Below are 68,962 nucleotides of genomic sequence, written 5' to 3'. Positions count from 1 at the left end.
AGTGTTTGAATTTCTGCCAATTTTTTTCTTGTGATTGAGTTCCAGTTTTAGAGCATTGTAGTCTGAGAATATGCAGGGAATAATTTCAATCTTTTGGTATCGGCTGAGACCTGATTTGTGACCCAGTATATGGTCTATTCTGGAGAATTTTCTGTCTTGGATTGACCCACTGCTAAATTCTTCATCTTCTATTCTTTAGCTGCACTCATTCCCTTTGTGATCTCCACCTGTCTCATAGTTTTAAATTCCATCTATATAATTCCAAAAATTATATCTCCAGCCTTGATCTTTCTTTCAAATTCTAGACTTATACATTCAACTCTCTACTTGATATCTATATATGTGTGATTGCATGTACTCAGTGATGAGTAACCCAAGGGGGTGTTTAGAATTCGGGGTTTATATACTTAACATAGTAGGAGGAAGGAAGGAGGGGAGAAAAGGCTCCTATAGAAAGAACAAATAGATTTCTTTAGGAAAGACAAATGGGTTTTAGGAGAACAAAGAGAGATAAGAAAGTTTGTGATTTTGTTTATGCAGGTGCCAGTGGTCTTTCTGTCTTTTCCATGACCCTGAAACTCCCCTGGAAAGATTTATGGTAGGTTTACTCTTGGTCTCTCTCCTGGGAATAGACCTATCCTGAAAAGGGAATTTATAGCAGTCTCATTTCTAAGAAGTTTCTGCTTTTAGTCAAATAAGTGAAGCTCCAAGAAGGCTTCTTTCTGCATTTGTTGAATCTCAAATGTTTTTATCTTAAAATAATCTTTATACCACTTCTGGGGGTCTGAGTGAGTCCCCACAAGGTCTTTATTCAGCTTCTCATACTCTCAGATGCTGTTTTTGGAAACTGGAAATTTGGAAAAGCATCCCCAAATGTTACACTACTCCCGGCTTTCCTCCTCTCTTGGATTTTGATTTTATAATCCTCTCTAACTAGAGAAATCTCCAATGCCTTTCAGTGGATTAAAAAAACCCAACATTTCAGGGGCACCTGGGTGGCTCAGTCAGTTAAGCATCCAACTCCTGATTTCAACTCAGGTCATGATCTCAGGGTAGTGAGACTGATCCCCGCGTTGGGCTCCACACTGGGTGTGGAGTCTGCTTAAGATTCTCTCTGTCTTTCCCTCTCCCTCTGCACCCCCCCCGCCCTCTCTCTCTCAAAAAAATCCTTTCATCTAACTTTTCTAGTTGTTTTTTAGTAGGAGGGTTAGTTTTAAAATGGCCAACTCTGCCATTGCAAGAAGCAAAACATTTTTAGGTATTGTTTGAAGGACTCAAAAAAAAAAAAAGGATAAGTAAGCAAGCACTCTCAGTCCTGCTGTGTCTCTTTATATTTCCAGTTGTTAGCAATCCCTCAAAGTCTACAACCTCTAGATGGTTAAATATGTTATTTCCCAACCAGCATTAGTTCCAGGCTCCATCAACTGGAGGTAGTACAAATATATCCTCCATTTTCTGTAGGAACTTATAATCTTCTGAGTTAACCTCTGAGTGTAGGGTTACAGACAGGGATGGGACTTGTGAAACACTTTTGTCATACTTGCTGCAGATGAACAAACCAGTTAGGCAAACAGAATGTGGGAGGTTATCACACACTTCTCGTGACCATCTCACAAGACAAACTTTACTCCAGTGCTTTCCTCTCATTCCTCTATTGAATTCTGGTGTCTACAAGGCTTTGGGTGCTTAATATATTTGAGCTTTACACACTCCTTTAACTTAACCATTTTCTTAAAATATTCTTTCTTCCTAAATGTGGACCACTTATAACGGAGATATTTTGTATATATCATTTTGGAAGTTATTAGTGTTTGTCATAAGAAGATCTATTTTATGATTTGGCTCCTAGGTATTTTCATCTCTGAAGCCTTAATATCTATATTACAATTTCTTAAAAATAAAACTTCAGCTTTGTGTTTTACTACCATCAGCATCAATGCACACACATGCACAAACACATGCAAAGTTGAAAAAACAGTGAGGGAATTGTAAGAAAAACACAGATCCATACTGAAAATATTACAACATCAAAGAGGAAAAGAGAACTGGCATACAGATTGAGAATACACCTACAATTTCAGAAAGTCCAAAACCAGATGAAGATTTCAACAAGATTAGTATTAACTATAAAGTAATAGATTTAAGAAATAGTTTTTATGAATATATCAATAAAGCTGGAAAAAACTGAAGTAGTTACTATGAGAAAGGCATATACAATAATGCTCAAAGACTGTTCAGAGCTTGAAAGCATAATAAAGGAATAAAAATGTCATTAAAGCTATAAGAGCATAATTTATTCAGAACAAAGATTAAGTTATAATAAAAATATATCTGTAGGGCGCCTGGGTGGCTCAGTTGGTTAAGCGACTGCCTTCGGCTCAGGTCATGATCCCAGGGTTCTGGGATCGAGTCCCACATCGGGCTCCCGGCTCAGCGGGAGGCCTGCTTCTCCCTCTCCCACTCCCCCTGCTTGTGTTCCTGCTCTCGCTGTCTCTGTCTCTGTCAAATAAATAAATAAAATCTTTAAAAAGAAATATATATATATCTGTAAAGGAATATCAAGTTACAACTAAGGTGTACAAAGATAATGCAAAAAAGAAATTGATTTATTCATATAACAACTCTTTTTTTAATTTAATTTAATTTTATTATTTTATGGTGGTCACCATACAACTGTTTTTTTTTTTAAGATTTTATTTATCTGTTTGACAGAGAGAGAGAGAAAGAGCACAAGCAGGTGGTGTAGCAGGTAGAAGGAGAAGCAGGCTCCCCACTGAGCAATGGGCCCTATGCGGGGCTCTATCCCAGGACTCTGGGATCATGACCTGAGCTGAAGGCAGTTGCTCAACCAACTCAGCTACCCAGTTGCCCCCATATAACAACTCTTTAGTGAGTACTTACAGCTAAGTATTAGGTGCTTGAGATACCTCAGTGAACAAAACAGCTAAGGCTGTTTCCCTATGGAGCTTATATTCTACAGAAGGAAGACAGATGATAAACAATTTAAAAATATGTGTATTAAATATTAGGTGATAATAGGTGATCTGGGGAAAAGGATCATGATAAGGAAAACAGATTATCCTTGGGGTGGAGGTGAAAGGAAAGACTTTGTTGATAATGTGATCTTTGAACAGAGACCTGAAAGAAGTGAGGGCACAAGCCATGTGGACAGTGAGGGAAGAGCATTTTAGCTGAAGAGATCAGGAAGTACAAAGTTTGTGAGGTGGGAGCATGTTGAGGAACATGAAGGGGAACTTAGTTCTGAAGATTGGGGGGATAATTACAGGAGGCAAGATGAGGGAGATACTAAAGAGATACATCATGTAGGGCTTTGAGGTCATTATAAGGCTTTTACTATGAAGATGATGGGATGCCTTTGGAGGATTTTGAGCAGAGGAATATCAACATCTGGTTTACGCTTTAACAGGGTCATTTTAACTGCTACCTTGAGGATCCATAGTAGAGGGCAAAAGAGGAAGCAGGGAGATCATCTAAGAGGCTACTTAAAACTTCAGCGAGACAGCTATTTGGGAGAGATGGAAATGATGGAAACAGTGAAATGCTTTATAATAGACAGATTGCATGTAGGGTATGAAAGCAAGAGAAGGGCCGAGGATTATTCCAAGTTTTTTTTTTTTTTAAGACTTACGTTTATTTGAGAGAAAGAAAGAGAGCACATGCTCACAAGTGGGGGGGGCAGAGGGAGAGAACCTTCAAGCAGACTCCCCACTGAGTGGGGAGCCCTTTGTGGGCTTGATCTCACAACCCATGAGATCATGACTTGAGCTGAAACCAAGAGTCGGACGCTCAACCAACTGAGACACCCAGGTGCCTCAATAATTCCAAGTTTTTTAACTAGATCAACTGAATGAACAGATTTTCCATTTACTGAAATGGGGAGGACAATGGGAAGAACAGGTTTGGGAGTTGGACACTTACCCCCTTCTGCAAGCTGGGAATTCAAGGTAAAAGCCAGGGATCGAGAAAAAAAAAATGTGGGAATTGTCAATGTGCACAAAACACATGGTTATGGACTTTATGAGATCATTAAGGGATGAGGGTAAATTGAGAAGGAAAGAGATCCAAGGCTGAGTCTGGGGAATTCTAACATATGGAGGTCAAAGAAAGGAAATTTCCAGCAAAGGAAACTGATGCACAGTCATCAATGAGGTAGAAAGAGAACCAAGAGAGAGTGGTGTCCTAGAAAGCAAGAGGAGAAAACAGCTATGGAAGGAAGACAAAAATTAATGGATCAAATGCTGTTGTGAGGCTGAATAAAATGTGGTCTGAGACCTACAATCACTGATGACCTTGACAAAATCCTGGCTGGGGTGGTTTCAAGACTGAATGATAGGAGAGGAGGTGGAGACAGTGAGTATAGATAACTTCTTCAAGAAGTTTTCATGAAACAGAGAGCATAGTATGAAGTGTAACTAGAGGGGGAAGTGGGGCCACATTTTTCTTTTTATAATGGGAAATATTATAGCATATTTATGGGAGTGATCTAGTAAGGAGGAAACATTTGATGATGTAAAAAGCAAGAGGAGACATTTCCCTATTTGATGTCCTTAGGTGAGTGAAAGGGGATTTGAACTGGTGCAAAAGTTAGCTGGGAGCTAAGGGTTATCTAGCAAGGACCATGTATAATCCCCCTGCAGAATAGGAGGAAAGTCAGAGTCAGGAGAGATGTGGTGATGAAATCATATGGAAGTTCTCACAGTAGAGTTTCTCACGGAGGGGCACCTGAGTGGCTCAGTCGGTTATGCGTCTGCCTTCGGCTCAGGTCATGATCCCAGGGTCCTGGGACTGAGTCCAGCAGAGAAGGAAGGAAGTTAAAGAGGAGAAGGTGTGACCACTCGAGTAGGAAGTGCAGTAGGGTTCTCCAGAAGCACCAATGGCCTACTTGAGGTTAGGTATTAGGAATTTCTTCTTCTTTTTAACAGTCTACAGCACTTAGCATTCCCAAGCAGTCTCCCATCCAAGTACAAACCAGGCCTGACCCTGCTTACCCTCTGAGATCAGATGGGATCAGGCGTATTCAGGGTGGTATAGCCATAGACAAGAATTTAAATTGAGACTAGTCAACATATTTCTGTGCTTTTCTCCACGCACATTCAGTTAGAGGTACAGTGGGTAGGGAGTTGGATATATTTACACCTGGATTTTACTAAATGTGATGGTTAATTTTATGTGTCAACTTGACTGGTCTAAGGATACACAGACAGCTGGTAAAACATTTCTGGGTGTATTTGTGAGGATGTTTCTAGAAAAGACTAGCATATGAATTTTGAACCCCAATATAAGTAAGCATCACCCAATCTGTTGAAGGTCTGAATAGAACAAAAAGGCAGGTAAAGGTTGAATTCATTCTCTTTCTGCTTGAGCTGAGACACCCATCTTTTCCTGCCCTCAGACATCAATGCTCCTAGTTCTTGGGCTTTTGGACTCAGATGGGGACTTATGCCATCAGACCCCGATTCTCAGGCCTTTGGATTTGAATTGAATTACACCACCAGTTGCCATAGTTGTTCAACCTGCAGATGGTAGATTGTGGAACTCGTTGGCTTCTATAACTGCACAAGCCAATTCTTATAATAAATCTCTTTTTATATATACCTCTATACATATCCTATTGGCTCTGTTTCTCTGGAGAACCCTGACTAATACAGTAGGAGGAAAAGAGAGACAAGGTGGTTGAGGGTGTATGATAGGGGGTGATTTAAATAATGGTCCATGGCACCAAGCTAGGTAAGGGGGGAAGTGAAGCCGTGCAGTTACGGATAAAAACATAGTCTAGGATATGTCCTGAGAGTATGTGACTGGGGTAGAGTGGAAAACAAGATTGGGAAGTATAAGCTAAGAAATTGAAAAGCTAGCAATCGGAAGAATTATTAACATAGATATTGAAATTGCCAAGTAACATGTCAAGAATAGTATAGGAAAAATTGATAGTGACCAGGTACCAATATCCTTCAAGGCATGTGAGGGAAGATCCAGGGGTCTGTGATGGCTACAACAATGAGGAACAGAGAGTAGTGAAATCTGAGGGCGTAATTTTCAAGACAAGATTTTTTTTTTTTTAGGAAGAAAGTAAGGATAATGTTATAGAAGTAGCACTGAGGAGCAGGCAGTGCTCCATTGCCTACACCCCAGTATAGATTTAAACTATCTAAGCTCCATTGTAGTTAGTGTTCCATCTATACTCCAGACTCAGGTACAAGGGCTGTGGGAAATGAAAACAACCACCCTTTGAGGGGGATAAAGGGAACAAGGTATTCTTAGGAAAGAGCCAGTTTCAATTAGAGCAACAAGGTGAAGGGAGTATTCAGAGAAGAGGTGTTTATTGGTGGTTCAGTTGATGGTGGACTGGGTTCCAAAGGGCACGTTTGAAGGTTTGGGGAAGTCAGAGAAGGGTGGGAAATGGAATTCAATTAAGGGATGTGCAGAGCTGTGTGGAGATGAGGGTGATAGGAGATAATCTTAGGCTTCAGGTGGTGACAAACATAAACACGGGTATTGGGAATGATGGCATTGGTCTCAAAACAGAACATGATGGTGAGAATCTGAGCATTAAAGTGGAAGGAGGGGAGAGGATGTGACACGATTGTGTGGAGCTCTGGGCATATTTGGACAATTCACTAGCAGAGCTCTTGAATCTTGCAGTTTCTTTGTTGGAAGAGCTTTAATTATGGATTCAATTTCTTGAGTAGATACAGGGCCATTCAGATTTTTTATTTCTTTTTGTGTCAACTTTTGTAAGTTGTATTTTTCAGGGAATTTGTCCATTTCACCTGATTTTTCAGATAAAATTATTATTTGATTATTGACATCAATTGTTTAGAAAAGCTTCTATCTTTTTAGTGTGTATGGAGTTTTTTAAAAGTTTATTATAACTTTTTTTTTTAAGATTTTTTTTTTTTTTTATTTGAGAGAGAGAGAGAGAATGAGAGAGAGCACATGAGAGGGGGGAGGGGCAGAGGGAGAAGCAGACTCCCTGCCGAGCAGGGAGCCCGATGCGGGACTCGATCCAGGGACTCCAGGATCATGACCCGAGCCGAAGGCAGTCACTTAACCAACTGAGCCACCCAGGCGCCCCTAAAAGTTTATTTATTTTAAGTAATCTCTACACCCAATGTGGGGCTCGAACTCATGACCCCAAGATTGAGAGTCACATGCTTTTCTAACTGAGCCAGCCAGGCACCCAAGTGTTTGTAGATTTAATAGTGATGTTTCCCTTTTCATTTGCTTTATTGGTAATTTGTGTTTTTTCTTTACTTGATCAGTCTTGCTAAAAGTTTATCAATTTGATTAATATATTTTTTTAAAGATTTTATTTATTTATTTGACAGAGAGAGACACAGCGAAAGAGGGAACACAAGCAGGGGGAGCGGGAGAGGGAGAAGCAGGCTTCCCGCTGAGCAGAGAGCCCGATGTCGGGCTCGGTCACAGGACTCTGGGACCATGACCTGAGCCGAAGGCAGATGCTTAACGACTGAGCCACCCAGGTGCCCCTGATTAATCTTTTCAAAGACCTAACTTTTCTCTTTATTAATAGTCTCATTACATATATGCTTTCTCCTTCACTGTTTTGCTCTTTTTTTATTATTTTCTTTTTTCTACTTTGTTTGGGTTTAATTTGCTATTTTTTTTCTTGATTTAGAAGTTATATCACAGATATTCAACCTTCCTTCTTTTCTCCTAAATGTGTTTAGAGCTATAAATTTTCTGCTTAGCACTGTGTTAACTGTATTCTACAAGTTTTGATATATCATGTTTTCATGATATCTAATCGGCTTGATTAAATGATTCATGAATTCAGCATTATCCCATCTCGCCACATAAGGTCATCATCAGCCTGGAGGCAGGGGAAGGTTTCAACCTATCTGGAAAACACACATACAACAACAAGAACATATTGGTAACCCCTGCTAAGTGTCAATTAAATAAAGTCCAGCCTCAGGTGTTCAAGGGGTCCAGAGGGAGGAGGTTTTTGCCTCTAGGGACAAAAATTGTTTTTCTAGGATTATGGACCTGACAGGTCAGACATTGTTGGTAAACTGTTTTTGCAATTTTATAGAAGTTTCCCCACCAATGTCTATTAATAATTTGAGTCATCTTAAATGCCCTGTGGTGGGTGAAGGAATGTAAAACCAGAAAAATGGAGTTCCTCAGGGAATAGGAAGAACAAAGCAGCCATCTTGGGTTTCCCATAGCCCTGACTATTCTACCCCCACCCAGGTGTTTAAAGGGTTTTTATTAAGAATAATCTTTTCAAAGTAGCCATATATGAAAGTGTATTTAGTATTTTTTAAGGAAATTAGCACTAAACTTTCTTATCTTGACAGCATGTTTCAGAGAGAATATATTTGATACAAAATGGAAGATCAAAGACTTGATTTTATTCACGCATTCGTTTGTGGAAGGCTAAATTATGCATAGTAAATTGGCATAATGAAGTCACATGGTAATTTGAAATTTATGATCACTTGGGTGTACTGGTTAAAGCTTGTCTTCCCTCTCTGTGAAAGAAAGAAAGAAAAAAGAAAGAAAGAAAGAAAGAAAGAAAGAAAGAAAGAAAGAAAGAAAGAAAGAAAGAAAGGAAGGAAGGTAGGTTTCTGTTTTTAGCAAAGTCAAGTGTACATAAAGAAAGGGCTTTGCATACTCTTAAGTAAAGACCACAAAATTCCTTGTATAGAAGTAGCACTTATAGACAAAGATTGCTTGGGCTAATACAAATGAATTCCTAGTATAATAAGTAAATGTATTATTTTGTTGTATTTTTTTTTAATTTATTCCTTTTAAGTAGGCTCCATGCCCAACATGGGGTTCAAACTCAAGACCCTGAGATCAAGAGTTACATGCTCTACCGACTGAGCCAGCCAGCTGCCCAAGTGAATGTATTTTTTAAAAGCAGATATTGGTATATAATTGGAACTTGAAGGATATATAAGATCAAAATAACATGACTTTTTGACAGAGAAAAGAAGGGTTATTTCAGGATAGTGAAATAGCATTGACTAGGATTGAGATATAAGAAATCCCGTATGACATTCCTTTTGTTTACCCACCTTAATTTCCAGTGCAGGAGTAGACCATTGTCATGTTAAAAGGACCTCAGGATGGTGAAAGTCTGGCAATGAACGGACTTTTTTGCAAAGGCAGATTGGACTTCATCCACACATGCCACAATCTTACAGTATAAAGAAAGCTTATTATTACTTATTTGACAATATTTCCCATGTAATTTACATATCAAATGAACCTCATTAGTTTAACAAATCCCTTGAAATATTCCAGGTCAAAAAGGTTTCATTTGCAATTTGATTTTGGGAAGTTTGTCAAAAATATTAAAAAAAGGTTTTACCCTCTTACACTGTTGGTGGGAATGCAAGCTGGTACAGCCACTCTGGAAAACAGTATGGAGGTTCCTCAAGATGTTAAGAATAGAGCTATCCTATGTCCCAGCAACTGCACTACTAGGTATTTACCCCAAAGATATAGATGTAGTGAAAAGAAGGGGCACATGGACCCCAATGTTCATAGCGGCAATGTCCACAATAGCCAAACTGTGGAAGGAGCCGAGATGCCCTTCCACAGATGAATGGATAAAGAAGATGTGGTCCATATATACAATGGAATGTTATTCAGCCATCAGAAACAATGAATACCCACCATTTGTGTCGACATGGGTGGAACTGGAAGGGATTATGTTAAGTGAAGTAAGTCAAGCAGAGAAAGACAATTATCATATGGTTTCACTCATATGTGGAACATAAGCAATAGCACGGAAGACCATAGGGGAAGGGAGGGAAATCCAAAGGGGGAGCAATCAGAGAGGGAGATGAACCATGAGAGACTATGGACCCTGGGAAACAATCTGAGGGTTTCAGAAGGGAGGGGGGTGGGGGGAGGGGGTAACAGGGTGATGGGTATTGCGGAGGGCATATACTGTGATGAGCACTGGGTGTTATACGTAACTAACGAATCACTGAACACTATATCAAAAACTAATTATGTATCACACTAACTAAACATAGTAAAAAAATAAAAGTAAAAAAAATTTATAAAAAAAGGTTTTATAGCACTTGCCTAAATAGTATCACAGATCATTATGAAATTTAATACCTAAAAGTTAAAAAGACTTCCACAATCTTATTAAAAGCAAACCAAAAGTCTGCGAAAACCTTGTCCTTTTAACAGAGAGAAAACCAAATTCTAATTTTGCACCAGCTCACTTTTTATATTAGAACTCATTCTTGGGGCACCTGGGTGGCTCAGTCGTTAAGCGTCTGCCTTCGGCTCAGGTCACGATCCCAGGCTTCTGGGATCGAGCCCCGCATCGGGCTCCCTGCTCAGCAGGAAGCCTGCTTCTCCCTCTCCCACTCTCCCTGCTTGTGTTCTCTCTCTCTCGCTGTGTCTCTGTCAAATAAATAAATAAAATGTTTAAAAAAAAAAAAAGAACTCATTCTTAAATAAATTCATTCTAATCTTAGCCAGCTTGACCACACATTAAAATTCCTTTTCAAAGATTCCTTTCCACAAACCTCCTACAACTTTCTTTTCTACATTCTGATTTTGTCCTATGTTTTTCCTCTTTATTTTTTTTTTAAGTAAGAGAGGGAGAGAGCGCACACATATGAGCAGAGGGAGAGAAGCAGACCCCTGCTGTGTGGGGAGCCCAACTGGGCTCCATATGATACCAGGACCCTGAGATCATGACTTGAACAGAAATCAAGAGCCAGGTGCTCAACCTAGTGAGCCACCCAGGCTCCCCCTATGTTTTTCCTCTTTAAACAACCAGCCTCACTTTAGGACAAAATTATTCTTTCCCTCAACAAAAAATGCATCTGCATTTCTCATACTTTCTCTTACTGAAAACACATCCTACTTTCCTGGCATACAGAGATATTTCTCTTATTATTTCTAGTGGCTTTAATTACACATATATATATTTTTAAAGATTTTATTTATTTATCTGACAGAGAGAGACACAGTGAGAGAGGGAACACAAGCGGAGGGGGGAGGGGGGTAGAGGGAGAAGGAGGCTTCCCGCAGAGCAGGGAGCCCAATGTGGGGCTTTATCTCAGGACCCCGGGATCATGACCTGAGCTAAAGACAGATGCTTAACGACTGAGCCACCCAGGCACCCCTTTAATTACATATATTAATTAGACTTCTTAACCCTTGGGAACCTTACTTTCTAATGAAAACTAAGAAGTGAACAATTATGAACTGTCTGATATACCTGCATTCTTTAAATATGCCCATTAATGAGTACATTTCATGATTTCTAGAAGCATATGCCTTTTTCAATTTTCCAATATAGCACTAACACATCCAAGTATTTTTTACTTTTTCTGTAATAAGAAGCCAAAAGTAGATAAACTTATGTTCAGTAATTTATGTTTCAGTATTTTATCTAATTTGGAAAGGATCTAGATATTCAATGACCATCCATTATGTAATTTAATTTAACAAAACTCTAAGGTTTTTAGTTACCAAAAAAGATTTGGGGAAACTATTTATATAGACATGAATATTGCTGAAAAGTTTATTTGTAAACTTTTATCTTACTTACATCTATTTAATTCTCTTCTTGATAACTATGTTTAGATTAGTCATGAAAATTTCACAAGACATCAAACAACTAACCATCATCTTTAAGTTATCTTTCTTGCTGACAAATTCTGTAACAGAACTTATTTGACTTTCAGTAAACCTAGGTAACATAAAAGTATCATATTTAATGCTGACAACTCTAAAAACATGCCTGTTTTACTTAAACCAACAAATTTCAACTGGCTTTGATTTATTAAAGATTAATCCTAGAGCACATGAACTTGAAACTTATTTGGGTTCGTTTCTATTATGTTTCTGAGAATTTAACTTATATAAGTACTTAATTTTCCTTAAACCAATTAAATGAGCTCTCTTTACAATTTAATTTTGGCAATACCACCCTGAAGTAGAAAACACCACACATCTACAACACATATGAACATAGAGATAGATGCAAATGGAAACCTTATGGTTATTGTTATAAAATTTTTGTCCATGAGATGAGTATGATAAAGCAGAACTCACTCGTTTATAAAAGAATGACTGGATGCAAACTGTTTTTCTGGCAGATGGGATAAATTAAGTTTACCTGCTCAGATTGCTAAAGCTTTTTTTTTTTTTAACTAATATTTGTGGAGAAGATGCTTGAGATTTGTATTTATCCTTGACAAGTAACGTGATGGAAGCTGTGGGCTAGATTTTGAGACAAGGTGCCTCTATAGCTGTTTGTATTTTTTTAAAGCTTCTTTTTTTTCCTTTTGTTTTTCTTCAGTCTTAGGAATAGAGGATGATGGAGGCAAAAGTTCCCAGAGTGGTTATAAGACCTTTGAGATAAATGGGGGAGGTTTGGGGATTGATGAGAAGGATAGGTTGGAAGACTTTGAATCCTTTCAGAGGCCGGCTGTATTTCAAGTTTTGCAAAGATTTGTAAGATAAGGACAGTTGCTTTTAGTCTCTTGAGGAATGGCTGCAACTTCAACGACATCATAGGTTGATCTACCCATCCAACCACACCATCTTCAACCTGCTTTTTTCCCTCTGGTACCTAGCTCTAATTTTAATTGAGAGGTGAAAGTCTTAAAAACAATGATCAGTTTCTGAATATCAGCTTCTAATCTGGCCAACTTTTGACTACAGAGATTAAAAAAAAATCTTGTCAGTTTTCAGGCAGGACAAACAGCAGGTTTTTCTGACAGTATTAAATAACTACCCTTGGGTGTAAGAGGAACAAGACACACTCTTCCCGAGATCAGTCACTCCCAAAGATAGTCAAAACAAAGAACCAACAACCTGCACATCCCAGGTAGGCTCCCAGGTAGGGGGAAAGCCAAGCCCAGTTAATGCAAAATGAGACAAAGAAGAAGGCAATAGCTATCCCTGGAAAGAAAAGGATCAATAAACAATGGATTTGGATTTGGAAAGGAAAGAACAATGTGAAATTTTATTTTCCTCTCTTGATTGGGCACTACAGACAGATTCAGAAAAACTGATGATGGTAAGAATTACCTTTCTCAGGCTTCTGTCAGTTTTGCCAGGATTTCCACTGTAGGCTCTGGTATCTACTAGAGTTTCCCTCTGGCTGTTTAAAGGAATAATGTAGCAGTTTACCACAAAATCTCTTAGTGTCATCAACTCTGGAAGGGGCCCACATGGGGGCCCTCCTTTGAAGGTAGATATGGGGGTGTCTGTAAGGCTGGAGTTTTACTTATGTTTAGGTAATCTTTTCAGAGCGGAAACAATTTAGACAGAGGATTAGTAGAATGAGTACTCAAAGGCCGATAGAGGGGAGCAATAGGTGTTACATCGGTCTTACAGTCTTTACCCACCTGATGGTTACCGAGCCAAATTCTTTAGGACATGAAAAAAAGCTTGTAGATTTTTATAGCTTCCAGGACCATAGTTCTTAGAAATAAAATAAGGAAGTGTACTGAAAGATGGAGTGCTTAACTCTTTAGAATTGAAGAATCCCATTAGCTAAGTCTTTTACACAAAAGACAAACATATGCACCTTGACACACCAGCAGTAACTGACACATGTCACTGTGGACTGGACAAGAAAAGGCAGTGTATACCACCAGCGATTCCCAATGCACACTCAACCGGCAAACTCCATGAATACAGAGTACATTCTGGAAATGGGGAAAGGACTAAACCAGCATACCCCACTAAATGGGGACTGCAGACCTTACCCAGGGAAGAGATTCCAATGTGGCATTGTGGGCTGAACCAAGGGCTAAGAACTGGGGCTCTATGTTAGAGTCTCCTGTCAGCTCAGGCTAACCCATTAACCTTGGACTGGAAAACAAAGTAGATCTGTCATTTGTATGCTTAAATCTGTCGTTCGTATGCAAAAAGAGCAAAATTCAAACCTAGAGGCACTTACCAGCAGCCTTTGGAAATAGTGAGAAAGGCAGTGATCTCAAAAGGGTTCGAAGGGTGTGGTCCTCCGTTTCTCATTGTCCCTGAATGCTTTGGATCTCACCACTGCTGCCTAATCTGTTAAAAAACAAAATTCAACTGAATAAATTTAAAGATCTAATTTGGCTTTATTAAATGATTCATGAATTTGCATTCCCATCGGGCAAACTGAGAGGAGTTCTGAGAAGTTGTACAAAATGGAAGATTTTTTAGGAAGGAGGGTGGAGCAAGAAAGTTTTTAGCAAAAGAGAAGAAAAGATTGATTGTTCCAGGCAAGATCCCCTTCCGATAGGTAGAAGGGCAGGGGGCCTTATGGTGCACTACCCCATCTTTTGGGGGGTGATGGAAGGACCCTGTGACAGATTACCGCACTGGTGTAGATCAGAAAATTCCTGACTGATGGGTTAAGACTACATTTCTAAGGGAGGTTGAAACTGCAATTAGGTATTAAGCCTCTGCTTGGTGACTTGGCCTAAGTGATGCCATTTTGGGCCTGTGGTCTTTTTTTAAACAACCTTGAAGTTAAAAAGACTCAAGATCTTTAAATGAAATTTTCAGAAAACATTTTGAGGAAAACTCTCCTTGCACTTAGGGAGGGTATCCTACATTCAGAATGGGTCAAAAGTTAAATACCACAGTTATAGACACTTCCCTTTAAGGCAATTTAATGTTTCCTTCAGCTGGTCTCTGTACATTTTATCTAAATTAGTTTCTTGAACTCTTATATTTTAAACTAAAATTTCAGAAAGTGGCCTCTTGCTGCCAAATAACATTTTCTTACACACAATCTTGAGGATCATAATTAATGGAATATACAATGTGTGTATATATATATATATATATATATATATATATATTTAAAGATTTTATTTCTTTATTTGACAGAGAGAAACACACTGAGAGAGGAAACACAAGCAGGGGGAGTGGGAGAGGCAGAAGCAGGCCTCCTGCTGAGCAGGGAGCCCGATGTGGGGCTCGATCCCAGGACCCTGGGATCATGACCTGAGCCCAAGGCAGGCACTTAACGACTGAGCCACCCAGGCGCCCCTATACAATGTTTATTTTTAATGCTGTAATTATGGCTCTGGTTTTTGGAGAAAAGCCCTGATTTAGCAACGGAATTCTAGTATCTTTTACTAGGTAATGGACACAAAATGTCTTTGTGTTTTAAGATATAGCAAGAAGCTCACCGAGTGGGGGTGGTGGGAGCTGTTTGCTTACCTGGGAGGAGTCTTCTATCACTGCTTATGTGGGAATTGCCAGCTCAAGGCAATTAAAAAACAGAACTTCTAGTGTGTCTTATTATTGTTTTAAAATTTTTCCCAGAAGATATATCCCCAATGTTGACTGTACCCATAACAGACCACTTCCACTGGCTCATGCTTGGCACACACTGGGATACAGAAGAGAAGAGAGGACAATAGAATGAGTATCTATCTACCAACCAGCTTTGTCAATCTTAATATTTTATGATACTTGCTTCAGATTGCTTTTCTTATGATGAAATACAACATCACAGATACGACTGAAGCCCTTGTGCGCTCCTCTTTCTTCTGTTCTTTCTCCAGTGGGAGTCACTATGTTACATTTAACTTTCTCCATGCCTATGCATATTTTTATCCTTTACTACATAATGTGTGTACCCTAAGCAACATGGCTTGTCCATATTCATAAACAAAATAGTATTATTTTTGCACATTTAAAAGTTTAATATAAATGGTATTGTAATGTTTATATCTATCTGCAACTTGTTTTCCCCTTCAAATTTATATTTGCAATATTTATCCAGCTTAATAGAAGTAGCTCCAGTTCATTAGTTTTCACTGCAATGTAGTGATCCCTTGTTTAAACACACCATAAAATCTCCTTTTGTGACATGTAGGTTGCTTTTAATTTTTTGTTATCAGACAATACTTCTATGAACACTCTTGTTCATGTCTTTCTGACATAATGTAGGACAGTTTCTTACTAGGGTGTACAGTTAGGAGGGGAGCTGCTATGTCAAAGATTAGGCATATATTTAATTTGAAACACATCATCAAATCTGCAAGAGGCTCTGAGGTGTTGGGACACCCATCTAGGCATGATGACCATGACCTGCTCTAATGTTATAAGATTTAAATATCATCTGGGACAAGATACTCATTTATAGACTTGGAAACATGCTTCCTCACTGTCATTCTTTGGGCAACTGGATCTTACAGGAATGACTTCTTCCCCCTTGGTCCTCCTCGTACACATTTTGATCTCTTCATCATTATCAATCAACATCATAGCAGCTAATTTTACTAACTCTTATGATTTTCCAGGCACTGTGTGGAATACTTCATATGCACTGTTTTACTTATTCCTCATAACAATCACAGGTGGTAGGTGCTATAAATTATTTCCACCTTACATGTAAGGAAACTGAAGCCTGAAATAAATTGAGTACTTGCTCAGAGTGACTAGCCAGGATTCAGGCTGTTATAACCCAGTTCCCAAGCTCTTAACCACTCACTGTGTGATACTGCATTTCTCTATTCATGATTGAAACTACAAAATCATTACTTTCTTTTCTAATTTGCAAAAGAAAGAGAGGTCTATTATGAGACTATTTGTATAGTATCATAGAAAAATCAGGAAAATTAAAAAAAAAAATCACTGCATTGTGATTTGAAATCCTTAATCATTGACTTGGGTTCAGGACAGTGTGTTCATTCATTTGTTATCTTTCCTCCTTCTTTTTACAATGTTATTAATGTGGAAACATCCTTAAAAAGGTAGAAATATACCTCATTATTATTTTTGCATATTCCCATCTTCATTCTCCTGGATATCTTTTACATGTTGCAGTTTTAGTATACATGTAATTAATCTTTCTTTTTTTTTTTTTTTTTAAGATTTATTTATCTGAGAGAGAGAGAGAGAGAAAGTGAGCAGGGGCGGGGTGGGGGGAAGGGAGAGAGAGAAGCAGACTCCCCACTGAGCACAGAGCCTGACTTCCAGCCTGATTCGGAGCCTGATTTGGAGCCCAATTTGGAGCCGACACAGGGCTAGATTTCACAACCCTGAGATCACAACCTGAGCCCAAATCAAGAGTCGGACACTTAACAGACTGAGCCACCCAGGCGCCCCAAATCTTTCTTTTTTAAGATTAACATTATATCACAAGCGTTTTTGCTTACAATAAAATCATAATGATCATTTGCGTGGATGTATTAGAATTTATTTATACATTCTGTTGTTTTCAAAGAACATTTTTGTGCCTGTTACTTTTTCTTCCATCTGGGTCATTTTCTCAAGATAAATTCCTTGGGGGAAAATTACTAGACCAATGGACTGATCATTGCTATGATATCTGATACTTTTTAACATCAGATGCATGCTTAGAAATGGGAATGCTGACTAAATCTGAACCATATGAGGTCATCACACCATGATCTCTATGTAGATAACTTCCTGACATATCAATTTATTGCTTACAATTGATGTTAATTAGAGGTTTATTTGCCTAATGTCTTAACTGATTGGCATTCTCTATGGTCAATATGGTTAGGTCTGGTTCATGACCCCACATCCCTCTGAGACTTATGTTCCTGGAGTTGCTATAATGTTCAGTGTGCCTTTTAGCCATTAAAAATAGTCATAGGTTTGTTTATTCTTCTAGAAAACAATCATTGATAGGATTCAAAAACTTGGGAGGACAAAATTGGACATGACAGAAAAATAGAACATAGTGGCATGGACAAAAGGAAGTAGAAAATCCTGCTGTGATCTTGTCCCATTGTGCCCACCCTACTGAGCTGCTGACCATTGCATTAATCCACGAGGGCTGCACAGCTGAGCACTAGGGGACGTATTCATGATTTACTAAATTGAATTCCAGGAGAGTTTGGATAATTTCCAATGCCATTAGCTATAAACTGTGTGCCAAGTTATTCAGACCTCTGGATCATACCCAAGAAGGTCATACCTACCTTTGTCATTTTTGTTCCTGCCCTTCTTCAGTTTAGCCAGCAGGCCTTGCACCCAGATGGAGCACACCAAAATGAGCTGCCCTCTCTGTGCTCCGGTCACGGCCTATGCCGAGGTCATCCCATTTCTCATCACTTATCCCCTAGCCCCAGGACCTTGATAGGCAACTCCTGGCTTGTTAGGAAAAGCATATGTCATGAAGCTCTTGGTGGGGACTGAAGCCAATATCCCATTACATAGTTATAGTTGGAGATACTAAACTTAAGATATCAATCAGTGACTTGAAGGCTTGGAATTTGGGACCCAAAATCAGATTTCTTGCATGCGGGTGTTTAGTTATTCCCTCATTTTATACCATATGAAGGTAAGTGTCACACATTGCCCATACTTGGCCTTAAGCCCACCTTCGTTTTCCAGTGGTGGGCGTGGCTTCAACTGCTCCTCCCAACTGCTCTCCTGCAGGTCACCTGCCCTTACCTTCCCCACTGGCTACTTGCTCTGTCCTTTGTACTCAAAAACCAAGAGTGATATCTTTACCCTCTAGTTCCACTTTCCACTGGGCCCATGAAGGTCTCATGGCTCATGACCCTTCTGCGATGGTCACAAGACAATAATAAGGTTGGGAAGAGACACTGGTGAATATCTCAACACAGCAAGTGGCTGAGCTGATTGGCTGTTTCTTGCCTCTTCATTGAAAATTGGTGCTTTACCCCATTTCCTTGGCTATGGCTTTGGGTTATCATGAGAACTATTTAGTCCGGCTCCATAGTTTCCATGTCAACACTTCTCTCATTTCAGCCTTGTCCAAGTTCCTGCTACCTGTTGTTGTTGCTGATAAGGCCAGCATTTCCTATGGGCTGGCACAGCCTTCATCGGCTGAGGCTGAAGAGCAGTGGCCCTTGCTGGACAGGACAGGCATGTGCCAGGTCCCCTCAGGCAACACTCAGTCCACATCGACCATTTGGGATACTAGTTCGGCCACAGGCATTTGCATTTGCAATGCGTGAACAAGCTCATTAGCCTCCACCTGCATGCCTGCATGCCCTCTGTCTACCTGTATTCTCCTGTATCCCCAGGACTGTGTCCTACATTTACTCATCCCGTGGCTACCCCTGTTTTTGCCCCTCAGAACTAGTTGCTGCCACCACAGCTGCTGTTACTGGTGCTCTCTGGGGCGCAGAGGTTTACCAGCGATCCCAGCCATTAGGGCTGTCCATTTGTTCAGTGCTGTGATGGTTCTCACCCTGCTAAGAGCAGGGCCACATTCTATCTCCCTGCAGTGTCATATTCTGTTAGATGGGTCTTGCAAGAAGTGGCTGGGCCCCGATTGCTGCAGAATCTGATGAGAGCTCTAAGTCTCACACACTCAGATGTAACCTCACACAGCCATGGGATTGTGAGGGCAGGTTCAAGAGACAGTATTCTGCCATTTCTGTATCTTGGAAGCAGTCCCCCCACCCCTGCCCCATGTTTGCCCTGTGGTAGAGTCTGGCTTCCTTTAGGATGATTTTCTTTCAGAAGCCCTGAAATTGAACCCTTTTCAATTTGACTCTATTGGATTTCCCTGCCCTACTTCTTGGTTCCCACATGTTTATGTATTTCAAAACCCCACTTGCAGTTTTTAACTTTTCCTTCAGGAAGCTCCTCAGCCTCCATAAAAACTGGAGAATGTAACAGATATGGGGAAGGAGAGGTCTACCCTTACCTCCGGAGACCTGAAACATTTATATCTCAGCCTCCCCCCAGAAAGAACTCCTTTGATATTCAAGTCCATAGTATGGCATCTTGTTCCCCAAAACATGCTGCAACAATGTATCTGATTCATGCTGGTGTCCCCTAAGTGCCTGGCACAGGACCTTCTTCACAACTGGTATTTAATTTATGTTTTAATTAAATGAATAAATGTTCGTTGGAATAAAGGTATGTTTTAAACACAAGGAAGAAAGTTGTTTATAGCAAAGTTGAGGTTGGTTTTCATGTTTTCAGTCTGTGCCTTCACTTATAGAATTATTCAGTTTTTTTTTTTTTTAAAGATTTTATTTATTTATTTGACAGAGAGACACAGCGAGAGAGGGAACACAGCAGGGGGAGTGGGAGAGGGAGAAGCAGGCTTCCTGCTGAGCAGGGAGCCCGATATGGGGCTCGATCCCAGGACCCTGAGATCATGACCTGAGCCAAAGGCAGATGCTTAATGACTGAGCCACCCAGGTGCCCCAGAATTATTCAGTTTCTAATTTAAAATGCTTATGGGGCTTCTAAGTCATCTGAATAACAATGTTTTCTGGACTGGAAAGATGGAGACAGGTAGGTGGCCAAATATGGCAGAGCAAGTCATTATCGATTGATATTAAATGAAAAGTTAGGTCTAAAACAATAGCATGATCCCATTTTAAAAATGTATTTGCACAGAGAAAAGAAGGACTAAGGGACATATGGCATGAATATTAACAATGCTCCCTAATACAGGAGTGGTATGATTATGGTCAGTGCTTATCTTTTCTTTTTGATTATTTATAATTTCCTAAAATTATAACAATGGACATATATTATTTTTGTAATAAAATGTTATATGTAATATCTTTAAAATTTTTATCTTACTATATTTATATTTTATTTTAATAACAAGGTTGCAAATAGTGTGCAGAATATTGAGCTCCTCTGGGTTGTTCCTGGCTTGAAAACAAATGCTTACCTAAAGGAATTCTATTTCTAAAAAAATTCTAATAGAAAAGTGTATGAGACATCTCAGTTATCCTCCTGGGAGCAGATATTGGGAGGTAATAATGTTTGTCAGAGAAATAGAGTTGGCGTCCTCTATATAAAACAGCAAGGGTAGCATTTCCTCAGGCGTTTTGTATACTGGGAGAAAAACACAGAAATGTTCTCATGAAATTTCAAATGACCTTTGTGCAAGGGAAGGGTATTTTTTATTAGGAGAATCCCATGAAATACTTTTTACCATCATTATCATTATCATTATTCATGATAATGATAGCAATATAGCATAGTGATAAAAATCATGGCCTTGGCATCCCTCAGTCAAGTTTGAATCCTGGCTGTTACCTACTATGCGATCCTGAGCCGGTCATTTAGCTTTATTATTGTTAGCTTCCTAATGTATTTTATTTTTTTCAAAGATTTATGTATGTATGTATGTACATATGTATGTAAGTAATCTCTATGCCCAATGTGGGGCTCAGAACTCACGACTCTGAGATCCAGTCACGTGCTCTTCCAACTGAACCAGCCAGGTGCCCCCAGCTTCCTAATTTTTAAACGGATAGATAATAATGCCAACTTGATAGGGTTCTTGTGAGAATTAACTGAGGTAATGTAGGCAAAGAACGTATGCTTTTGGCATATAATAATAATAATAATAATAATAGGCATTCAATACAAGCAGGTATTGTTGATAAAATGTAATAATAGCAACTGTTGGTACCACTTACTGATACATATTATGTCCAAGCCATTATTTTATTCCATTTATGTCTCGTTTTCACTTATTCCATAAATTAACTTCATGACGTGGACGAGAAAACAGGCCCAGAGAATAAGGTAAAAAAATGAGTAACGAAAAAGTGAGAGATGAGCTTTGAACTAATATCAACCTGATTTGAATATTTCCTCTGGTCGCTCAGTATTCCACAGAATTAAGCATTAATAAAGTATTACTGATTATAATGATTTATTTTTAGTAATTACCAATAATATAGTTTGCCTTCTCAGCAAAGTTCTGTGGTAGGAAAAATATTTATCTGACCACCAGGTGGCGTTTGACCAAGGTTCTCCAATTACACTCACCACTCAGAAGCCTTCACATTAGTTACGATCTAAAGTGAAATGATTTGCCAGATTCTATGTGGGGGAATTAACAAAAGGCAGCAGTTTATAAAACGAAGTAAATGCGTTTATTTTTGATATAGAGCCTGTTTTATGTAGTCTATGTGGAAAAAATGAGACTTTCATCCTTAGGCACACAATTTATTTAATGAATGTAATCCACTTTGATATGTATTAAAATAGCATCTGGCGTAATAATTTTGATGATAACTCTGGATTTAATATGATTTTCATGTGCTCAGTTATAATACTTGAAACTTGAGATTTATGGGAGGAATGGCAGGTAGCCATTAATCCTGGTTACAAGGTGGAGCAAGGGCATCTACTTTATTGTCCCTGAAGGAACTGAGCAAGCATATACCTATATTCCATAAAGATATAGTGTGATTAAGTAAAAGCAAGTAGGTTGCCATTTAACATGTAGGTTAGCAATTGAGCACTTGTAGGGAGTGTTATTTTTGCTTTATTAGTCTTGGTAATTTCTGCGGTTTAAAAGTCTACAAAACCTGTTCTTTAGGCACTTAATTAACGTGTAGCACTTTGCGTCAATTGTAATTACAAGAACATACACAGGCATTACATGTTTGAAACCAATTTAGAATATTTGCAGTTTAAGTTTGCCAATGGAAATATTTCCCTCTAATGTTAAGAAAGAGTAAATCTGAAATGAGAAGGATCGATTTTGAGTTATTAAAAATGGAATGATTCAGTTTTTAGATTGAGTCATTTTGCTTCTCATTCCCTCAATAGTTATGAATTGGCACGTAGTTTAACAAATACATGTTGAATGGATAAATAGTGAATGAGTGAGTGCTTCTCATGTGCAAAGTGCAAATCTAGAGGCTGTGGGAAATATGAAACAATAGCTTCCATGACTTCTGATCTCTAGGACGTTTGTGATATAGTTGGAAGATCAGAGACATAAAAAACAAGAGAAATAATACAAGTGTTAAGTAATAATAAAAGGCATCACATGGAGGATATAATTATATTCCACTGAATGCTACATAGGGTGAGTGCCATAAATATGACGGAGAGAAGGATTTCTTTGGACATCTGTGGTCAGTGAAGGCTTTCTGAAGGAGGTGGACATAAGTTGGCCTCAAAGGGTGGGAAAATTAGAGGAAGAAGAGGGTACTTCCAAATGGTGAAGGAAACAAGATGAAAAAATGAAATGAACCAAACCCAAGCAAGGAAGATGGGAATGTAGAGCAAATGGGTACCTATGGTGGTAGAGATGGCAGGGTGGTAACAAGTCTATAGGCCCATGCTCTTCAAACTTCAGTATTCACTTCCCTAGTGGAATGCTTGACCCTCTCATGTAAATGGGGAGCATTTCCTCTCCTTCAGTTTAAACTTAAAAACGTGAAGGATAAATGTTAAATAATTTAACTGGCAGATATTAATATTAAAGCAAATGTGGAAGTACTGTGGAGGAACGCTGAAGAGATAGAAGTCCAGAAAGTGTGTGACTTGCCCAAGGTTGTATCACTTGTTCAGAGGACAAGTCCAGCTGGAATGGTCCATGGAGCAGATTATCCCCAGCCTCTGAATATCATGGTCAATGGTTTATTTTGCTTTTGCCCTACCGTTATTTCTTTTTATATTCTCTGACAAATCTGCCGAAAAGTGGTAAGGGAAAATAATAAAAGGAATTTGAACAAACTCATCATTTTTTTTCCTTCTTGTTCAGAGCTCTTGTGTAAGGATTAAGAGACATTGTATCATAGATAAAATAAAGTTTAAAAATAATTTGTTATTTACAATCCTTTGTGTGTTCCCTCATCTCTATTTTTATCAGAGACAGTAGAGTTGGATATTAGTAAAATGTACTGTAATGACTACTAATAGGAAGGCTGTATATATTTTTCAGGTCTAGGACACATTTGATTTTGGGGAAGAAATAACTGATTTATTTGGCAGAATGTCCTGGATGAATACAGCCAATTCAAATACTTTTCTGGGCCCTGAAAAATAGTCCTCCATCTTTAATGGTGACCTGGCTGGACAGAGAGTCTTGAACCCTAGGTGGGTGGGCTGGAGTTCCTTTGTAGTCATAGGGCAAACCTCTGAAGACATTTCCAGAATGTCTTTTCAGCAGAATGCTTTGAAGGGTTGAATTACATTCTAGAGCAAGTGATTGAGAAATGCTACATTATTTGTATCCAAAAGATAGGGATTTGTTCTCAGGGTTTGAAGTGACTTGGGAACTCATTTACGAATATACGTGGTACCCTCTGAGGGGATTGGGGCCTGACTTGCCTCTCAGAAATTCTGAAAGAAAAGGGGGAAGAGCAAAGTAATGCACGTTTTGGTTTGAACTCTTTTGAGTGTTGCAGAAAAAAAGATGCTGATGATTTGAATGAAGATCCAAGGTGAGAATTAAGAGAAAGTGTCCTGCCAAGGAGAGACTTGGAGGGTAAAGCAGGCCTGTGGACCTCATCTACCCTGCTCTAACCTGCACCCCCCTACTCACACACACCACGAATAAGAACGGCTCCCAAAACTTCTGGCTATACTTCTGCTTGTTCTGTGGGAATTTGAACCTCCTGGTTCTCACAAATGATTCTGAAAGCTCTCAGGGGGGTGTATCACTAGGGTATTATTTTCCTATAGCAGCTGTAACAAATTATCACACACTTAGTGGCTGAAAACCACATACATTTATTATCTTACAGTTCCGGAGGTCAGAAGTCTAAGACGGGTCAGCAGAGCCAGGCTCCCTCCAGAGGCTCTAAGGGAGAACCTGTTTCCTTGCCTTTTCCTGGCTTCTGAAGGCCACCTGCATTCCTTGGCTTGGGGACCCCAGTCTCCATCTTCAAAGTCAGCAGTGTAGCACCTTCAAATCTTTCTCTGACCTCCGCTTCTGTTGCCAGATCTCCTCTGATTCCAACTCTCCTGCCTTTCTCTTATAAGCACCCCTGTGATTACATGGGGCCCACCTAAATAATCCAGGAGAAACTTCCCATCTCAAGATCCTTTACTTAACTACATCTACAAAGTCTCTTTTGCCATGCAAGGTAACATATTCCCAGGTTCTGGAAATTAGGACATGGGAATCCTTAGGGGGTGACTATTCAGCCGACCCTAACCAGTTCTCCGGGGACTAGTTCTATTGGTCACGACAGAGGTCTGTTATTTTCCTCTTCTTACACTGGGTCCCTGTAATGTGGCGTTAGTCACTGCTGAGGTTTCTTTCCCACCGGTGGCAAAAGTAGCAAGAGTACCACGGGTGCCCCTCCCCCCTCCTCGGGCACCATGTCTTCGTGGATGCCGCCAGCCTCCAAGACCGAGGGTCGTGCCGTCGGCCCTGACGCTGCCAAGGAGACTGCTCTTATTGTTGCCATCACCGCAAAGGGGACCAAGAATGTGGACACATTTCTGGGTTTTCTCTATCCCCTTGGGATAGAGATGTGAGTCTGGGAAGGGGGCTACACGATAAGCTGAGTAACAGGCACTGTGCTCTATCAACAAGCACACCCCCCATTTTCTCTCTTTCCCCTTGGGATCAGTGTCCCCCGGCAGGCTCCTCTGTCCCTCCTCACACTGCCACTTCTCCTTCCAGGCTCAGATATTTTGGGCTCCTAGTATAAACACAGCTGGGACTCAGGCTGCTACATAACACATGCTTCTCTTAGGCTACCTTCCCAAGTGTTTACATTCCATGCTTGAAGAACTGGCTCCTTCACCAAACTCAGGGGAGAAAAAAAAAATCAGTGCAGCTCTTAATTTTTCACACTTTCTACCTAGTCTAGAGTTAAGCATCTGGATCCCATTGGAGGCCATTTGTCCTAATTTGGCACTTCCTATTAATTTTGTAAGGGATTACTATTGAAATACATAATTTAGTAACTTCAGATTTTACAAGCCACGTCAAGTGCCATATCAAATAGGGTTTGACTGGACTTACTACTGTTGAAAAGGAAATCTTTGATTTCGCTCTTCCTAGCTACTATTGATTCATCTCGTACTCGAGTGAGTGAAATTGGAGCTATAGAAAACATGGTTTTTTTTTTTCCCCTCCCTTGATCTGGTTGGAATAAATGTTTTCACTTCGTGAAATAAACAGTGAAAGACTTTTCATGAATTTCTATGTATTTTTAATGAGCTGTGTTTCTCCTGATGGACTGTATTAATACTTTACATGTTCTCCTCCCAGGAAACCGAGGAATCTGAGAACCTACACCAGCTTCGGTTTGCGCAATAGGAATTAATATTCATAGTGTTCAGGGCAGTGGCCAAACCTCTGGTTTTGTAGGTTGACCTCGCAGAGGAGGCAGGTTGAAAGAGGCTAGGAGTTGTCACACGAGGGAATTTCCCTGTACATCTTTCAGCTTCTTCAGTTCCGCGGCAAGGCCACAGGTTTCTGATGGCTCAGGAATGTGTGTGCAGGTCTTTAAGAAGTACCGAAGGGCAGGGAGATGAGGGGTAGGCGTGGTGGGAGAGTTAGGGCTCAGGGAGGCTGCAAGAGGTATATGAACAGGGTCTGAATTGTTGGGCTGTAGTTCTTCACCTGCCCTTTTCATTACTGGCCAAGTTTTGTTTAGTGATTCTTAAACATTTCCTGGGATAAGAATCATTTCGTCCCTCAAAAAGAGTTTGCCAAGTAGAGTTCAGCCTACCCAGTTCTGAATATAATTCCTGATCTCTTGGAGATGCGTATTTACTTCATATTCGTAGTTATACTCAGATACACCCATTCACATTACTTTTAGGGATGGAACTCTAGTGGGTCTCCATGAACTGAAACAAAGGACGTGTCTGCCACCTCCTGGACACTCTGAGAAATTCAAAGGATTTTTTCCATAGGAAGAGGGTGAGTTTGATAAATTTCGTTTCAAATTTTCTTCAACAGATGAGAATTTAGCCAAGTATTAAACAGATTAATTTCTGCCTTTGTGAAGGCTTGCACGCCTTTGATCATTCAGTCGTTTTAATGAACTCAACGTGGTTGTTTCCGATTTGGCCTTGAAGTCTTGGCACCTGGCCACAGTCTGAGTGGTGGAGCCTTACTGCCTCCAGCTTGGGTTCCTCAGTTTTGGCAGGGCTTGTCTTCCCACTGATGGAAGGTTTACAAAGGAAAAAAAAAATCATTATGTCTGAAATTCTGCCAGGACACATCAGCGTATTTCCAGGCTGCCATCTATCGTGCAAAGCTCTGAAGATTTAATATTTTTTTAAAAAATTGCAAGGCACCTGCTCCTAAGGAAAACCATCTTGTCATATGATAGCATGCTTTTACTAAATCAGCGAATTTTAAATTTTATTTATTAGGGTTTACAACTTGGGTTTCTTCCCTTAGGCTTCCTCATCTATGTGTAAGTACAACTTGCTTCCAAGGTCAGCCTCCCACCCTCCATAATTAGTTCAGAGATTTACCAGGGACTTCTGACACCAGCTTTACCTAGGAAGCTGATCACAGCACTATTTGTGGTCATACCCTAAGTGATTCAGCAGCTCTGCTATGTTTAGACTCTTGTCTCATCCCACACAAAGCTCTTTTCAGACCCAGTTTGACATTATGATATTGTACTGTGGTCCCGCAGGGTCAGGGAGTATAATGTGGAAATTCAGTATATGTCTTATAGCAGAAAAAGGGCATTCGATGTTTGGCAAAAGGACAGTCTGAAGACAAGGAGCGTGCAAGGCAATGTTCAGGGCTTCTGCCACTTTGCTGGGTAGGAGTGAAACATACCACCCTGAAGAAAATGGCTCCAGAAGCGCATGAATTGTTTTCTGTTGTTTGTTAGCTTTTGTAAGCTCGTTGTGTGTGGCTAGAGGAGAGGCTCTTCTCCTTGGGATCCCTTCCTTAGTGTACTGTTTTGTGGCAATTCTGCTGAAGCAGGGTTTGTTAAAGTCAACTTAAGTCATTGACAAGATCTGCTTAAATTGTTAAATATCAGTTTTGCTGGTGTGCTTGGAAGTTTAAATCTATGAGAGGCTTTTCTAAATTTTATCCTCTACTCTTGTTTTCTTTGACTAGTTTCTGTAGAGGGTCCAGTTTCAAAAAGCTATTTATTGCCAACCCAGAAGTGAGAATAATAGAGCACTCAAAAAAAGTGGGATATTGGGTTTGCTCCATGGAATATTTAATACCTAGAGTAGTCTTTTATTTCAGAGCTATTTTAAACCTGGGACCTCACTTAGAGAGCAAACTGGTGGATAGGACCATAAAAAATAGAAAGTTCTTGTGGACATGATTTACATGTTAACTATTTACCTTTTAGGGAAAAAAATGACAGCTATAATCTCTCCCTTGCCGATTAACATGCCATTTCTCACTATTAATTTCAAGTAACAACAGCAATAATAAATCCCACCTCTTACTACGTTTCTCAGACCTGGGAGACTTGTGTTAAGTTTCTTTCAAGTTGACTGTCCCACCCTAGACAATTTGGAGGGATAATGATGTCTACATTATCTGGGTTTTCCTAATTCCAAAATTGTGATTATTTGCTTGGGGCAGATTCAGAGGAAGTTTATTTGTGCACCATCTATGAAGATCTTGTTTGCTAGGCAACTTAATATTATCAAGGGAGGTGGGATTGTATTGTGAAGTGCTTTGCTGGATGTGAGGACATTTGAGGTCTGGTTTGATTCTGCTACTCACCAACTGCATGGTCCTGGCTTAAATTCTCTCATCTGGAAAGTGGTTGTATAATGCTTTCTCTAGCCTCTTCCAATTGTAGAATTCTATAATCTGCCTTCAGTTGGGAGCCAAGATGACCTGTGTGACTGTTCTTGGGAGCAAGGGATGCTGTAGGCACAGAAAGGGGAGTGGAGCATATCCCACACCAGACCCTCAGGCACAGGGGCCTCACACTGGAAAGAAAAAACCCTATAACATTTGGCTTTGAAAACCAGAGGGGGTTAACTTCACAAGTTCTTATAACCAGTGGGTTTTAACACCTGGAACTTTAAAAATCAGTGGGCTTGGCTCTAGGAGAGCTGTAAGGGTGATAGGAAACTGAGTTCCTGACCTTAAAGAGACAGCATGACAAACAGCCCCTCTGAGATATAGCATAGGAGCAGCAGTTTGAAAAACACATGGAGTATACAGGAGGAAGGTTTGCTTACTAATCTCAGAGCATGTGCTGGAGGGGCAGGGATCTTTGGGAGGCTTCTCCAAGAACAAAAGAGCTGATGGGAGCTGTTTCCCTTCCCCTCCCCATAGCCTAGACCCATAGACACTTGTGGGAACTAGCACAGTGCCAACACTCTACCTAGCTTGCTAACAGCATGTCCCACCCCAGTGTTCTCCTGTGGACATGCTCCCTCCATCCTGGCCATGGCAGGAATTTTCCAAAGTGGCTCAAGGTCCCTAACCACAGTGGACTGGCACAAACTGTGCTAATACCACAAACCCTGCCCCCTTCTAACCCAACTTCAGCAAAAGTTTTTCAAAGCAGCCACAGGTCCCTGACCACAGCCCACCTGCACAAACTTTACTAACACCTGGGGCCCCACCCCCACATTGTCCTGCAGACCTGCCCTTGGCAGGGGTCCTTCCAAAGTAGCACCAGGAGTGTGGCAGCATGCAAGCAGCCCCTAGAGGGGCCAGGACCACTCTAAAGTGACTCCTGCCTGGGGAGAGGAAAAGATAACCATACACACCAGTCTGACCGTGCCCCAGCAGTGGGCTGGGGGCAGACATTTGGTCTGACTTCAGGCCCCACCCACCAATGAAAGCTTCTCAAGGGACAACACAGAGAAAGCATCCAGCAGTTTGGTGCTACTGCATCTCTGGCAAACACCTCTGACTCAACTCAAGCCCAAGGAGGCCCCAGGCAGGCCCATTAACAACACCAAACCCTGCCCTGAGTAGGCAAACAGAGCCATTGCAGATGACTGGACTGAAGGCAAATATGGTTCAACCACAAGTGTAGGGCACATACAACACACATAGGAGATACCCCTGAGGCACCAGGTTCTGGTGAACAGGGCACACTGCACTGCAGGGCACTACAGGACTTCTTTACAAGGCCACTACTTTCAAGAGCAGGAGATATAGCTAACTTTCCCAACACATAGAAACAGACACAGAGAGTTGGACAAAATGAGGAGACAGAGGAATGTGTCCCAAATGGAAGAACAGGACAAAATCACAGCAAGAGAGCTAAATGAAATGGAGATAAGTAATATGCCTGCTGAGAATTTAAAGTAATGGTCATAAAGATACTGGACTTGAGAAAAGAGTGGAAGACCTCAGTGAAAACCTAAAAAAAAAAAAAAAAGAAAATGAAAAAGAACCAACCAGAGACAAAGGACTCAATAACCGAAATTAAAAATACACTAGAGGGAATATATAGTAGACTAAAGGAAGCAGGAGAATGGATCAGTGATCTAGAAGACAGAGTAAAGGAAATCAATCAACTGGACAGGAGAGATGAAATAATAAAAAGTGAAAATAGATTAAGGGAATACAGTGACACCATGAAATACAATAACATTCACATTATAGGGATCCTAGAAGAGAAAAGGGGGCAGAAAATATATTTGAAGAAATAAAAAAAACAAAAACAAAAACAAACAACCCTGAATCTGGGCAAGGAAACAGAAATCCAGATCCAGGATGCACACAGAGCCCCCAACAAAATCAACCCAAGGAGGTCCACACCAAGATACATAGTAATTAAAATAGAAAAATACAGTGATAAAGAGAGAATTTTAAAAGGAGCAAGAGAGCACGTGACTGGCACAGTTGGTAGAATATGCAACTCTTGATCTTGGTGTTCTGAGTTTGAACCCCACCTTGGGTATAGCAATTACTCAAAAATTGAAAAAAAAAAAATCTTCAGGGCACCTAGGTGGCTCAGTTGACTAAGTGTCCGACTCTTGATCTCAGCTCAGGTCTTGATCTCAGGGTCATGAGTTCAAGCCCTGCATTGGGCTCTGTGCTGGGCATGGAGCCTACTAAAAAAATAATAAAACAAAAAATAAGAGCAACAGAAGAAAAGAAAACAATTATATACACAGGAAACCCCATAAGGCTATCTCCTGATTTTTTGGCAGAAACTTTGCAGTTCAAAAGGGAGTGACATGATATAGTCAATGTGTTGAAAGAAAATAACCCCTGTAGCCAAGAGTACTCTATCCAGCAAGACTATCATTTAGAAGAGAAAGAGAGATAAAGATTTTCCCAGAGATAAAGTAATTCATCACCACTAAACTAGCCTTACAAGAAATGTTAATGGGGACTCAGTGGAAAGGAAAGACCATAAGCAGTAGTAAGAAAAGTAGGAAGCATAAAAGCAGTAAAATTAAGCATATCTATAAAAATCAGTCAAGGGATTCACAAAATGAAAGGATGTGAAATATAATATATACCTAAAATGTGTGGGGTGGGGAGGAGCAAAAATTTAATGCTTTTAGAATGGGTTCAAACTTAAGTGACCATCAACTTAATATGGACTGCTGTATGCATAAGACGTTATATATAAACTTAATGCTAACCACAAGTCAAAAACTGGTAATAGGTATGCAAAAAATAAAGAGAAAGGAATCCAAGTATATCCCTAAAGAAAGCCAGTAAACCATGAGAGGAGAGAAGAAGAGAAGAGAGGAACAGAGAAGAATGATAAAAATAACCATAAAACAAGTAACAAAGTGGCAATGAGTACATACCTATCAACAATTACTTTGAATATAAATAGACTAAATACTCCAATAAAAGACATAGGGTGATGGAAGGGATGAAAGAGTAAGACTGATCTATACGCTGCCTACAAGAGACTCATTTCAATCATGCAGATTGAAAGTGAAGGGATGGAAAAGCATTTATCATGCAAATGGAAGTGAAAAGAAAGCCTGGGTAACAATACTTATATAGGACAAAATAAATTTTTAAAACAAAGACTGTAACAAGAGACAAAGAAGGACACTACATAATATTAAAGGGAACAATCCAAAAAGAAGATAAAAAGAATTGTAAATATTTATGCACCCAATATAGGAGCACCTAAATACGTATAGGAAGTAATCAATCATAATACAATAATAGTAGAAGATTTTAACAGCCCATTTACATCAATGGATAGATCATCCAGACGGAAAAGCAACAAGGAAACAGTGGCTTTGAATGACACATTGGACCAAATGGATCTAACAGATATATTCAGAACATTTTTTCCTAAAATAGTGGAATATACATTCTTTTCCAGTGCACATGGAACATTCTCCAGACTAGACCACGTGTTAGGCTACAAAACAAATTTCAACAAATTCAAAAAGATTGAAGTCATACCATGCGTCTTTTCTGACCACAACACTATGAAAGTAGAAATCAACCACAAGAAAAAATCTGGAAAGAACACAAATACGTGGAGGTTAAATAACATACTACTAAACAATGAATGGATCAACCAAGAAACCAAAGAGGAAATAAAAAAAAATACATGGAGACAAATGAAAATGAAAACACAATGGTCCAAAACCTTTGGGATGCAGCAAAAGCCGTTCTAAGAGGGCAGTTTATAGTAATACAGGCCTACCTCAAGAAGCAAGAAAAATCTCAAATAAACAACCAACCAATACACCTAAAGGAACTAGAAAAAGAACAAACAAAACCCCAAACCAGGGGCGCCTGGGTGGCTCAGATGGTTAAGCGTCTGCCTTCGGCTCAGGTCATGATCCCAGGGACCTGGGATCGAGTCCCGCATCGGGCTCCCTGCTCCTTGGGAGCCTGCTTCTCCCTCTGCCTCTCTCTCTCTCTCTCTGTCTCTCATGAATAAATAAATAAAATCTTTAAAAAAAAACAAAAAAAAACCCCAAACCAGTAGAAGGAAAGAAATAATAAAGATTAGAGCAGAAATAAATGAAATAGAAACTAAGAAAATAAAACAGATCATGAAACCAGGAGCAGATTCTTTGAAAAGATCAACAAAATTGATAAACCTTTAGCCAGGCTCATTGAGAGAGAGAGAGAGAAGACTCAAATAAACAAAATCAGATATGAAAGAGGAGAAATAACAACCAACACCACAGAAATACAATCATAAGAGAATATTATGAAAAATTATATGACAACAAATTGGGCAACTTAAAAAAAAATGGCTAAATTTCTAGAAACATATAATCTCCCAAAACAGAATCAGGAAGGAATAGAAAATTTGAACAGACCAATTACCAGCAATGAAATTGTATCAGTAATCAAAAAACTCCCAACACACAAAAGTCTAGGACCAGATGGCTTCACAGGTGAATTCTACTAAACATTTATTTATTTATTTTTAAAGATTTTATTTTTAAGTAATCCCCATACCCAATGTGAGGCTCAAACTTATAGGCTCGAGATCAAGAGTCACATGCTCTATTGATTGAGCCAGCTAGATGCCCTTTTACTAAATATTTGAAGAAGAGTTAATATCTATTCTTTTCTTTTTTATTTTTTTTTTTTAAAGATTTTATTTATTTGAGAGAGAGAGAATGAGAGACAGAGAGCATGAGAGGCAGGAGGGTCAGAGGGAGAAGCAGACTCCCTGCCGAGCAGGGAGCCCGATGCGGGACTCGATCATCATGACCTGGGCCGAAGGCAGTCGCTCAACCAACTGAGCCACCCAGGCGCCCAATATCTATTCTTTTCTAACCCAAAAAATAAAAGAGGAAAGAAAGCTTCCAAATTCATTCTATGAGGCCAGCATTACCCTGATACCAAAACCAGATAAAGATACTACAAAAAAAAAAAAAAAAGAAAGAAAGAAGAAAAGAAAAAAAGGAGAGAGAGAACTACAGGCTAATATGAACATAGGCACAAAAAACCTCAACAAAATATTAGCAAACTGAATCCAACAATACATTAAAAAAATCATTCACCATGATCAAGTGGGATTTATTCCTGGGATGTAAGGGAGGTTCAATACATGCAAATCAATCAATGTGATACAACACATCAACAAGAGAAAGGATAAAAACCATATGATCATTTTAATAGATGTAGAAAAAGCATTTGACAAAGCACAACATCCATTCATGATAAAAATCCTCAACAAACTAGGTTTAGAGGAAACATAACTCAACCTAATAAAAGGCATATATGGAAAACCCACAGCTAACATCATACTCAAGGGTAAAAAACTGAGAGCTTTTCTCTTAAGATCAGGAATAAGACAAGGATGTTCACTCTCACCACTTTTATTCAACACAGTACTGTCCTAGCCACAATAATCAGACACACACACACAAAAATAAAAGGCATCTAGATTGGTAAGAATGAAGTGAAACTTTCACTACTGCAGATGACATGATAATATATATAGAAAACCCTAAAATACTCTACCAAAAATACTACTAGAACTGATAAATGAATTCAGTAAGGTCACAGGATACAAAATCAAGATACAGAATTCTGTTGCATTTCTGTGCACTAATAATGAAGTATCAGAAAGAGAAATTAAGAAAACAATCCCATTTAGAATTGCACTAAAAATAATAAAATACCAAGAATAAACTTAACCAAGGAGGTTAAAGACCTATACTCTGAAAACTATAAAATGTTGATGAAAGAAATTGAAGATGACATAAACAAATGGAAAGAGATTCCAGGCTCATGGATTGGAAGAACAAATATTGTTAAAATGTCCATACTACCCAAAGCAATCTACACATTTAATGCAATCCTTATCAAAATACCAGTAGCACTTTTTACAGAACTAGAACAAATAGTCCTGAAATTTGTATGGAACCACAAAGGACCCCCAAATAGCTAAAGCAATCTTGGAAAAGTAGAACAAAACTGTAGGTATCACAATCCCAGATTTCAACGTATATCACAAAGCTGTAGTAATGAAAACGATACGGAACTGGCACAAAAGTAAACACATAAATCAATAGAACAGAATAGACAGCCCAGAAATAAATCCACCATTATATGGTCAATTAATCTTTCACAAAGGAGGCAAAAATATGCAATGGAAAAAAGACCATCTTTTCAACAGATGATGTTAGGAATACTGGACAACTATGGGCAGAAGGAGATTGAACCACTTTATTACACTGTGCACAAAAATAAACTCAAAGTGGGTTGAAGACCTAAATGTGAGACCTGAAACCATAAAAATCCTAGAAGTGATCACAGGCAGTAATTTCTCAGACATTAGCTATAGCAACATTTTTCATTTGTCTCCTGAGGCAAGGGAAATAAAATAAAAAACAAACTATTGGGACTACATCAAAGTAAAAAGCTTCTCCACAGCAAAGGAAACAATCAACAAAACCAAAAGAAAACCTACTGAATGGGAGATGTTTGCAAATGACTTGGCGATAAAGGGTTAGTATCCAAAATATATAAAACCAAAAAAGCAAATAATCCAATTAAAAATGGGCAGAAGACATGGATAGATGTTTCTCCAAAGAAGACATACAGATGGCAAACGGACACATGAAAAGATGCTCAACATCATTTGTCATCAGGGAAATGCAAATGAAAACCACAATGAGATACTACCTCACAATTGTCAGAATAGTTAGAATCAAATACACAAGAAATAATAAGTGTTGGCAAAGATGTGAGGAAAAGGAACAGTTATGCACTGTTGGTGGGAATGCAAACTAGTACAACTACTGTACAAAATGGTATGGAGGTTCCTCTCAAAGTTAAAAATAGAAATACCATATGATTCAGTAATTCTACTTCTGGGTGTTTCCCTAAGGAATACAAAAATGCTAATTCAAAAAGATATGTACGCTTATGTTTATTGTAGCATCATTTACAATTGCCAAATTATGGAAACAGCCCAAGGGTCCATCGATAGATGAATGGATAAAGAAGATGTGGTGCATATATACAATGGAATATTAGTCATAAAAAAGAATGAACTCTTGCCATTTGCAACAACATGGATGGATCTATATCATTCCAATTTTAGTATATGTGCTGCCGAAGCGAGCACCAACATGGATGGATCTAGAGGGTATAATGCTAAGTGAAATAAGTCAGTCAGAGAAGGACAAATACCCTATGATTTTATTCATCTGTGGAATTTAAGGAACAAACAAACAAAGGGAAAAAGAGACAAAAAACCAGACTCTTAACTAGAGAGAACAAACTGATGACTACCAGAGGGGAGGTGGGTAGGGGGATGGGTGAAATAAGTGAGGGAATTAAAAGTACACTAATTGTGATGAGCACTGAGTAATGTATAGAATTGTTGAATCATTATATTGTACACCTGAAACTAATATAACACTGTATATTAATTATACTGGAATTAAAATTTAAAAAATCATAGGAAACAAAGAACAGAGCTGACAATGGAAAGAAGCTGGATATGTCATGAAATTGGTGAGCCACTGAGGTCTTTCCTACCACTGCACTTTTCAGTTATATAAGACATTAAATTCCCTTATTTATTTGGGTTTTATGATTTATCACCAAAGATACCCTAAATAACACAGATAAACATTCTCCTCATTTTATTGCTGAAGAAATTGAAGCTCAGAACGTTTGAGAGTGGCTGGATACACTGATCCTTTAGAAAACATCCAAGGTTACACATCTAGTGAGGTTGAAACTGGGATTGGAAGCCAGGCTGTTTGACTCCAAAGCCCATCCACTTAACCACCAAGCTATTTCTTCTCTTCAAGAGAACCACTGTATAATTCAGACATCCGCCACTGAACCATGGTTTACTCTCTACGTAGGGCCTAGATCTAGAATCTTAAAAGTGAAGCCAGGCAGTATTTGAGAAAGAATGTGACTTGGGTTGCATAGCATATAGGAGCTATGGTTTCTGCCTGCTCAACACCTCTCCTCTGCTCACAACTCTTCCACCCTCCACTCTCCCTGCACTACCCACCCTCAGCCATGTGGCTCAGCTGCCCAATCAGATTCCTGCCCCCAACCCCCTCTGGAATCTTTTTTTTTTTTTTAAAGATTTTATTTATTTATTTGAGAGAGAGGGAGAGAGGGAGAGAGCGGGAGCATGAGGGGAGGGGCAGAGGGAGAGGGAGAGGGAGAAGCGGACTCCCTGCTGAGCATTGAGCCCAATGCGGGGCCGATCCCAGTACTGAAGGCAGCCACTTAACTGACTGAGCCACCCAGGCACCGCCCTCCCCTCTGGAGTCTTGAGTCTCCCTGCAGGCAAAGACTGGATGGAGCAGTCATCTGTGGGAAGCACATGGGAGAGGAGACCATGAGCCCCTGCAGGAGCTTCCAGGTGCCTGTTCTTTCTGAGGCCTGGTTATTCATCTGTTCTTACAATTCTAACAGCTCCTGCCACATCCTCCTGCACAAACCTCTTTTGGCCTTAAATTAGCCAGACTTGGTTCCTGTTGCTTGTAACAAAACATCCTAGGTTATACTTATGGCAATATTCAAGGCTCTATTCCTAAGGCCACCTGTACATTTGGTATTTGGATAATTGGTGGACTGCAAGGGCATGTGGTCATTTCCATGTACCAAGAAGATGGTCCAGATGGTCAGTTCACCCTGCCTATCTCAGGAGTTTCCATTTTAGCAACATTCAAAAGGATTCTTTTAAGAGGGATTGTGAAAAGTTCCAATTTATTTAAAAGGTATCAAATTATAAGCAAATTATGTATGTTATACTTACAATATAGATGTACTATAATTAATTATAGCATTAGGAGTATTCTTATTTAATTACCCACTCTCAGCTCCACTCAATTAAGGACTGGTAAAATCTTCTAATGGCTGGTTGGAGACAAAGAACTCTAATCTTTACCCTGATCTTGGGTTTTTCCTCACATTATTCTCTCCTTGAGTTTCATGGTCAAAGATATCAATGATTCCTCTGTTTTCTGCTCTCAGAATGCTTGGAGGAACTGTTTATCTTGCCCCTGGAGTTTGGGACCAAAAAACCTATTTCTGGGAAAGCATGGTTGTGTGGAAACAGCAGGATTTTCTTTGAGATACTTTCCTCCTCACTCACTCCCCACCTTTTCATATTGCCCCTACTCCATATTTAGGACTGGTGTCAACTTGTACTAATCTTTTTTTTTTTTTAAGATTTTATTTATTTATTTGAGAGAGAATGAGAGACAGAGAGCATGAGAGGGAGGAGGGTCAGAGGGAGAAGCAGACTCCCCGCTGAGCAGGGAGCCCGATGCGGGACTCGATCCCGGGACTCCAGGATCATGACCTGAGCCGAAGGCAGTCGCTTAACCAACTGAGCCACCCAGGCGCTCCTTGTACTAATCTTCTTCAGCAGCCCATAGTGTGCTCAATGGATGCTCAGGTCTTGAGTCAGCACTGACAGGTTCAGCAAGTATGCAAGAGCATCAGCTGTCCCAAGGGAGAAGGGTAAGGATTCAGGATGAAAGTGCGCTGCCACCAGGCTAGATAACCAGCGAACAGGGATGAGCTCTGAGGGTCTATTTAGCCTTCTGATTCACAGCATTATTTTCCTGTTCTGTTCAATCTGATTAAACTTTTTACTCTGAGAGAGGATTTTTTTCAGGAAGCTTGGTGTCCTTTACTGCCTTCTAGCTTCAGTAATGGGCCACCCAGGTCCCCTAAAGAGATTTTTAACTACTTAAAACCTTAGAGTGAAGGGATTGGAGTTTCTGGTTATTTTTTTTCTCTTTCAAAAGGTCTATTTCTATGTAAATTTTGGGGTGCAAATGGAAACTTACCTGGCGCAGCTCTAGGTCCCTGGCAGCATCCATGCTCTATGTTGGATCAGAAAGTCCTGTTATACCAATGCCTTACGGCATTAAGTGGACAAATCTTTCTCAGCACAGATACTCAATAATAGAGTTTCCTATAATGCACGTAATCTCTCATAAAAGAGCTAGATCTTTTTTATATAAAATGATCACTAGATATCAAAAATGGAAATATCAAGAAATATTAGTATAATCATATGATGGTAACTATTATAAAAAATAGCTAAGAGAGCTGAAAATATTTGCTTCTGAACAGTTATTGTTATGTCTTATAGATTTATTTTGGTTTTTAAACTTACAACTTTTTGACTTTGAGGGAAATGAACTCTCTAAACAATGGCATCATTTTTTTCCTTTCATGGACACAACATTTGGTTTGTCTCCATGGATTATGTATGTGGTCTCAAAGTCCCTTTTTGTTGTTGTTGTTTATTTTGAGCCCACTCTTTCATGTTAGTAGCATTTCCTAAATATGTGGTACTCATGGCTATTAGCTCATACTGAATTGTGTGACACTGAGTGTAAAAAAAAAAAAACGGAAAGTAGGTAGCTTTGTGTGTGGGGGAAGGGATTATTGAAAGGTATCTTGAACTGTTAGTGACTGGAATGGGCTTCTTCATTAGGGTCCTCCACATGACAGTCTCTGTAGGACTTTTTCCCCTTGGACTGGCGTTTTTCCAGTGTGACCTTGCCATCTCTCATCAAAAGGTCAGTCTATTTCTCCACAGGCCCTGGGACTGCTTTGACCAGTAGAATCCAATGGAAGTGATGCTGGGCCAGTTCTGGGCTTGATCTTCAACTAGTCTGGCAGCTTCTGCTTCCTGTGTCTTAGAAGCCACATGGGGAAAGGCTCTGGAGAATGAGACAGCCTGCGGGGAGAGAGAGAGAGAGGAGAAGAAGGAGAGAGAGGAAGAGGAAAAAAGAGGGAGGGCAGAAAGAGCAAGGTTAGGTATCACTTAGGTGCCAGAATGTGAGTGATGAAGCCATCTTGGAAATGGATGGTTCTGCCTCAGCTGCTCCAGTGAATGCTATGAGGATCAGAGATGACCTGGCCAGCTAAGCCCTTCCTTAATTCCTGACCTGTAAAACTGTGAGCAAAGTAAAATGGTTGTTTTAAATCACTAAGCTTTGGGGTCAATTTTAATGCAGCGTAAATCATAGAAACATTGCATTATATAGATTTTGAAAAAATCCTTTGGTTTTCAGGCATCTGCAGACTCTTTAAGAGGTGCCAGGTGTCTCCAGTTCTTGAGCCTTCTGTAGTCCAGATCAGCTTGCTTCTGGCTTTTCCCTTCTGCCAGCTTAGGTTTTATTTTTCTCAGGTCTGCTAAGTCAGTTATCACTAGTCCATTTGCTTTTCAGCTTACAAAATTTAGTTACCCTAATTTCTTTTACTGTTTTCTTTTTTGCAGGTTTATACTTTATTCTTTCCTTACCATAATTTTTGTGGCCTTTGGCAGACAGTGGAGGTAAATATACACATTTAATTTTTCATATTTAACTGAGTGTTTCCTATAAGTTTTATTGACTATTTAGAATGGGAATGGGGATTTGGGGCCTTGGGCACAGAGAAATAATAGTTTTTGAGTGTCTTTTTGGCCCAGGGAGAATTTTCTGATTTCTCCATAAAAAGTGAGAACTGAGTAGGGCTGATTCAGGGACCAAACCTAATTCTGAGTCTGGTCAGGAACATTCTTGGAGGGGAAGTGTGATTACTATGGGAACATACTAGGTGCTACAGCAGGCTATGGGAAATAGGCTCTTAGTTGTCAAGGGAAAAAAGGACATATACACACACATTCCATTCTGTGTTTGTAATTGGGTAAGGTCATGAAGATTCTTGAAGAAGAAAGCAGTACTGTGAGACTTTTTGTATCAAGATCACTTACCATTCAAGTGTTAGTTCACTAAAAGGGAGGGTGACATGATATGTTAAATGTCTTTCTTGATTACAAGAGGGGGAAAAAGAGAACCAAAGCAAAATGGGATTTTGTAGGACATAGAAAAGGCTTAAAACAAAAGGTCACTTGGAGAGTTCCAAGTTCTCAGGTAAGGGTTTAAGAACTTCTCTGACAATATGAGTTAGAATTCTGAGGGGAGAAGAATGAACCAGGCTTTTGTGAGGTTCTGGTTCAAGATGGCAATGTAGGAAGACCCAGAACTCACTCCTTCCCACAGACACACCAAATCTACAGCTATATATGGAACAATTTTTTTTTCTTAAAAAACCCTAAAAAGTAGCTTACTGACTCCTACACATTGGGCAAATGAGAAAAAAAAAAAATCCACATCAAAGGTGGTAGAAGAGCCCGAGACACAATCTTGCCATAAACCCCATTCCCGGCACTGTGACCTATAATCAGGAGGGAGCTCAAAACCCAGAGCTTCTCCCTGAGGAGTAAAGGGTTTGAATCCCACACCAGACACCCCAGATTTTAAGACCTGCTCCTGAGAGATAAGCTGTCAAAATACCCAGCTTTGAAGACCAATGGGCCTCATGTCCACAAGACCCACAGGCTATAGCAAACTGAGAAATGAAATTTGTTATGGTAACAAAAAAACCAAACATCTGAAATTATTTGTTTGTTTTTTTAAACACTCCAAAAAGTGAGACTGAAACTTCCATTGACTTTATGTCAGAAAGTACTTCACATTGGTTGGATGAATTATCCCACAATAAAAAACATATCAGCCAAACTGAAAACATTTGCAGCCCCATTATTATTAATTTTTTCCCCTGATTTGACCCTAGCCTCTTCTCCATCATGAAAGCTATCTGGCCCTAACTTGGACAAGAGCAATTTTAAACCTAAGTATTAGGTTTTGAAGGTGTCATTTCTCAAGGGAGGAGCAAAAGTAATAGACTGCAAAACAAAGCCTAAAAACAGAGTTTCAGGAAAACAGTGAGTAGGAGAGATTTGTGACACCAAGAGTTGGGAGAAGATTATGAAAAGCGACAGGACATTTTTGGAGAAAGCTTCTTGTTGGAAGAACTCCAAGAGCAACAAACAGCACATTCAATGACTTGAAACAAGTTTATTAGGAAAGACTTGGGTGTGAGGAACAGCTCCAGGTCAGCCCCTGGGGATGTGCATTGAAGAAACAAAGCCCAGTTCAAGGAGATTTTGGTAAGTGGGAGATCCAGGGATCATTAAATAGAAAGTAAGAACTAGTTTAAAAGTACAAAGGAATTTTAAAGATCCTAGACAGTTATCTAACTCATGGGGAGTTCCAAGATTTGTGTTGAGTGGGAACTTCTCTGGCAAGAAGATAAACAGCTGACGGAGGGAAAAACTAATCAAATAACCATAGCCAAACTTAAGAGGAGTGTGTGAGTACTGCTTAAGAACACGGACATTGGATGTGAGGGCGATCTGGCTGCGACATCTGTCACTGCATTGATCGCCAGGGTTGATTCGGCTGATCTGGCTGGCTAGGCGGGTGTCCCCTTCCTCCTTCAGTGCTCCATGTGCGTCCCTCCCGAAGCTGTAAGCTCAGTCGAAGAAGACGACCTTCCCAGATAGAGGAGGATCGTTCTTCGGTCAAGGGTATATGAGTAGCTGCGCTCCCCTGCTAGAACCTCCAAACAAGCTCTCAAGAACACGGACATTATGCTCAGGTATTTTGGGATTTTAGTTCTTGTTTCTCCCTGGCTACTCATGTGATTTTGGGAAGTAACTTATTTTTTTTCTGAGCCTCAGCTTTCTCATCTTTAAAAGTGGGATAATAAAATGTATTTCATTGGGTTATTCTGAGGACTCCATGAGAAAGTATTTGTTAAGCATTTAGCAGGGGACTGGAACACAGTAAATGGTAGCCCCTGCTGCCACCACCACCACTATTATCTTCATTTTAGCAGATTTGGGTTGCTGTCCACAAATGATTCATGGTCTGTTTTCATAGAGAATTGTTTCTGGGAAGTGGCTGCCTAAATAGGGACTACATTTCCCACCCACCCTTGCATTCACGTGGGACCATGTGATCAAGTTCTGACTAATGGAATGCCAGATGAAGTCATCACATCACTACCAGGCCTGGTCCATAAACACCTTGTAGGTGATCTGCCTTCACTTTTTACCCCTCTGTTGATTGTGTTGTCAGTGGCCAGAGTGACCGTGGAAACCATGTATTGGAGATGACAGAGCCTTTGTTAGTCTGGTTCCTGCGTGATTGCATGGAACAAAGATTTCAGGGTTTATCTGTTAAACAGTTGTTACCTTAGCAACACAAATAGCATCATTGTGGCTCAGGATCACAGTAGCCTGGTCAAGTCTCAGCTCAAAAACAAACATTGGAGAAACCAGCCAGGAAGAATACTACCTTACCGTGACTAGGATGGCAAAGAAAAAGGCTGTGGCTTAGACTGAAGATAAACTATAGCTGATCTGTATATTTGTAAATTACTCAGCACATTCAGTGTTTTGTCATGAAATTTCTTTACACTGTGTCCTAAACTGCTGACTGGAAGTTTGTCTGGAGGATCTGTCACTACAGACAAACCCCACTAAAGGGTAATAAGGGAGAGGCCATTGCCTTTGCAAGAGAAAATTCAATTTCCTTGGGTGTTGGAGTATTCATTGCTAGTAACTATTGCCACAGAGTCTTTGATTTTTGGACTCCTTAGCTGGTTTAATCCCAGGGCACTGCAAGTCTTTCTGCTACTCTGTTGAGGGTTCAGATTCTCTAAAAAAAAAAAAGGTCAAGCGACTTTTAAAAGTCTTGAGTGTGCAGACTTCATATCTAGGATCTAGCAAGGTTAGATTATCTCAAGGAATACTCGGTGACTGGGAAGTCCAAGCTATTCAAAGTAATATATTGCTTTTCCCTCTCTTGCTATTTGTAGCAGCTGCTCTTTCCTCATTACTTTCTGAGAAAAAAACTTAAAAACACCAAAACTATAGGCTACTTTGTAGAGCCAGGTACCCAATTATCCTCTTGAGTAGTCTGATATATGTAGCAGAACAAACTGAAATTGTTTTCTAGGTGGGAGTGGATGGCCCTCTCTAGCCTTCATTTGGGGAATGATGGTGAGGTTGTGGGGAGTGGGTGGTAAGACAGGGAAAGCCTGAAACTGTGCCAAAGAATTGTGGCATGGCTGGGAGGACTGGAGTGTTTTCAGACTCTATTGTTACTTGTTTTGCATCTTTCCATCACCCTTCCCCAAGTCTTCTCAAACTTTCAGTTCTCTCCTTGTGCTCCTGTGATGCTGGTCTTAAGCTGTAGAGCTAGGTGGAAGGGAAACAAGGGCATATGAATCATGTGCATGTGCTCTCACTAATTGGATCTAAGCCTAGTCAATTAGAAGGGGGCTGAGTATCCCAAAAGTAGTGGTCAGGGTCTTAGATGACCAAAGATTCAGGAAGTCAGCCTGTGATGCCCTGACTCAAGACTCCTGAGGCATGAACATCACAAAAGCCAACTCTATCATTTGATCCAATCTAAAGGCAAGTGTTATTTTTATAGCTGTAAGTCCTACACCACAGCCTTAACCAGAACCTGAACCTCTAACTGGGCTGGTATTTGGCAGCAGAAAACTCTTTTTAAATCCATTTCTCTCATTTATCATCTTTTCTCTAGGTCACTATTAATGCATATTAATGCAAAATGCTTATGGACCCTGAGCAAGGATAGTGAGGAAGAAAACCTCTTTTAGTCCTTTTAGAAAATGATTATTGGCAGCTCTTTTGGTTTCAATGACCAGGAAGAAGGTAAAAAGTACTGGGGGTTATTCAGTAATTAACTAAAAGTGTAAGACACTTGAATGCTGTGATGTGTCATGGTTGAGTAACAAAAAATGCTACGGCTTTGGATTTCTTCTCTCAAGTAAGTCACATTGACTCAGTGTGAAACTCACAGCCTGGCAGGTCCAAGCAGTGAGGGGTAGCTGATTCTGTGTGGAATGCAGGATTCTAAGATGACCCCTCATGACCCACACCTTTGTATGATGCCCTCGTTTGAGTATGGGAGAGACCTGTGAATATGATGGGATATCACACTTATGACTTGGTTTCTAATCAGTTGACTTTGAGTTAATCAAGAAATTATCCTGTGTGGGTATGACCTAATCAGGTACACCCTTAGAAGATTAAGCGTAAGAGAGCTGCTCCTGATGGCCAGGGAGAAGCAGACTGTGAGCTGCCCATGGACGGCTACATGGTTAGGAACTAGAGGACCTCCTAGGTAACAGCCTCTAAGAAAGAGTAACTCCTAACTAATAGCTGGCAAGAAAGTGGAGGTCTTTCTACCAATGACCTGGTTGATACTGGAAAAAGACTTTGAGCTCAAAATGAGAATGCAGACCCAGTCACATCTTGAATCCAGCTTTGTGAAATCCTGAGTGGAGAACTCAGTTACATTGTGCCCAGACCACTGACTCATAGAAACTGTGAGTCAATAGATGGGTGTTGTTTTAAACCAATAAATTTGTAGTAATTTGTTATGCAGCACTAGAAAACAAATACACTCTATTATCAGCACACTTCATTCTTTAGATTTGGGAAATCAGCATTTGATTTATATAAGGTTGGAGGTCATTTTACTATCAATACCACATTTTGTGACATAACAAAAAAAAAACTAAAAAAATCTTGTTTGTCTTTGAAGAGCTCACAAAAGTTCTACATTTCTCATTTAATTACTATGAAGATATTTGGGTATATATATATAATTTATATATATTCCTTGTGTATATATACAAACACACACACACACAAAATTGCCATATGCAATTTTTGGGAGCTGGCTAAACAAGTCTGAAGGGAAACCAGTCAAAAAGGGACTATTACAAGCAGATTGGACATGAGTGGGAATGGACTGAAGCTTTGTGTCCATAGCCAGGAGTCAGTAAGAAATATCCATGGGGGGACGCCTGGGTGGCTCAGTAGGTTAAGTGTCTGCCTTCAGGTCAGGTCATGATCTCAGGGTACCGGGATCAAGTCCTGCAATGGGCTCCCTGCTCAGTGGGGAGTCTGCTTCTCCCTCTCCCTCTGCCCTGCTTGTGCTCTCTCTGTCTCGCTCTATCTCAAATAAAATCTTTAAAAAAAAAAAGAAAGAAAGAAAAATCCATGGGGTAGGGAGAGCAATTGTAGGGCAGAAGCTGTTTTTATCAGGGCAGGCCTGAGCCTTCTTTTTTTTTGTTGTTGTTGTTAAATCAATAAATTTTACTTTTTAGAGTATTTTTAGGTTCATAGCAAAATTGAGTGAAAAGTACAGAGAATTCCCATGTACCCCCATCCCCACACATGTACAACCTCTCCCACTATCAACATTAGGCACTAGATTGGTTCATTTATTACAATCAATGAACCTACATTCATGCATCATTATTACCCAAAGTCCATAGTTTACAGAGGGTTCACTCTTGCTCTTATACATTCTATGGGTTTAGATAAATATAACATGACATGTACCTACCTTGTAGTATTTTATAGAATAGTTTCACTGCCCTAAAAATTCTGTGTGTCCTGCCTATTCATCTCTGTCATCCCCAACCCATTGAAACCACTAATTCTTTTACTTTCTCCATAGTTTTGCCTTTTCCAGGATGACATATAGTTGGAAACATACAATATATAGCCTCTACAGATTGGTTTCTTTTAGTTAGTAATATCCTAAGCCCTCTTTTGAAAGCCTTCCAAATGATTAAGTTAAGCCCTCCCAGGATAATCTCCTTTTTGACGAATTTAAATCAACTGATTAGGGACTTTAAAAACATTTGCAAAATTCCTTCATAGCAGCACTTATATCAGTGTTTTGTTTTGTTTTTTAAAAGATTTTATTTATTTATTTGAGAGAGAGAGTGAGATAGTGAGAGAGATAGCATGAGCAGGAGGGGAGAGGGAGGAGCAGGCTCCGTGCTGAGCAGGAAACCCAACTCTGGGCTCCATTCCAGGACCCTGGGATCATGACCTGAGCTGAAGGCAGACACTTAACCCACTGAGCTACCCAGGTGCCCCTATATCAGTGTTTGAATGAATAATTGGGAAAAAAGGTTTTGTATGCTACAAACTAGCCTTGCTTCCCATCTGTTCTCCAACTCTTGTGAGAGAATATCTCTTGCAGCCCACCCTAACCAGAAACATACTAGAAAGGGACTTTTGGATTGCTAGTTCAGCTTAGCCAAGTTGACACATTAAAAAGTCATCACATACATACACTGAGGACAATTTCTCCATCTACCAGTCTATCATTTTATCTATCAAAATGCAGGAATTCATACCTATACTTCCAATTCTAATGCTACACCTCAGGATCCATTTTCACCTTCCTCCTTTTCATATTTTAAAATTCCTCTAAACACAGTAAGAAACACGGCTCATGTTGCCCTCCATATATTTATTTGCTCAATTAATTAACTTATCTGCTCACTATAACCAATCTCTGCACACCACCTCCACCTCCACTTGCCCTCTCCTCTTTACTGTCTTGCTTCCTAGCCTCCTGGGCAAGCTCCAGTGCTCCTCATTGCCTCTTCCTTGGATACTAAAATCTTTGCAAACAGAAGGGAAAGGAAAGAAATGAAAATGGGATGGGATGGCAGGATGAGAAGGCAAGAGAGGAGGGGGAGGAAAGGAAGGATGTTGGCTTTGAAATATGTTAAAGTTCTTTTCTTTTACACAGTCTCATCCTATTCAATCCAAGGCATCCATTGCCTTAGGGAAAATTCAGATTGTTAAAATGGGAATGCAAAGAGATAAAAACAAATTCCTATTCAGCCTTTGACTTCCAGTATAAAAGGTTTGGAGTAGTAGGAAGGGAAAAATGAAGGGGGGGAAATCAGAGGAGATGAACCATGAGAGACTATGGACTTGAGAAACAAACTGAGGGTTCTAGAGGGGAGGGGGGTGGGGGGATGGGTTAGCCTGGTGATGGGTATTAAAGAGGGCACGTTCTGGGCGCCTGGGTGGCTCAGATGGTTGAGCGTCTGCCTTCGGCTCAGGTCATGATCCTAGGGTCCTGGGATCGAGTCCCACATCGGGCTCCCCGCTCAGTGGGGAGCCTGCTTCTCCCTCTGACCCTCTCTCCTCTCATGCTGTTTCTCTCGCTCGCTCTCTAAAAAATAAATAAAATCTTAAAAAAAAAAAAAAAGAGGGCACGTTCTGCATGGAGCGCTGGGTGTTATACGCAAACAATGAATCATGGAATACTACATCAAAAACTAGTGATGTATGGTGATTAACATAACATAATAAAATAAAATTTAAAAAAAAGCCTCTACTACTATGTTGTTACTAAATAACTTAGTAACTTTACCTTTCTTGGATTTATTTGTGAAATAAAGGCTCTAAATTGAATGATAAAAAAAAAGGTTTGGAGTAACACAAGAAGTCTTTAAACCTTGGCTTTATCAAGAGAGTAGTGTTTTCTAAATTCCAAATACTCTCTTGAAATATTAAGAGCTTAGCCTGGTGGACTATGTCAAAGTGTAGAAGTGGCAGTTGATACCCTATGAGGAATGCTCCTGCCAAACAGGAAAAGAAAGTGGAAATCCCACTTCTGTAGGGAGAAATGAGTTGTAAAAAGATAGACAATTGAGTAAAGACGCTGCCTTAGGCAGGGGCTGGGGTGAGTTGGGTGGTGCTGGAAAAAAATCGGAAACATCAGATAGTTGAGGGAACAGCTAGAAACAGAGGTTACCTGGGCCCTGCTTCCCATTTATAACTTCAAGAAGAGACCTTAGGGTTTCCCCTGCGTCTTCCTGGGCAAATGCTGTAGCGCAGTAATGCTGGAATGGCATGCTCAGGCAGAAGGAGGCCTGAGACCAAGCCCTTATTCTCTATGGCTTGCGTGTGGCACATAACAGGCGCAGATGTTCTCCCATTGTGCTCCCACCCCCTCCGTGAGGCATGTGGGAAGTATCCAGAGTGCTTGCTGGTGACTTGGCCAACTGGTTGACTCAAGCAAAGGATGAGGGGACTTTGCAGATGAGTATAGCAGGCAGCTTTCTAGGTTGGGGACTGAATGAGAGTGGCAGCCACACCTCAGGGAAGCCACAGTACCAGGGACTGCTGAGAGGGAGCCTGTGAACACCCTCTGAGTAATCACCACTTACTGCCGTGCTGAGAGTCCAGGCTTTGGACTCACACCAGCTGAAGGTACCTGCACTGCAGCAAGAGTACAGACAGAGACCAGGTCTAGAGACATGGCTAAAACACCTTGAGCAGTGTATGTACCAGGGGATCTTTTAACTAGCACTGAGGATATTTAAGCATAGTACTGCACCAAGATACCATCTTGAAGTGGGATGGGACAAGGTGAGGGAAATCCTCTTAAGTCACAAAGAATCTGCTCTGTTAGAGAGTTTAGGCTTGGAAAAGCTGTTGGACTAAAAGGGATTCAGTTGACCAGAGTCTTTTAAATAAGAGATTAAGTTGCCTTTAATAGATAATTTAAAAATCCTTTCTTTGTCATCTCCTTTCTCCAATACTAACACCATTATACCCCCATCCCCAAGGAATCAGGAATGGAATTGGCAGAAGCAGTTTAAGACTGGTAATGGAAAATGAAGGAAGGTACGTTTGGACCCTAATGCATTGCTAAACAGCCCCATACCCCAGGCTTTGCCTCAGGTAGTGAGCGCCGTATGGACACCATGTTGTTTTGTACTGAAATCGCACCCTTAAGCACACCAGTTGGAATTCCTTTGGCTTAGTTTTTGTTGATTCAGCAAATTACTTAGGAGAGGATGATCCATTGTCCAAGAAATGATTCTTAGAGGGAATGCATGTCTGGCAAACAGAGCCCTCAATTTTCAGATTGTTGCGGTACCTGTGGTAACAAGGATTCTGTATCTTTTTCCAATTCAAGAAAATTTCTTGCAGTTCTCTGTGATGATGATGTGTGGTTCTTGACATCCAAATGAACCGATATGATTCTAACAGTATGCTGCATATTCCGGTGGTGCTGGTGGGTATTTTGTACTATATTGCTTTATGGTTTTCAAGGTGAACTTGACATCTTGGGATTACTAGTAAATCTCTTTTGCAAACCAGGGAAATTTTCCTAATATAGGTGAAAGTTGTCATTACACTTTCGTTGTTCCTATAATGAAAAATTCCATGTGCAAAATCTGAAACCATCCCTCCAGGTGTGGTGCTTCAAGCCTGTGTCTGTATCTTATGATGGTTTGTAAAGAATGCTATCCTTATCATGAGCACCTAGATTAATTCTGTGGACATCGCCTTATCATTTCCCAAATTGCAGAGAATAGGGATTTTGTAATAAGTAATGCAAAAAATCCTACCACATTAGAAATACTTAATAATAAGAAAAAGCAATGAAAAAAAATGAATGAATCAGTTCTGCTGTTCTATCAAACTGGTTGCCTCACTCTAGATGGAAGATACAGAAAAATTGAAGGGGGAAATTGCTCTGGATTACTTCTCTCCCAGACCTACAATGGGAATACTTCTTAGGAATTTGCTTCTGAATTAACTATAAAATATTGTAGGTTTAACCTCTTAATAAAATAGTTACTGTTACTGGAAGAGGGCTTAGTAGATGAATCACCTGAAACTTAAATTGTACTTGTAAATACTAAAAAAATAAACTGGTGAATAGGTTTATTAACTTTTTGTCATGTTTGTTTCTTGGCAGTTCCAAGCCTTCTTACCAATCCAGTTCACTGTATGTGAGCTTATTTTTTTCTTTTCAAAATTTTCCTTAAAGGCTTTAATTTTAATAGTTGAAATCATTTTGAAAAAGATAAAGTCAATATTGGATAAAAAAAGATAGTGAAGACTTTAAGAGGGAGGGGACAAAACTTCATTTCCCTGGAGCAGACACTGTTATTCACAGTGTTTATGAGAGAATGATAAACCCCATGGCAGTAAGACAAATAATGATTTGTACCCCAAAGGCTATTCCATGTAGTCATGTATTAAACCATAAAAGAAAAAAAATCAACAATTTTTTCCTTGGAAAAGCTTAAGAGGCAGAGGGAATAAGGTCAGAATCTATTAAAAGAAAAATACAGAAGGTATGTAAAAATTTAAATTTTAGTACATACCATGAAATCCACAGCAGTGTTGTATAGTGGGGAGAGTAGAACAAGAATTTCTATGTGTCTCAGTGTCCAGGTCTGGGAGGAGGGGACAGGGTATGCTCTAGACCATGGCTGGCAAGGTCATTCCTAGATGGAAGGAGTTAGAAACAATGTGTGTCCAAGTCCCTGAAAAATTGTGTAGAACAGAGATACCCCCCACCCCACTTTTTACCTCCTCCTACTTCATATACACTCATGCACACTAAATAGGAACACCTGTTTTGCCTTATACATGAAAGAAACTTGGTAAATAAACAAAATGTATTAAGCCATTGAGATTTCTGGATTTGTCTCTCACAGCACCTAGGCTACTCTAATAAGGAAGACTACCTTGTATTGTTGAAATTGTAAAGGTTTATGTTAGTTTTCTAAACAACAGAAAATTTGGTTGTGAAAAAGGCAAGTTGGGAAGAATTCCTTTTTAGATGAATGTAATGCAAATTTTAGAAACACAGCAGAGAAAAACAAAAGTAACCTTCATTTTTTTTCTTGGAAAACTAACATTTAAGTAATCATTTCAGCAAAAAGCAGTGTAGTATCAAGTGGTATGATTTGAGAATGAAAATTAGTAGAGAGAAAAAAACTTTCATTTCCATAGTGCATCATGATTTTAAAGCATTTTTCTGTTCATCAATTTATATAATCCTTGCAATAATTCTAGAGTCATTGGCAATAATAATGATGTTTATTAAAAATAACAGCAAATGTTTTGAGTGCTATGTTCCAGGCTCTGTATTAGAGCTTTACATGTATATCTAATTTAATTATGACAATACCCCAGAGATTGACACTATAATTATCCCTATTGTAAAAATGAGAAAACTGAGATCTAGAGATGTTAAATAACAAATGTCACACCCTGGGAAGAAAGCAGGAGGCGGACAGGGGAAGATAGCAGAGAAGGAGGTTCCTGAGTTCACTTCCTCTCATTAACAAACTGAGGCAACAACTTCATGTAATATAACTCACTCTTAAAATTACTTGAGGACTGACAGAACAGATCTTCCACTGCTAAAGATATAAAGAGAAGGCCACATTGAGAAGAGCAGGAGGGGTAGAGATGCAGCTAAGAATGGTCCCCAATGAAGGGACCCACAAACAGGAAGAATATCACAGTGTGGAGGAATGAGGAGATCAAGCCCCACCTTGAGCACCCCTGACCCTGAGGATCTGCACCAGGAAGATGAACCTCCAAAACACCTGGCTTTGAAAATCAGCAGGGCTTAAATCCAGGAGGCTATAGAAAACTGAGTCTCCACTCTTAAGGGCCAGCATGCTACGTCACTCCATCCTGCAGTAGTTTGAAAAGCACCAGGGTTATATGCGAAAGAGATTCATTGACTAATTTTAAGATGTATGCCAGAGGGGCAGGGATCTGCAGGAGCTTTCTCTAGGAACAGAAGTGCTGGTGGGCACTATTTTTCTTGCCCTCCTTCAGTCTAGCTGGATGGATGCTTGCAGGAAACAATTCTGACATCCTCCATCTACCTTGCTAACACTCCTTGGCATTCCACTGTGGACTTGCTCCACCCAACATGCCTACCCTTGCAGACACCCCTCCAAAGTGTCTTCTGCTCTGCCAACCCTGTGAGCAGCTTCAATCAGAACTGGAGTCTCCTCATAGTGGTGCCTGCCCTGCCACACCTGGCAGGTAGTTCCAGCTGGGACTGGCATCTCCCCCCAGAGTGACTGCCACTCCAGGGAGTGGGAAGCTACATCAACTCACAAGCATGCCTGAAGTAGTGACAGCCACACTTCTCAGACAGCCATGCAGGGGGCAAACCCTGTCCGTCAGCATGCTGACAGCAGTTGCAGCCCAGCCACAAGAGGGTGCATGTAGCCCACACAGGGAATACTGCTGGAGTGCCTGTTTCTGGTGACCAGGTATGACTGCATTACTGTGCATCACAGGACACCTTTTACATAAGGCCACTAGTTTCAAGACCAGGAAATATATAGCTGATCTACTTAATACATAGAGACAAACACAGGGTCAGACAAAATGAGGAGACAGAGGAATACATGCCAAATGAAAGAATAAGATAACCCCCCCATAAAGAACTAAACGAAATAGAGATAGGTAAATCAAAATAATAAAAGTAATGATCATAAAGATATTCACTGGATTTTAGAGAAGAGTGGATGAACTTAGTGAGAACTTAACAAAGACATAGAAAATAGTAAAAAAAAAAAAAAAAAGAGCCAGTCAGGGCTAAAGAATACAATAATTGAAATGAAAAGTACACTACAGAGAATCAACAGCAGATTAGAGGATGTGAAAGAATGGATCTGAAGACAGGATAGTGGAAAGCAACCAAACTTAACAGCAAAAAGAAAAAAGGATTTAAAAAATGAGGCTAGGTTAAGGGATGTCTGTGAAAACATCAAGTGTACTAACACTCACCTTATAGGGGTCCCAGAAGGAAAAGAAAAAAAGAAAGGGGCAGAAAACATATTTGAAAAAACAATAGATGAAAATTTTCCTAACCTGGGGAAGGAAACAGATGTTCAGGTTCAGGAAGCAAAGAGAGCCCCAAACAAGATGAACCCAAGAAGGTCCACTCCAAGACACATAATAATTAAAATGGCAAAAATTAAAGATAAAGAGAATCTTAAAAGCAGCAAGAGAAAAGCAAATAGTTATGTATAAAAGAAATCCCTTAAATGAGACTATCAGCTGATTTTTCAACAGAAACTTTATAGGCCAGAAGAAAGTGATGATATATTCAAAGTGCTGAAAAGAAAAAGCCTACAAGCAAAAATACTCTAGCTGGCAAGATTATCATTCAGAACTGAAGGAGAGATGAAGAGTTTCTCAAATAACAGTTAAAAGAGTTCATCACCACTAAACTGGCCTTACAAGAAATGTTAAAGGGATTAATTTAAGTGGAAAAGAAAAGGCAATTAACTAGGAGAAAATTATGAAGGGAAAACATTTCACTGGTAAAAGCAAACATACAGTAAAGGTAGTAGATAAATTACTTATAAAGCTAGCATGGAGGTTAAAAGACAAAATTATATCTACAAAAATGAGTCGAGGGCTACACAAAATAAAACAATGGAAAATAAGATATCATATACATTATATGATATCTAATATATATATAACAAGGGGGAAATAAAAATATAATGCTTTGAGAATGTGTTGAAATTTAAGTGACATTAACTTAATATAGACTTCTATATACATAGGATGTTATAAATGAACCTCATGGTAACCATAAACTAAAAAACCTATAATAGATACACCAAAAATCAAAAAGTATCCAAGCATAACACTAAAGAAAGCCATCAAATCACAAGGGAAGAGAGAAAAAAAGGAAAGGAACAGAGAAGAACTACAAAAATAGCCAGAAAACAATTAACAAAATGGTGTAAGTACATACCTATCAATAATTACTCTAAACATAGATGGACCAAATGCTCTGATCAAAAGATAGGGTGTCTGAATGGATAAAAATATAAGACCCAACTATATGCTGCCTATAAGACCTAAAGTCACACACAGACTGAAAGTGAAGGGATGCAAATGAAAGTGAAAATAGACTTTAAAACAAAGACTGTAACAAGAGACCAAGAAGGGCATTATATAATGATAAAAGGATAAATCCAACAAAAGGATATAACAATTGTAAATAACAATGCAGCCAATACAGAAGCACCTTAACATATAAAACACATATTAATAGACATAAAGGGAGAAATTGACAGTAATAATAGTAGGGGACTTAACACCCTCTTATATCAGTGGATGGATCATTCACACAAAATCAATAAGCAAACAGTGGCTTTGAATGACAAAATGGACCAGATGGACAAAACAGATATATATAGAACATTCCATCCAAAACCAGCAGAATACACATTTTTTTTCAAGTGCATATGGGACATTCTCCAGGATAGATCACGTTAGGCCACAAAACAAGTCTCAGTACATTTAAGAAGACTGAAGTCATATCAAGCATCTTTTCTGATCAGAATGGTATGAAACTAGAAAGCAATCACAAGAAAAAAGCTGAAAAAACCCACAAACACACAGATGCTAAACCACATGTTACTAAACAATCAATGAATCAATGAAGAAATCAAAGAGTAAATAAAAAAATACATGGAGACAAATGAAAATGGAAACACAATAGTTCAAGATCTTTGGGATGGAACAGAAGCAATTCTAAGAGGAAAATTTACAATGATACAGGCCTACCTCAAGAAATAAGAAAAATCTCAAAGAATCTAATCTTACACCTAAAGGAACTAGAAAAAGAAAAATAAACAAAGCCAAAGTTAGTAGAAGGAAGGAAATAATAAAGATCAAAGTGGAAATAAATGAAATAGAAAGTAAAAAATAAATCAATGAAATTAAGAGCTGTTTTTTTGAAAAGATAAACAAAATTGACAAACCTTTAATCAGACTCATCAAGAAAAAAAGAGAGAAGACTCAAATAAATAAAATCAGAAATGAAAGAGAAGTTGTACCTGACCCCACAGAAATAAGAAACTATTATGAAAAATTATATGCCAATAAATTGGACAACTTAGAAGAAATGGATAAATTCCAGAAACACACAATGTTCTAAGACTGAATCAAGAAGAACTAGAAAATCTGAACAGTCCAATTACTAGTAATGAAATTGAATCACTAATTAAAAAAAAAAACTCCCAACAAACAAAAAGTCCAAGACCAGATGGCTTTACAGGTGAATTCTACCAAACATTTAAAGAAGAGTTAATAATTGTACCCCTCAAACTATTCCAAAAAAATAGAAGAGGAAGGAATGCTTTTGAATTCATTCTATAAGGCCAGAATTACTCTGATACCAAAACCAGATCATGACACTACAAGAAAGGAAAATTGCAGATCAATATCCCTGATGAACATAGATGCAAAAAATCCTCAACAAAATATTAGCAAACTGAATTAAAAAATACATTAAAAAGATCATTTCCCACGATTGGTGGGATTCATTCCAGTGATGCAAGAATGGTTTGATATCTGCAAATCAATCAGTGTGACACACCACACTAACAAAATGAAATATAAAATTATACGGTCATTTCAATAGATGAAGAAAAAGTACTTGACAAAATTCAGTGTCCATTCATGATAAAAATTCTTGACAAAGTGAGAATAGAAGAAACATGTCTCAACATAATAAAGGCCATATAGCTAAAGGCCCACAGCTAACATTACATCCAGTGGTGAAAAGCTGAAAGTTTTCCCTTTAATATAAGGAAAAAAGACAAGAATGTATACTCTCATCGTTTTTATTCAACATAATACTAGAAGTTTAGCTACAGCAATCAGACAAGAAAAAAAAAGGCACTTAAACTGGTAAGAAAGAAGTAAAACTCACTATTTGCAGATGACATGATACTATATATAGAAAACCTTAAAGACTCCACCAAGAACTATTAGAACTAATAAGTGAATTCAGCAAAGTTGCACGATACAAATTAATACACATAATTCTTTTGTATTTTTATATACTAATAATGAACTAACAGAAAGAGAAATTTAAAGAACAATCTCATTTAAAATTGCATCAAAAACATAAAATACCTAGGAATAAACCAAGGAAGTGAAAGATCTATTCTGAAAACTATAAGACACTAATGAAAGAAATAGAAGATGACACAAATAAATGGAAAGATATACCATACTCATAGATTGGGAGAATTAATATTGTTAAATGTCCATATACCCAAAGCAATCTACAGATTCAAAACAATACCTATCAAAATTCCAGTGGCATACTCACAGAACTTGAACAAATAATTCTAAAATTTATATGTAGCCACAAAAGACTCTGAATAGCCAAAGCAATCTTGAGAAAGTGTAACAAAGCTGGAAGTATCAACCCAATTTTGAACTACACCACAAAGCTATAGAAATAAAAACAGTATGGTATTGGCACAAAAACCAGACACATAGATCAATGGAACAGAATAAAGAGCCCAGAAATAAATCCAGACTTACATGGTCAATTATTCTGTGATAAAAAAGAGTATACAGTGGGGGAAAAGACAGTCTCTTCAATGAATGGTATTGGGAAAACTGGACAGCTACATGAAAAACAAAGTGGACTGCTTTCTTATACCATACACACAAACTCAAAATGAACTAAAGACCTAAATGTATGACCTGAACACAGAAAACTCTGAAAAGAAAACATAGGCAGTAACTCTTAAACATTGGGCTTAGCAATATTTTTCAGATATGTCTCCCCAGGTAAGAGCAATAAAAGCAAAAATAAGCAATTGAGACTTCACCAAACTAAAAAGCTTTTGTACAGTTTAGTAAACTATCAACAAAATGAAAATTCATCCTACTGAATGGAAGAAGATATTTGCAAATGATATATCTGATGAGGGATCAATATTCAAAATATATAAAGAACTTAAATAATCAACACTAAAAACCACAAACAATCCAATTAAAAAATGGGCAAAGGACCTGAGTAGACATTTTTCCAAAGAAGACATATAGATAGCCAATAGACACGTAAAGATGCTCAGCATCACTAATCATCAGGGAAATGCAAATCAAAACCACAATGAGGTATTACCTCACACCAGTCAGAATGGCTGGTATCAAAAAGACAAGAAATAACATGTGTTGGAAAGGATGTGGAGAAAAGGAAACACTTGTGCTCTGTTGGTGGGAACGCAAATTGGTGCAGCCACTGTGGAAAACAGTATGGAGGGTCGTCACAAAATTAAAAATAGAACTACCACATCATCCAGCAATTGCATTTCCAGGTATTTATCTAAAGAAAATGAACACACTAATTCAAAGAAATATATACACTTCTATGTATATAGAAGCATTGCAGCATTATACCTGACCCTTGAAGAACACAAGTTTGAAATGTGCAGGTCCTCTTATACGTGGGTCTTTTGTGATATAGTACAGTAGTATAAATGTATTTTCTCTTCCCTATGATTTTTTAAATAACATTTTCTTTTCTTCTAGCTTCCTTTATTGTAAGAATATAGTATATAATGTGCAGAACATAAAAAACAGGTGTTAGTCAACAGTTTGTGTTATCAGTGAGGCTTCCGGTCAACAGTAGGCTATTTAGTAGTTAAATTTTTGAGGAGTCAGAAGTAAAACGTGGATTTTCAACTGTGTAGGGAGTCAGCGCCCTTAACCCCCATGCTGTTCCAGGGTCAACTGTATTTACAAGATATGAAAGCAACCTAGGTGTCCATCAATAGATGAATAAAGGTATGGTATATATACATAATGGAATATTAATAAGACATAAAAAGGAATGAAATCTTGCCATGTATGACAATATGGGTAGACCTGGAGAGTATTACGCTAAGTGAAATGAATCAGAGAAAGACAAATGATTTCACTTACATGTGCAATCTAAAAAATAAAAGAAACAAAGAAACAAACAACCTAGTAACAGACTCATAAATACAGAGAACGCACTGGTGGTTCCCAGAGGGGAGGAGTGTGGGGGGATAGGCAGAGTAAAGAAGGGGATGAAGAGGTACAAACTTCCAGTTGTAAAATAAATAAGTCATGGGGATGAAAAGTGCAGGGCAGGGAAGTCACCACTATTTTAATAACTTTATGTGGTGATGGGAGGTAACCACGCTTATCATGGTGAGCATTTTATAATGTATGGAAGTGTTGAATCACTATGTTGTACACTTAAAGTATCATAATATTGTATGTTGACTGTACTTCAATTAAAAATTTTAAAAAGTCACACTGTAGTAAGTGGTAAAGTCAGGAACGTAAACTGAGATGACTGTTAAGCCTGTGTTCTTCATCACCGTGCCATGTGGCCTTTCATTTTGTGCCTGGCATCATTGCCACATGTGGGTGAAGCTGCTAAGGCCCAGCGAGTTTAAATGAGTAGCTCAGGTTCAAACTGCCAGGATTTGTCAAAGTCAGATTTTCTGACTCGGACTTCAATACTCTTTCAACTTGAAATACCATAAATTAAAGCAAACACTAACTTGGTTATGGGGCAGACAGTCAATATTTTTAGAGTGTTTATAGAAAGGAAGTAATTTTGGCCTGGCAAAAGAGCAAACTGAAGGTAGTTTTACATTCCTATTTCAAAAAGAATCATTCAAATTGGGAAAATTCCCATGGTGCTGGATCACTCTGTGGGATATTCAGGGAGAGCAAACCCCTTCAGCTCCCACTCCAGCCCTTTTAAAAGCAAATTTTGTAGATTATCTCACTGGGCTTGTTGCCTTCTGAGTCTGTTGCACAAAATTGCTTGGTGTTTGGCAAGACTTGACTGGCAAGAAAGCATCTGTGTGGTTAGCCTTGTGTCTGACCCTCACTGGGAGGTTACAGCCAGTTTTTATATCTGAACCCCCACATCCCGTCCACCTCCATTTTCCTTGGCATGATAGAAAGTGCAACCATGAGGAGAGGAGCCAAAGTGTGCCGGACCACCCAATGGTTAGGAAGGCTCTGGAGTCACTCTTCCTGCATTCAACTCCCATGTCCATCATGCTCTGGTAAATGACCTTGGATTCTATGCCTTAGTTTTTTCATCTGTAAAATGGGTGTCTGTGTCAGTTTGGGCTGCTATAACAAAGTACCATAGACTGAGTGGCTTAATAAAAAAAATGAAATTTATTTCTTAGTTCTGGAGGGTGAAAGTCTAAGGTCAAGGTGCTAGCCTGATTAGGTACTGGTGAAAACACTCTTTGGAGTTGCAGACTGCTGACTTCTCATTGTATCCTCACATGGCAGAGAGAGGGAGAAAGCTCTTTGGTGTCCCTTTTATAAGGGCACTAATTCTAATTCTATCCTCTACCCTCATGACCTAATTAACTCCCATCACATGGGGGGGTTAGGATTTCAACATATGAATTTTGGGGGATGCAAACATTCAGTCCATTGTAATGGGAATAAGAATTTTGCCTTATGTAGATTGACAAGATAATGAATTCAAGGGCATAGACTTCGAAATGATTCACACTAAATGCTTGGTAGAATTTAGCTACAGTTATTAAAGAAAATGACTGAAGGATGGAATGTCTATGTAAAGAAGAGCAACACAGTCTTGTTTGTTGAGAGTTGTCTAGTTATATTTTCACCAGTGCCTGCTAACTCTGAATTTAGATTAGCAGTAGTGATTTGAAGGAACCAGTCAGCAATAAGGTTTTGAAGAGAGAGGCCAAAGTCTAAGATGCAGAATTTGGCTTCAGAGTTCCTGAGAAGCAGCAGGATCCTTGGGTGGCATAGCTCATTAAAAGTGTAGGTATGACCACCCCTCCCTCATTCTTGGAAAAAGTCAACAGGTGGCTCTTGTGAAATGTTTAACAACCTGTTTTTAATTTTTTTTCTCACATTAATGTTTTTCTGCTCAGAATTAAAAAAAAAATTCTGCTATAGTCATTTGATCTCACTGCAGGTTTTTTTGGGGGGTGTGGGGAGGTGGTTGTGTCAGGTTAGTTCATTCCATATCTTGCTAGTGGTGAGAAGCCAGCTGCTTTTCAAGGTGATGGAAGGAAAGAACGAGACTCTGTGTCCACCACCTTCTCCTCCCAATTATGTGGTCTCTCTCTTTTTTTAAATGTGGGCTCCACATCCAACGCAGGGCACAACTCATGACCCTGAGATCAAGAGTCACATGCTCTACCAACTGAGCCAGCCAGGGACTCCGCGTTGTCTCTCATTGCATGGGTACCCTGGAGGCATGGGGCTCCAGACCGTAAGCATCCAGGAAACAGGGTGCTCAGGGGGCCTGAGAAGCTGCAGGCAGGAAGGAGTAGGTCAAAGGCCGAAAAGGCCGGTGTGAGAGGCAGAGTGGAGGAAAGTGAGAGATAGAGCCGCAAGGTTTTATCTGAGATGTGGGGGGAAGGGTAGGCTACTGCCAGAAATGGACTAGCAGGAACAGCATGGTGAAGAATCGGCATTGGAGCTTCACTATGGGAATGTGGCTGAATCCCAACAGGTCTTCTCCTGGGTCCATTCCCATTCCACATCTATTTCTGGAGATGCAGGCCCAAGTGCCTCCTTGAATTTCCCATTGGCTGTTGAGTTTTAACAGCAGTTCAGAGTCTGAGTCTTCTTCTGTCTCCTTCCTAAGCTCATCGTCATGATTTGACCAGATCAGTTACTCCTGTTTTTCAAGTATATAAATAAAATTTAAATAAGCTTCCTGATGAAACAGACCGGACTGGGGGGCAGGATCTCTGGCATTGTCCCCAGTTGTGTGATCCTGCTGTCACTGTAGTGGAAGCTGTGGTACATCAACCAGATCCCCCTCTAAGGACTGACACCCCATTTCCCTAACTGCTGGGAGGGGTGGCTGCTGATGGCAGCTGAATCCATCTGTAAGAATTACCCTTGGCCTAAGGCAGTGGTTCCTAATGGGGGCGATTTTGGACCCACTTAGGAATATCTAGAGACATTTTTGTTTGTCACAACTGAACGGTGGGTTGCTACTGGCATCTAGTAGGTAGAGGCCAGAGATGCTGCTATACATCCTTCAATGCACAGGATAGTGTCCTATAATAATCAACTAACCCAGAATGTCAATAGTGATCAGATTGAGAAATGGTCCCCAAAGAGAGCCACTTTACCCCAGATAAACCCCATTCCCAGAAGCAGCCTGCAACCTATACCAGTTTTTTGGTGGGGTACATAGTTCTGGCCCCTTGCTTCATGCTTTAAGACCAATTCAAAAGGGCTATCCCAATTCAGAAAGGCTCCAGGGCTCTTCATGGGATTGGTTGAGGTCCTTGCTATGACTGCATCACAGTTTAATGTCTCTGCCCAGTCCTGCTGGTTTCCTCATGCTATAGACTATTTGCCGCCCCCCCCATTCTTATTTTGAAACCTAAAGCCCAATGTGATGGTATTAGGAGATGGGGCCTTTCAGGAGGAGCTTAGGTTATGAGGGTAGAACCCTCATAAATGGGATTAGTGCTCATATAAAAGAGACCCCCTCCCCCAGAGCTCCCTAGTCCCTTCCATCATGTGAGGACCCAGCAGGCAATAGCTGTCTATGAATGAGGAAGTGGGCCCTTACCAGACACTGAATGTGCCAGCACCTTAGTCTTAAACTTCCCAGCCTCCAGAACCATGAGAAGTCAGTCTGCTGCTTATAAGACATAGTCTATGGTATTTGGTCATAGCAGCTCAAACAGACTAAGACCTGTCACAGGTGATGAGAAACACTTTCCAATAAACCTTCTGCACACCAACCTCTATCTCAGAGTCAGTTTTCCCAGGGTGCTCAAACCGAGGACAATTGGTATCAAAAGCAATCCTCAGAAGCAGCCTGAATGTTGTACCTTTTTGCTACTTGTTAAAACGGAGGCAGATTTCGTTTCATTATCAACTTCTATTAGTAATGTTTGCAGAAAATTGCTAGTTGTATCCAATGTCTCTTCTCCCATTGTCATATAATACAAATGTTATTGGGACATAGGTTGCCTATATGTTAGTTAAGCTTGGTACTGTGGCCATATTCTGGCCAATGGGAGGTAAGTTGTTTTGATGTGTGCAACTTCTGGGTTGGCCACTTATGGAAAAGGATCATGTCTTCCCCCTTCTATTTTCCCCTTTCTACTGGCTGGACTGCAGAGGTAATGGTGGAGGTGGGAACAGTCATCATAAAAGCCTGATGTTGAGGGTGTCAAAGTAGCAAAATAAAAGACTTGCTCCTTGATGACTATGGTGTCACCATACAATCTATGGGCCACTTTTCAGGACTGTTATGTGAGAAACTTTTTTCTTGTTTAAGTTAACTATGTTTTGGAACTCTCTTTTATAGCAGCCAAACCAATATGTAAGCTATGTACATCCTTAACATAATAAAATGATGATGATAAAGGCCATACAAAGATGCCTTATTTTTGGTAATGGGTTTCACTAATCACATTTTAAATTTCCATTCTCAAGATCAACCACATAATTTTATGATTCATTCCCTATTGTCTACACAGTAGTTCCAACCTATAATAGAGAGTGGGGTTGAGAGTGAGGTTAAGTATATCAGAATCCCCTAAAGAATTGTTTCAAGAATACACATACTCAGGTCTCTCTTCTACAGAGATTATAATATGCTCTTGGGATGGAGTATGTTTTGGGTTTGTGTTTTGAAAATGTGTTTTGGATAGAGTATAAAACTGATGTGTTGGGGCACCTGGGTGGCACAGTCGGTTAAGCATCTGACTCTTGATCTCAGCTCATGTCTTGATCTCAGGGCGGTGAGTTCAAGCCCCATGTAAAAAAAAAAAAAAAGAAAGAAAAGAAAAAAGAAAACCAAGGGAAAAAAAAACCAAACCATTGTGTCATCTTTTCCTATATAGGAAGCACAGAGTAGAAACTCAGCAAATGTCTTTTGAATAAATGAAATTTCTGGGACTGTTGGCATACTACATGTTATGAAATTTTTTCTTCTTTTTGAAAAATTTAAAGCTAACAGCCCCTCATGAGAACTCAGAAGGCAGGCCTATGTTCCAAGGCCTTAAGTATATAAAGCCTAGCAGATTTGTGAGTATCCAAGAGGTAAAGAAAAAGCTAAGTATAACTTGCCATTTACTTTTAACAGATATATTTTTAAATGGCATTTGAAGTCTAAAATTCCTCAGTGAGATTCAGCTGTACTAAAATAGGGAGGTGATAAGTGTAGGCAGACATTGTAGGTGTGTTACATAACCCTATCATTTTGGCCAAAGATTCATTGGGTACTTACGTAAAATATTTATAGGTGGGTGACATTTGGCTAGGACTTAAATAGCCTATAACTCTGCTGACTTTAACTTAGAGTAGAAGTGTCAGTACATATTGATTAAATAGTTATGTCTAGATATTCCAAATAGCTATGGTAAATCCAGAGTGGGAAGTAATAAGCATCCTACCGTTACACAGAACTTTAGTCCTCTTGTTGAGCTCAGAGAATGAGATGAGGGCAGAGATCCTATGAGGGAAAGCAGGGCTGACCAGCCTTTTAGTATTTTAAGAATGTGGAATGCTCAATGAGAAAGGTATCAGAGTTAAGAAATTCCATATTTTAAGTTGGGGTGCCTGGGTGGCTTGGTAGTTTGGGCCACCGACTTTTGGTTTCAGCTCTGGTTGTGAGGTCAGGGTGGTGATATGGAGTCTGGCATAGGGCTCAGTGCTTAGCGGGGATTCTATCCCTATCCTTCTGCCTTCTCCCTGGCTTGCACTCTCTCTCTAAAATAAAGAAAATCTTTTAAAAAATTCCATATTTTAGGGATTATGAGAGTAGTCTCATGGAGTTATCATGGTAATTAAATGAGGTAACTCAAAACACCTACCATTTAATAGATGATCAATACATGGTGGTGGTTATTCCTTGTGGGTTCAAAAGACTTAAAATTTTGAAAACATTTTTCCTCGAGTGGTTTGGTTTTTTTTTTTATTAACATATATTATTTGTTTCAAGGGTACAGGTCTGTGATTCATCAGTTTTACACAATACACAGTGCTCACCACAACACATACCCTTCCCAATGTCCATCCCCCAGCCACCTTATCCGTCCCACCCCCCTCCACTCCAGCAAGTTTGTTTCCTGAGATTAAGAGTCTCTTATGGTTCGTCTCCCTCTCTGGTTTCATCTTGTTTCATTTCTTCCTATCTTCCCCTATGCTTCTCTGCCTTGTTTCTTTCATTGTTTCACCTGGTCAGTTTCTGCCATGAAAAAGTACAATTTCTCTTATCATTGAGACATAAATATCCAATATCCAAAAGAAGCCTGAGCATTCTAAAAGCTTTTAATTTGCCGTTAGGTGCTTTGCCTTTACTACTGGAAGCTTCCACCAGATGATTAGTGAGGTCTCATTAAATTATATTAAGCATAGATAATATGTACAAGCTTGAATGCAACTGGGAATAAACACACTTATATGTTTAACAAAAAAAACTGAGCAAGCATAAATCAACCTCACCATGTATTTTGAAATTGCAAAATTCAGAATATCATGTGGCCATTTAAATGAATAAAGTTGTAGGGGAGGAAAAAAGTCTTTTCCTCTACACTCTTAGGTTCAATAACTGAAGACTGCAAATTAAACTGACAAAAGACAGATTAACAGTATAAAACATACACAAAGATAATTTTTAATTTTATATGCACAGGGTCTCCACAGAAAAGAAGTGAAAACTGGAAGAGGCAGTTAGACCTGGAGGTTTATGTACCATCTTAACAAAGAGCAATACATTGTGGAGAAGTGACTAGACAAAGGAAAAGGGGTTTGGGCTCCTTTGGGGGAAGTAAATTATGGGAAGGTAGATATAGGGGAAAAACTAATGGTAGCAAAGCATTATTTAGTAAGGTTTGTTTATGCAGATTCATCTCAGTGCCATTTCCCATCTCTGGTAGGGTTATCTCTGATAGGGTTATTCTTCTTTTGCTATGGGAGAGACATCTTCACAAGGGAAATTTATGTCACCTTTTAAAAAATTTGAGAGAGAGAGAGAGAGGGGAGAGAGAAGGAGAGGGCGAGAGAGAAAATCTCAAGCAGACTCTACACTGAATGCAGAGCCTGCCATGGGGCTCGATCCCATGACCCTGGGATCATGACCTGAGCTGAAATCAGGAGTGGGCATTCAACCGACTGAGCCACCCATGTGCCCCTATGTCACTTTTACAAAGGGAAATTTATGACCTGCTTTTAGGCTGATAGGGGGAGGGCAGTGAACTCATCCTGTGTCTGCTATCCACAACTGCCTTCAATTCAAAATAATCCTTATTCTAAAGTAGCATATTTTGGGGTGGCATATTCTGATTCACTTCAAGGTATAATTTCTATGTATTGACATGGAAAGATGTCCACAAAGTATTAAGTTAAAAAACAAATTATAAAACATATTTGTAGTATGTTCCTATTTTTATGAAACTGTAAGAAGTATAATAAAATACATTATACATAGAAAAACAATCAGAAAAGTACACAAACTTCATGGTGGTTCTCTGAGGACATTATGGGGGCTTCCACTTTGTACTAAAATATTTGAATGTTGTTGAATTTTTGTAATGAAAAGATACTATTTTTGAAATTATGAAAACAAATAATAAAAAATAAGTGAAACATGCAGAACAATCTATTTGAGGCAAATCTTGTAAAGCAGACAAGGTGATTAAGCACAAGTAGGGTTTTTTGTTTTTTTTTTTTACTGACTTAAGTTAAACGAGCTCTTCTACCACTTGGTTTAGTGTTTCCAATATTTTGATTACCTCAGGCAACTTTTATGGCTTATTACCAGATTTTCTGTTTCAGTTTATCCTCAGCTTCTAGAATACAGGTGTTAAATATCGCATTATTGCCCTTTTGGCTAGTTACTCTCCACAAGAGTGGTCTCAAACTAGTGTTTAAGTTCCCTGTCTAAGCCATCTGCTTCCCAATCTCTGGGTTCTCCTCTCCCTACGGGTGGTTCTGAGAGGATTTTGAAGGAATGTAAGTACTTGTTAGAATAAATGAATTCAGTGAAGTTGTAGAATACAAAATCAGTACACAGAAATCTGTGGTATTTCTATACATTAATATTGAAATATCAGAAAGAGAAATTAAGAAAATAATCTCATTTACAATTTCACCAAAAAGAATAAAATACCTAGGAATAAACTTAACTGAGGAGGTAAAAGACCTGTATATTGAAAACTACAAAACATTAATGAAGAAATATAATAAGACACAAATACATGGAAAGATATTCTGTGCTCATGGACTAGAAGAATTAATATTGTTAAAATGTCCATACTACGCAAAGCAGTGTACAGATTCTATGCAATACCTATCATAATTCTAATGGCATATGAACTAGAATAAGTAATTCTAAAATTTGTTTCAGATCACAAAAGACCCTGATAGCCAAAGCAATCCTAAGAATAAGGAACAAAGTTACAGGTATCATGATCCCTGATTTCAAACTACACTATAAAGCTATATAGTGATAAAAATGGCATGGCATTGGTATAAAAATAGACATATAGATCAGTAGAACAGAATAGAGAGCCCAGAAATAAACCCACACATATATGGACAATTAATCTATGACAAAGTCACCAAGAACATACAATGGAGAAAGGACAGTCTCTTAAAAAATGAAGTTGGGAAAATTGGACAGCCACATGCAAAGTAATGAAACTAGACCACTGTCTCACACTATACACATAAATTAACTCAAAATAGGTTAGAGACTTGAATGTAAGACCTGAAACCATAAAATTCCTAGAAGAAAACATAGGCAGTAAACTTCTTGACATCAGTCTTGGTGATGTCCTTGTGGATCTGAATCCAAAGGCAAGGGAAACAAAAACAAAAATAAACAAATGGGACCATATCAAGCTAAAAAGCCTCTTCTGCACAACAAAGGAAACCATCAACAAAACAAAGAAGCTACCTGCTGAATTGGAGACGATATTTTCAAACCATATATCTGATAAAAGATTAATGTCCACAATATATAAAGAATGCATACAACTCAACAACAAAAATAAACAATCCAATCAAAAAATGGGCAGAAGATCTGAATAGATATTTTCCCAAAGAAGACCTATAGATGGCCAACAGGCACATGAGAAGACGCTGAATATCACTCATTATCAGGGAAATGCAAATCAAAACCATAATGAGATATCACCTCATACCTGTCAGAATGGCTGTTATCAAAAAGGCAAAAAACCAGCAAGTTTTGGAGAGAATGTGGAGAAAAGGGAACCTCATTTACTTGGTGAGGTTATAAATTGGTTGCAGCCACTATGGAAAACAGTATGGTGATTCCTCAAAGAATTAAGAATAGAACTACCATATGATCCAGCTATTCCATTTCAGGGTATCTAGCTGAAGAATATGAAAACACTACTTTGAAAAGATGTGCACCACTAATGTTTACTGTAACATTACTTACAATAGTCAAGATATGGAAACAGCCTAAATGTTCATTGATAGATGAATGGATAAAGATGTGATATATTTATACAATGGAACACTGCTCAGGCATAAAAAATAATGGAATTTGGACATTTGTGACAACATGGATGGGCCTTAAGGGTATTATGCTAAGTGAACTGTCAGAGAAAGACAGATAGCAATGATTTCATGCATATGTGGAATGTAAACAAACAAACAAAAAATGAACAAAATAAAAAAAAAACTCATACACAGAATAGATTAGTGATTACCAGAGGAGAAGGGGGTTGAGTGGAATGGGTGAAGGGGGTCAACTGTATGGTAATGAATGGTAACTGGATTTGTGGTGGGAATCACTTTGTAGTGTATACAGATGTTGAATTATAAAGCTGTACACCTGAGATGTATATAATAAAAAAATTAAAGATTCTTGTCTGAGTGATATAAAATTTGGAAATACTTAGTGGTCATGGTTGTACAACATTGTGAATATAATTAATGCCCCTGAATTATACACTTAAAAATAGTTAAAATAGAAAATTTTATGTTACATATATTTTACCACAATAAAAAAATTTTAAAAAAGGATGCTTAAAAAAAAGAGTAAGAGGCAATCATTTAAAGCACTGAGGATTTGCTGGTACTTACAAGGCAGAATAGCCTCTGTAAAGGCTGTCTCCTTGAACAAAGGCAAAGTCAGGGTTTATAAAAAGCTAAACCCTCAATATTTCTTTCTTTTTTTTTTTTATAAAGATTTTAATTATTTATTTGAGAGAGAGCACATGAGAGTGGGGAGGGTCAGAGGGAGAAGCAGATTCCCTGCCAAGCAGGGAGCCCAATGCGGGACTCGATCCAGGGACTCCAGGATCAAGACGTGAGCCGAAGGCAGTCGCTTAACCAACTGAGCCACCCAGGCGCCCAACCCTCAATACTTCACAAGAGAAAGGGATCAATTGATTTAGGCAAGTCTAGTTCAGGATTGGCTAGTATGCAATGGAACAGGCCGATTACCGCCTATTATGTTGTGGTCTCTCCAGGAATTATGTGTTCCCACTAAAGCTCATCCTCTTTATTCAGGCTTTTACCCAGAACTAATTGACATTCTTTAGTCACTTGCTAGTCTGTGCTCCATTGAATAAATGATTATTATCACATATTTAACTGTGACTTTATTTTTGCAGTTTTAACCCAACAGACTCTGAACTACTCACCACTAAACCTTGTCTTATTCACCTTTGTCTCTGAGATGTCTTGACCAGATTCTAGCACATACCAAGAACCCAACAAATGTTCCAGTGATTAATATTCCAGCCTGTACAAAAATTGGGGCTGGAGGGGGGCGGTCTTTGAAAGTCATAGTACCTTGACCATTGGAAATTAAGTGATCCTAGTTCATTCAACTTCTGTGGATATCTGTTTCCTCATCTTAAAAGGAAGACTTTGGGCCATATCCTTGGTTTTCAACTCTAGTTGCACATTAGACTCACCTGTAGGACTTAATCTTCGATGCCCAGTTAATAAACCTATTCACCAGTTTATTTTTTTAGTATTTACAAGTATAATTTAAGTTTCAGGTGATTCATCTACTAAGCCCTCTTCCAGTAACAGTGACTATTTTTTTTTTAAATGAATGTATTTTTTTTTTTTTT

At 39.2% G+C, this 68,962-nt stretch overlaps 1 protein-coding gene, 1 long non-coding RNA gene and 1 pseudogene across 2 annotated transcripts in view; 2 read left to right on the top strand and 1 right to left on the bottom strand.

Moving 5' to 3' along the window:
• The window catches only part of LOC145723332 (phospholipase DDHD1-like), a 73,432-nt gene extending 60,937 nt beyond the window's left edge, over positions 1-12,495 (top strand). The window contains exon 3 of the mRNA XM_081829760.1: positions 12,332-12,495. Coding sequence (XP_081685886.1) covers positions 12,332-12,495 — 164 coding nt within the window. The remainder of the gene's footprint in view (positions 1-12,331) is intronic.
• LOC115941666 (5S ribosomal RNA) lies at positions 4,942-5,060 on the bottom strand (annotated as a pseudogene).
• A 29,065-nt stretch (positions 12,496-41,560) lies between the features above and the next one.
• On the top strand, positions 41,561-49,230 carry LOC145723260 (uncharacterized). Its single transcript, XR_014148184.1, has 3 exons — positions 41,561-42,019; positions 48,854-48,911; positions 49,207-49,230. It is a non-coding gene; the product is annotated as an uncharacterized LOC145723260 (long non-coding RNA).
• The last annotated feature ends 19,732 nt before the right edge of the window (positions 49,231-68,962 follow it).

This window comes from Leptonychotes weddellii, chromosome 9, assembly GCF_054177405.1.
Source record: "Leptonychotes weddellii isolate Sample4059 chromosome 9, ASM5417740v2, whole genome shotgun sequence".
NCBI classification, from domain to species: domain Eukaryota; kingdom Metazoa; phylum Chordata; class Mammalia; order Carnivora; family Phocidae; genus Leptonychotes; species Leptonychotes weddellii.
Note: the sequence above shows the minus strand (reverse complement) of the source record. Positions and strands in the feature narration are given on the sequence as shown.